General features: G+C 43.7%; 1 protein-coding gene and 1 long non-coding RNA gene across 5 annotated transcripts; one reads left to right on the forward strand and one right to left on the reverse strand.

The window, feature by feature from the left end:
* Nucleotides 1-17,445: 17,445 nt before the first annotated feature.
* Nucleotides 17,446-34,234, forward strand: LOC142493307 (uncharacterized). 2 transcript variants are annotated; one of them, XR_012801073.1, is made up of 5 exons: nt 17,446-18,172; nt 19,920-20,268; nt 20,390-20,540; nt 31,765-31,849; nt 33,254-34,234. It is a non-coding gene; the product is annotated as an uncharacterized LOC142493307 (long non-coding RNA). The 2 variants fall into 2 exon arrangements; XR_012801072.1 differs by lacking the exon at nt 17,446-18,172 and having other exon boundaries at nt 19,083-20,268.
* On the reverse strand, nt 24,634-54,647 carry DESI2 (desumoylating isopeptidase 2). 3 transcript variants are annotated; one of them, XR_012801071.1, is made up of 6 exons: nt 43,059-43,234; nt 38,924-38,996; nt 37,479-37,572; nt 35,934-36,075; nt 31,667-32,496; nt 24,634-27,345 (listed from the first exon to the last, which is right to left on the reverse strand). XR_012801071.1 is itself a non-coding variant. In XM_075597085.1 (5 exons), exons 1-5 carry the CDS (start codon nt 53,959-53,961, stop codon nt 32,266-32,268), a joined length of 579 nt encoding a protein of 192 aa, XP_075453200.1. In that variant the 5' UTR covers nt 53,962-54,647; the 3' UTR covers nt 24,634-32,265. The 3 variants fall into 3 exon arrangements, 2 of the variants coding, with proteins under 2 accessions (XP_075453200.1, XP_075453199.1); XM_075597085.1 differs by lacking the exon at nt 43,059-43,234 and adding an exon at nt 53,923-54,647 and having other exon boundaries at nt 24,634-32,496; XM_075597084.1 differs by having other exon boundaries at nt 24,634-32,496.
* Between the last annotated feature and the right edge of the window lie 17,442 nt (nt 54,648-72,089).

Consider the following 72,089-nt stretch of genomic DNA (forward strand, 5'->3'; position numbering starts at 1 on the left):
GGGCTCAGGGCCTTAGTGAATCGCGCCACCGTCTTCATTTTTTATCGGACGTGCTAATTTTTTTCAGGCCAGCGCGAAAGCTCGGAGCTTAGTGCATAGCCCCCTATGTAACCCTGTTTCCCCCACCCAATGTCACATAGGGCCTCTCTCTGGGAAACTCGCTCTGGTTACATGGCATAGTGTGGTGCAAACCTGTTGGTAACAGGGGGCCCTGGGTCTCCCGCATGGTGGTATAGGGGAATAACAGGACAGGCTTCTGGGGTCTTGCCTGAATAGTACTCACAGGTGCAGCGCCTCCATCTCGTGCAGCCCCCAGGTGTATGGGGAGTTGTCTCTGCAGAAGAATCTCTTCCCCCTCCTCCCAATAGACTTCACTCTCAGACAGGAGGTAGAATAAAACACAGGATTCTTTATTTCTCTTTCTGTATTTAGCAGCAGCAGTTGATAGCAGTGTGGAGGGTGTCTATCCTCAGGATGTCCCTGGATGCACTCCCAGCCAAAGGGCACCAAGAGTGGTCCTTGCTCTTCCCTTATCCCCTGACAGCTTAGTTTGGGTAAACCAGCCTCTATCACGGTAGAGACAGACTGGCTAAATACAGGAAGTACAATGCATTAAGTACAGATCCAGTAAGCACCACCCCTGTGACTCTAATTGGACACAAGGCCTGATGACACTACCTTCTCTGACTTACTGCACTGCAAGGAGTGGGGAAAACCCATGATTACTCCTGGCAAACCAAGCCTTACTAGGCTTTACTGCCAGGAGGAGAGCAGACTTATAGCCCAAAAAACAATCAGGGCTAAAACTATGTTAAATGTTCGGGATCATAAATAAACAGTGATAAAATGATTTGAATTCTATCACCAGCAAAAGTGGAACTTAATATCCACTGCCTTTAAATAGGAGCTCGAACTGTGTGGTCTGCTGATAGTTGCTGAGTAGATGCCTGCAAATACAAGTCCCTAGTCCATAGCAGTTGTGTGTTGACCACGTACCTTAGCCTGGTCTGCCTAATTGGTATCAGTATATAGACCCTAATGCCTCAATGGTGTACCGAGGAATCACCACTAAACAAGAAAAGGCACATCGCTCACACGTGAAGTGAGATAATGTCAACAGGTAAGGTAAGGTATGATGTACCATGTAAGCGCACACTGCTCTATGGTGTAGGGATATTGCCACCCATTAAATAGAAGCAGGCTAGCGTGGGGACTCCATGTCAGTCCTATCGTGACCCTGCAAATAATGGTAGCAGGATAGAACAAATGCTGTATGGTGCTCCAAAACAAAAAGCAGCAGTATGCAGATTATGAAAGAAAATTGCACAGAAGCGCACAAAGGATGGAGTTAATAACAGTATTTTAATAAAACACACACATAAATAGCTGAGAGGATCCAACCCCTTCTCAGCTCAGGAAGTAAAATGCCCAGAAAATAAAACCATACATATGGTCTCTTAACATAAAATGTCTAGGGAAAATACATCACATACAACAAAAAAACAATCAGTGTAGAAATAAACAAAGAAAGTACTAACAGCCCAAGGGGATTTAAATGAAAACCGCCATAGAGGACTATAAAGCCGCTGACAGGGGGAGACGAACACTTACACTGGGGCAAAGGTGGGGGTCCACAGATGACCGCACAGGATCCGGATCGCGGCACCAGGGAAGATGAAACAGCCACCACTTGAGCCTCAGGCAGGCTCCGTCTCAGCCTCTCAGCAAACACGCGCAGGATGACCTGTCGTGACCTCTACGCGTTTCGCACCACGTGCTTCGTCAGGAGGTCACGTACAGCGTCATCCGCGCGTATTTATGGAAGGAAGGGAGTTAGTAAGGACAGCCCCCTCAGACGCCAAGTCTAACGCCCTTAGATTGGCAGCTAAATACTTAAAGTGATGCTACCTCTTTCCCTGACAGTGTCACATGTTGCGATAGTCACGTGATACAGGTCTACCAGAGTCAATACAAAACGGTAACTGTAACACAGCAACTGCAGCACTGCCAGAGACCATCACTAAGTATAAAGACAAGAAACACACAGATACCAATTTATATATTAATTAAACATAATAAATGTACACATGAAAAGATATATATAATTCTAATACATATATAATAAAAATGAGAGATTAATTACATTTTAATAAAAAGAAGAAAAAAGAAGAAAATAAACATTATTTATCTTAAAAAAGGTTTAAGTTCAATGAGTTCATTAAAACCAATAGGATGTCTAGTTTGCATTTCGTAAATCCAATACTGTTCACGTTTCAATAAATGATTTTCTCTATCTCCTTGTCTGCTGTTCATTTGTATATGTTCAAGCCCTTTAAATGTAATACAAGCGGGGTCATTATTGTGTATCTCTTTAAAGTGTTTTAGTAGCGGGGTAAGCGGCATACCTTTAGCCAGAGTTTTAGGTATGTTTTTTACGTTTCTCAGATGTTCTAACATACGCATTTTTAGTGGCCGTTTTGTCTTGCCAATGTATTGTAAATTACAATTACACTGCAGGACATACACCACATGCGTGGTCTGACAATTAATAAAACTGTTGATATTATACATCCTTTTAGTAGCACAGGACGTGACAGTTGTTCCTTTACAAATATGGTTGCACGCCTTGCACTTCCCGCATTTATACGTGCCTTTAATACCCAAGCGATCTTTAATGTCACCAGATACAACATTTTTCCTTGTTATTTGGCTAGGGGCCAACATATTTTTTAGGTTTGGCGCACGTTTAAACACTACCCCTGGTTGTGAGTTTAACTGAGGGCCCAATACAGGGTCCATTTTCAATATCCCCCAATGTTTTTTAAGGATCTTTCTGACCCCATGATGCATGTCACTGAACTGAGTTATAAAAGCGGGAATTTTTGTATTTTTGCCCTTAACCTTTTTGTTTTTCTTATATTGTGTCAGTGACTTCCTTGGTATTTTCTCCAGTTTCTTTATAGAGGAATCTATCAGTTCCTCATTATAATTCTTGTCAAGAAACCTTTTTTTGAGGAATTGGGATTGTTTATCAAAATCCTCAATTTTGGAGTTGTTTCTCTTCAGTCTAAGAAACTGGTTGAAGGGGATATTTTGGACCCATCTTTTATCATGACAGCTAAAGGGATCAAGGTAAGAGTTAACATTTGTTGCCTTGAAAAATGTTTTTGTTTGAACAGTATTGGATTCAATATATATTTCCAAATCAAGGAAATTTATGCTGACTGAGCTGTTAACACCACTAAATTTTAGGTTACAGTCATTCGCATTAAGTTGATCAACAAATAGAAGATATGATTCCTCAGTACCCTCCCACACAATGATAATGTCATCGATATATCTCCTCCACAGCTTAAGCTGTGGAGGAGGACATCGAAAAACCTCAAGCGACTCCCACAGTCCCATATACAAATTGGCAAACGATGGGGCAAAAGTGGTCCCCATCGCCGTCCCCAAGATTTGTAAAAAATAAAGGGATTCAAACATAAAATAATTGTGACGCAAAATAAAATTAATGGATGATAGAATAAATTCTATTTGTGAGATCGGTAGTGTTTGTGGTGTCAGAAGAAAGTGCCTAATTGCCTCTAAACCTTTTTGATGGGGAATGCTGGTATATAGGGCTTGCACATCTAAAGTGGCTAATCTACATCTATCATTCCAAACAAAATTATCCAAAACCTGTAAAACCATAGTAGTGTCTTTTAAGTGAGACGGTAGTGATGTGACAAGTGGTTGTAGGTAAAAGTCAATATAAGTGGATAAATTAGACGTGATAGAATCAATCCCTGAAATTATACGGGCGTCCAGGTGGTGAAGTGAGGGACTTGTGAATCTTGGGGATATAATAAAAAATGGGAACTGTGGGTGTCTTAATAAACATATACTCATATTCTGCCTTTGACAGAATCCCAATAACAAATGCCTCACTCAGATGCTTTTTAATGAGGCCTGAGTATTCCTCTGTGGGGTCCTTTTTTAAGGGTACATAAGTGGTTCTGTCTCCCAAAATGCGATATGCCTCCTTAAAATAGTCCTCTTTGTTCAGGAGGACTATTCCACCCCCTTTGTCCGCTGATCTCAACACTATATCTTGGTTGGCTTTCAAGGTATTAATGCTTTTATGTTCCTCCCAAGTTAGATTGGAATGGTGTTTAGAGGATCTCTTTTTACACATTTCTTTAAAGTCTCTCTCCACCAATTTTCCAAACATTTCGATATTGGGTCCTCTGGAGGTGTATGGATAGAAAACTGAATTGGGCTTAAATCCCGAATGTAGATAGCTACTAGAGTTAACAAAATCTGGATCGCTTTCTCTTAAAAGAGATTCTAGATCTTCAATTAGTGCCTCTTCCTCAATATTGAACTCATTCGGTGTGTTTATTTGAGTACTAGCTGCTATGTTGTTAGAGCTGCTGAAATGACGCTGTAGAGTCATTTTCCTCAAATATTTCTGGAGGTCTATGTATAGATCGAATTCTTTTGCATCCCTTGTAGGTGCAAACGTGAACCCTTTCTTTAGCACCTGAAAGAGATGCTGGTCTATTGTAAGCGAGGATAAATTGAATATCCCACTTGAGATCAGTGTTAATGTTAAATACAGGAAGTACAATGCATTAAGTACAGATCCAGTAAGCACCACCCCTGTGACTCTAATTGGACACATTGCCTGATGACACTACCTTCTCTGACTTACTGCACGGAGTGGGGAAAACCCATGATTACTCCTGGCAAACCAAGCCTTACTAGGCTTTACTGCCAGGAGGAGAGCAGACTTATAGCCCAAAAAACAATCAGGGCTAAAACTATGTTAAATGTTCGGGATCATAAATAAACAGTGATAAAATGATTTGAATTCTATCACCAGCAAAAGTGGAACTTAATATCCACTGCCTTTAAATAGGAGCTCGAACTGTGTGGTCTGCTGATAGTTGCTGAGTAGATGCCTGCAAATACAAGTCCCTAGTCCATAGCAGTTGTGTGTTGACCACGTACCTTAGCCTGGTCTGCCTAGTTGGTATCAGTATATAGACCCTAATGCCTCAATGGTGTACCGAGGAATCACCACTAAACAAGAAAAGGCACATCGCTCACACGTGAAGTGAGATAATGTCAACAGGTAAGGTAAGGTATGATGTACCATGTAAGCGCACACTGCTCTATGGTGTAGGGATATCGCCACCCATTAAATAGAAGCAGGCTAGCGTGGGGACTCCATGTCAGTCCTATCGTGACCCTGCAAATAATGGTAGCAGGATAGAACAAATGCTGTATGGTGCTCCAAAACAAAAAGCAGCAGTATGCAGAGTATAATGACAAAGTCTTATAAGGAGTACCCCTCCAATAACCAATGTAAATGCTGGGAACTGGTAATCCCCAATCGATGTATAACTGGCATATAAATATCCCACGTAGCAATGTAGTAAGGATAATGTATAAATCACCTGCCGGTGTCCAGTACTAGTATAACATCAGAATGTAGGAGAAAATATGCAATAAATGTCCAGATTCCCAGTCACAAGGTATAGAGCAAAAGGAATGAACTGACATGAGACGTGTATCCTCAATTGTAGTGAGTCCACTGTGTCCAATGGTCCAGGGGTAATTGTGTGCCTCCGTCTGTGATGATGAACAGATGGTAATATAATGGTAATATGGTAATATGGTAAATAATGGTAGCAATCTGGAAAGCTGTGAGGCTGGTATGAACAGCCTAAAGTATCCCAATTGATACCGGCTAAAGTGGTAAGGTGATTGATTCTAGATTAAGCTGAACAGGCAAGCAAGTGGACTGTTGATGAGTCCGATGGCGTCCCCTCAAAGTCTGGTAACTGACAGTGTAGCCTAAGAGCTGATTGTAAAACAACCTATTAAGCCCTAAGATAACTAGCTTGAGCACACTATGTCCAGATGTTGTGTGATACATATGGTCTAAACTGCATAATCTCTTGGGGTGCTGTATACTATGGTTAGCTAGATATGGCTGTAAGCCAGATAGAACCAGACGGATAGGACCGATATTTATATACTGTAAATTTATAATTGTTGTGCCCGCTGTTGTCAGCAGGGCAGTAATACATCAGCTAGACCCTAATTGCGCCCTTAGACCGTCAGATCGGAAGTATAGGAGCAAAATAGACAGCACGGGTGCCGTTGCTGGCAATAATGTTACCAGCTGGTTCCTTGCTGGAAGCGTGGAAACCCTGTGCACGCGCTCGAGTTGTTGACGCGCGTTTCGCGTTTTTCAAGACAGGTACAGGAGAGGGTCCCATTGAACAAGTGCTTATATTTATAGCACTGCGCTAATTATATGTTAATTCATCCTATTAGCCTATGAAGTATCCCCTCTAGTTGATGCAGCGTGTAGCGTGCTATTGTGCAGGAGGCTGTGTAGACCAAGGGTACATTCATGTCCACATTATAATCTCGGTGAATAATAAATTACCTTACCAGTTGATTAATAAGGGTCAATACCAATTGATAGTTCTCTGTGTATAATATTACTTGATATAGGATCTAAATTACAGCCACTCAGAGCTGTCTTCAACTGTGATAGAGGTAAGTATAAGAAAGACAGTGTTAGCCTATGATGTCCATAGGACTCTGGGCAGGTAAATAGTTTAAAATGATCATAGGATACTAGGGGCAGACCCTCATAACCTATTCGGAGGTACATAGATCTGCCATAAAATCTGATGTAGTCAGGTAGGTATAAGTGGATTCCAGAGTTCCACTATAAGGTGTATATTAAATGAATGAATGATCTGACAGGATGCTAGGTGTATGCCCAGCGTCAGGTGTGACAGGTAAAAGTGATGTTATGAACACACACATATATATGCATATTGTATTTAATAGTCTCATTTAGGGCCTCATGCTATAAGCAGCGATAAGCCCCTTATCGCCAGCTTATCGCCAAAAAAGCCTACTGCTATTCAGTAAGCCCCGATAAGCTGGCGATAAGAGCAAAAATAGCCGCTTTTTTGGCTGAAAAAAAAACCCCGTCAAACGCGCGCCGATAAGCCACTTATCGACGATTATCGCCAAACTCACTCAATTCTAGTAGCCCTGATCAGCATATCGAGGCTGATCGCCGCTCTAGAATTGAGATTTCCTCTCCAAATTGGCCCGCCACACAAAGGTGGGGAGAAGCTGCCGGCACTTCGAAAAAAAATGCATTTTTCCTTCATCGGATTGATGCCGGGAGTCTCCAGAGCTGATACCCATTACCAGCACCGGAGACCCCCGGCATGAATCTGATGCATGAAAAATGCATTTACAGGCAACTTCATTACCTTAGCGGCTAACCGCTACGGCAATGAAGGGGTTAACCAGCAGTGCCATGCTTATTGCGGGTAGAAGGGGTGGGTGAAGGTGGTATTTGGCCATTGGTGGGTGTTTAGGCCCTGCAGGGGGCTTGCAGGTGGACTTAACCCCTTCATTACCTTAGCGGTTAATACCGCTAAGGTAATGAAGGGGTTAACCCCACCCGCTACGCACCCGTTAGGCCTAAACACCCATCCTTGGGGCTAAAACCCCCTTCACCCACCACCGCTATTCACAATAAAAAAAAATACACACAACAGCCCTACTAGCCACCTACTAGGCCACCAAAAACCATTAAAATATTTAATAAACAACAATACACAACCCACCCCCTGTGCCCCCACATAAAACCATTATTTATTTTTTTACACACAGGATTAATACCTCAGGCCAGCGGGGGATCCCGGGTGGTCCCCACAGGTGTCCGCAGGCCGCACAGGGCACCCTAGGGGAGTTCCCACGGGTGTCTGGGGGCCGTCGGATGGTCCCCCCTAGGGTCTGTGGGGCTCCAGGTTGTCCCCGCGGGTGTCTGTGGGCCCCAACAGGGTCCACGGGTAGTCCCTGCGGGTGTCCGGGGGTCCCCGGGTCATCCCCATAGGTGTCTGGGGGCCCTCAGCTGGTTCCCACGGGTGTCTGTGAGCCCTCGGGTGGTCCCTGCGGGTGTCTGGGTGCCCCACAAGGGTCCCTGGGTGGTCCCCGAAGGTGTCTGGGGGTCATCTGGTGGTCCCAGTGGGCATCTGGGGGCCTCAGGTGGTTACAGGCTTTTTGATTTAATTTTTCTTTTCTTATATTTTTCATTGCCCATTGACGGCTAATGTATTAACCTGTGCCTGTTTATGGTACAGATTAATACAGTGGGAGCCAATGCATTTTTTGGCAAATGCATTTCTTCTATTGACTGTTTTATTTTCTATGTCTTTTTATTGTTTAGATTAAATTGATTTGAATTGTCATGGCTTGTTTTTTCTTTTTACAGATTGGTTAGCGATTTTATTTAATGATGTATTTTGGTGGCTAATGGTTTTAATTAATGTGTTGCCTAGTGGTTGTATGAATTAATTGTTGTGTTGGTTACTGGTTTTAGGTATTAAATGTATTTTTGGGCTAGTGGTATGATTTATGTAATTGATTGCATTGTGGTTTTAATTATTTTATTGAATGCCTAGTGGTTTTATTTCTTTAATTGATTGGCAAGTGGTTTTATTTAGTTAATTGTTTGGTTGGCTAGTGCTTTTAATTTTTGTTTATGGGTTTAGATGCTTGTTGTATCTGTTTTATTCTTGTGTATTTTTGACATTCATGCGTTTGTATTATTGTGACCATTGACTGCTATAGTAGCTTATCATGCCCATATTATATGGGTATGATGTACCACTATACTACTCAATGGGTACAGGGTTGGTATAGTGGGTCCGGGGTGGGTGGTTAGGACTCCCGGGTGGGTAGTGGGGCAGGGTGGGTTAACCCCTTAATTACTATAGCGTTATTAACCGCTAAGGTGATTAAGGGGTTAGTGGCCATTAGATTGTATTTTTTTATGTGTTGTTGCTGGCATAGGAGGACATGGCCCTGCAGTAAGCTGACAAGGATGCCCTTCATGTTGGCAGGAGTAAGTAGAACGGTTTTTATTTACTTTATTTTTGCTGGCTGGCTAATGTTGTGTTTAATAATGGCAAATAATCTATTATCCATATCTGGATAATAGTTATTTTGCACATTACTGTACTGTATGTGTTTGGTGGAGAGGAGGTGTATTTAATGAAATGTAAGCCATGTTTTTGTTTTTTTAAATACAGCAATGGTACAGCAGGCCAGCGAGGACCCACAGGGACCACCCGAGGACCCACGGACGCATACGGGGACCACCTGAGAACCCTCGGACACCTGTGGGGACCACCCGCAGGGACCACCCGAGGGCCCCAGACATCCGTGGGAACAACCCAAGGGCCCACAGACACCCATGGGGAGAAACCGGGGACCCCCAGACACCCTAGCGGGGACCACCCATGGACCCCATTGGGGCCCACAGACACCCGCGAGGACCCCCTGGAGGCCCACTGAGCTTAGCGGGTACTACCCGAGGCCCCCAGACACACATGAGAATGCCCCGTGGTGCCCTTTTGGGCCTGTGGACACCTGTGGGGACAACCCGGGGACCCCCGCCAGCCTGTGGTATTAATCCGGTGTGTAAAAAAATAAATAATGGTTTTATGTGGGGGCACAGGAGGTGGGTTGTGTATTGGTGGTTATTACATATTTTAATTAAAATTTTATTACTAGTGAAGATGAGCAGGGGGTCTCCGGAGAAGAACCGCGTTGTTTTCAGGTCTAGGGACCCCCTGCTTCCTGAGATACAGGCCCCATTATGGGGTGACGGTATCTCCTATGCATGTAAATGTCCCATGTCACGTGACCAGGGCATTTCAATGCATAAGAGATACCGGCACCACATACCGGGGCCTGTCTCTCGGGAAGCAGTGGGTCCCCGGACCTGAAAATAATGAAGTTCTGCTCCGAAGACTCCCTGCTCAGCTACACTAGTAATATAATTTAAATTAAAATATTTTTATTTGGGCGAGATTTGCGTAGAGAGAGAGGTGTCTCTCTCTCTGTATTGTATTGTATTGTATGTCTTTATTTATATAGCGCCATTAATGTACATAGCGCTTCACAGTAGTAATACACATGGTAATCAAATAAATAACAGATAACATAAATAACAGATCATGGGAATAAGTGCTTTAGACATAAAAGTAACATTAAGGAAGAGGAGTCCCTGCCCCGAGGAGCTTACAATCTAATTGGTAGGTAGGGAGAACGTACAGAGACAGTAGGAGGGAGTTCTGGTAAGTGCGTCTGCAGGGGGCCAAGCTTTATGTATCAGGTGTTCAGAATATCCACAGTGCTATTCATATGCTTCTTTATCAAGTGTGTCTTAAGTTGGGTCTTAAAGGTGGATAGAGAGGGTGCTAGTCGAGTACTGAGGGGAAGGGCATTCCAGAGGTGTGGGGCAGTCAGTGAAAAAGGTTTAAGGTGGGAGAGGGCTTTAGATACAAAGGGGGTAGAAAGAAGACATCCTTGAGAAGAACCCAAGAGTCTGGATGGTGCATAATGAGAAATTAAGGCTGAGATGTAAGGAGGGGCAGAAGAGTGTAAAGCTTTAAAAGTGAGGAGAAGAATGGAGTGTGAGATGCGGGATTTGATCGAAAGCCAGGAGAGGGATTTCATGAGGGGAGATGCTAAGACAGATCTAGGAAAGAGTAGTGTGACTCTGGCAGCAGTGTTTAGGATAGATTGGAGGGGAGACAGGTGAAAGGCAAAAAGGCCGGACAGCAGGAGGTTACAGTAATCAAGACGGGAGAGAATGAGGGCCTGAGTCAGAGTTTTAGCAGTCAAGCAACAGAGGAAAGGGCGTATCTTTGTTATATTGCGGAGGAAAAAGCGTCAGGTTTTAGAAATGTTTTGAATGTGAGGGGCGAATGTGAGAGAGGAGTCGAGTGTGACCCCTAGGCAGCGTGCTTGGGCTAGTGGGTGAATGATCATAGTTCCAACAGTAATGTGGAAGGAGGTAGTAGGGCCAGGTTTGGGAGGAAGTATGAGGAGCTCTGTTTTAGCCATGTTGAGTTTAAGGCGGCGGAGGGCCATCCAGGATGATATAGCAGAGAGACATTCAGAAACTTTGATTTGTACAGCAGGTGTAAGGTCGGGTGTTGAAAAGTATATTTGTGTGTCGTCAGCATAGAGGTGATAATTAAACCCAAAAGATGTTATTAGGTCACCTAGAGAGAGTGTGTACAGAGAAAAGAGAAGAGGTCCCAGGACAGAGCCCTGGGGTACCCCCACAGAGAGATCAATAGAGGAGGAGGAGGAGGTGTTGGCAAAAGAGACACTGAAAGTACGATGGGAGAGGTAGGATGAGATCCAGGATCTCTCTCTCTGCAGCAGCAAGAACTTGCCGGGTGAGTCCTTTTCAGAGGGCATATCATCTCAGCGCCGGCTACTTGCCATTTGTTGAAATGTTGCTATCACTGGTATTCGGGGCTTTCTGCATACCATGATAGCAACGCTGTCAAAAATGGCAATTTAAAAACCCTGGCGATTTTTTATATCGGACTTTACTGCATGAGCCCCTAAGTCCCGAAGTTTATATATAGCTACGATAAGTTCAGATGAATGGGGTATAGACAAAGTCCTCGTTAAGACCACCTGGTGAGAGGGTCTTTAATGTGTGTAGCCCATGTACCCCCACCCAATCTCATATCGAGTACCCTAGGGTGTTTCTTGGTCTGGCTACATGTCTGAATGTGGTGCGTACCTGCTGGCAAAAGGAGGGCCTCAGACTCCCGCAATGACATGGGGGACAACAGGACAGGTTTCTGGGGTGGATGCCTTCGTTCTCCTTCTAATGGTGCAGCGCCTCCATCTGTACTAAGCCCCAGGGATACGGGGTGGAATCCCTACCACAGAATCCCCTCCCAGATATGAGAGATTCCAGTCTCCACACAAGTCTCTTTCTATTAGCAGCAGCTCTTTATTTGTCTCTTTATCCACAGCATACAGACAGGTATCACATAGGAACCAGCAGCCAGCTGTACTCCCTTAGGATGTCCCTGCCTCCGCTCTGGGCCTCAGGGGCACCCAGAGTGGGGCTAGCTCTTCCCTCACCCCCTAAGCAGGATGAGAGGTACTTGGTCCACCTATCTATCAGCCCTACTCATCAGGCTCTAACCTTCTTCTTCACTCTGCTCACTCTAATAACACACACTCACTAGACCAGACTAGACCAAATAGGAAGTGCACTGCTCTTTATGGTTTTAGCAGGCATCGCCCCTGTGTCTCTTGATTGGACACAGGGTCAGGTGACCTACCTTCACCATTTCAGGGCAAGTGCTTGAGGTAGGGAAAACCCATGATAACTCCTGGCAAATCTGCCCTTAACAGGGATTACTGCACAGGAGGATAGAAATATAGCCCATAATCTTACCAGGGCTACATGTGAAAATCCATCTCGCCTCTCTTTTCAGGAGATCATCATCCCAGTTACCTTTCTTCATGCCAAGTGACTGCTGACCGAGCCCTATAAACTTGATAGCATTAGTATCGCCATCATGCCAGGAGTTAATCTGTCTAGCCACTGGTGTGTCGGTTTTATTGAGTATACTGCCTATATGCTCCAGATTTCTTTGTTTAAAAATTCTCCTCGTCTTTCCGGCATATATTTTCCCACGGGTACACCCCCCAAATAGATGACCTCAGAGGTAAGGCAATTGATAAACTTGCGTATTGTGTACTTATTCGTGTCATCAAAATTATTAAATTCCTTTGTCACTTTGATGTGTTTGCAGGCCTAACACCTTTGGAATGTGAATGTTCCGTTTGGTTTCGGTGTTAGCCAGTGACTAGGTGATGGTTCTGTGTATTAACTGTGGACCAAGGCGTCACGGATACTCCTTGCTCTTCTACTCACCATACATGGGTAAGTATGTAAGGCCTGTGTGATATCAATGTCAGCTTTAAAAATGTGCAAGTGGCGCTGTAAGATATCACATGCTACATACCATTGGTTATTAAATGTACCAAAAATCGTATTACTTTTTCTTCTTGACTCTATGTCTTCTCTTTTAATAATTCAAGGTGTGGCATATATTTAGTAACAAAAAAACAAACAAAGCGCACAACACACATCGTGAAAAATGTAATAAACTATGTTTATATATAAGGTGTTTCAAGGTTATGCGTACATCAAGGTAGATTAATCAAGCATAGAGCCACAGAGTGGCAGTTACCGGCGTCTGCAACCAGGAACCACCAGAGCTTCACTCTCCTTTCCACCTACAGGTAGGTGAAATGCCAGATAATTGATGACTCTGCCACAGTCTCAATGTCCTTTAAATAGCGTGAATACGCTTAGTGGATCCTGGGGAGTGGTTGTCCTTTGCTCGCAAGTAGTACACAGGTTCCTCTGCAGACCTCACTGTGTTTCCCGATCAGTCAGGCAGCGTGACGGCGTGGTCCCGCGGGCCCTTCTGTGACGTCAGAGCGCCCGCTCTGCTTTGAGTAACAGCGTCTGCCAGTAATGATTCAGACCTCACTTGGCAACCACAGAGGCAGGCAACAGCGCGGCACATGCGCAGAAGAGGAAATCAACTCGGTGTTCAGCAAACCGTTTGACAACAATAAAATACACCTTGGAATATGAATAATAAAAGTATATGGGTTGGATGGTATCTCTCCTACGCGGCGTTTCGTAACTCAACAGGCCACTTCAGACTCCTGAAGAAACCGAGAAGGTGAAACGCGTAGAGTGACGTTGACGCATTGACCGGAACCTCTGGAAGCGGATGTCATCACTTCCGGTATCGGTGAGACGCATCCGTGACACGCACACCAGAACACAGGGATAGCAGAGACACCACTCATCCGGTTGCTGAGATCCACTGCGTGAGATCTAAATGCTTTTTTAAACTTTATATCATGTGAGTTCATTGGATTTTACTTACCTTTATAAAATATCCTGTACAGTCTGCACTATGTCCGGTTCTATTCTTCACTAAGGTCCATTGGAGTGTATACCTGTTTGGTGTCGATCTGATATCTTGACCGCATTGCCTGCAGTACACCACCTAAAGATACCTTTACGTGTCCTTATCCATCTCACGTTTGTGAGTATTCTGCATATAGACCTGATACTATATTTTTCACATTATTGTTATTACAATATTGCACCATCAGAATATGTTTCTGTTTTCACATGTTTGCGCTTCCTGATGATCTACACCTTTCCACTTGTCACAAGGATTGAGAGAGCAGTCCTACACCGGGTTACAGCGACATTCGTCAAATATGTTTGTATGAGTATCACTATTACTTTTATTAAGTTCATTTTACACTTCACTGTTGTTTAAATAGCTACACTTTGGTATACAGAGCGCCACGTTTGGTAAGGTTTTCTATCACATACACTGTTTGCCGATATACAAGGGGAATTATACCGGGGCTTCTCGGTGTCCCCCAGACTCCTGTTTTTTCGAGACCAGATATCCAAGATCCATCTCCCGCACAGATATGGGTCTCTTCCCAAGAGATATTGTGTAATAAAACATAATTTATTATGAGTTGTGCATTTACTATAAATGTCTATTCAGCAAGCCCAGGCATATACAAAGGTGCCGGGAAGTCTGGATAGACATCGTAGTTCAAAGGGGAGACAGGATGTTGGAGGTGTTGGGGTGCTAAGTGGCCGCGGCAGGGTGGAGTACTGAGTCTGGAGAACAGAGACCCCCTGTGGGGAGGACACTCTGGTCTGCCAGACTCAGTGGAGCCTGCCCAGTAGGTGTCAATGGGTTGACTGGGGGAAGAGGCAGAATGTTGGTGCATTTCCCATTGGTCAATTCGTATGTCCCGCCCACGGGGCATCCCGAGCCGGTTTGGTACACCCCCTCCTCTGACGTCATTCCTATTTGCTGGCTGGGAGGAATCCACACGCTCTGATTGGTCGCTCCTCATACCTCAATGCTGAACATAGAACGGCGGAAGTATGTACAGTAAGTAGAAGCCCCAGTCAGAGAACCAGACCATCTTGTGGCTTGAGTCGATGACGCGAGGACGGGCTTTTCAAAGTTGCTCTGTTCCAAATAGCAGACCAACAGGCTTCATTTTGAAACTAGGAAAGTCTGATGCGAGGTCCAAGTTCTCGTTTTGGGAATGTAGTGGTCGCGGCTAGGAACTGATGCCAAAAAGAGGACCAGGAAGCCCAGGTGTATATCATGGTCAGGTCAAGCCTTCCAAAGCAGGCGCCCTGCACCTCTTTTAGCTCAGATTTTGCCCCCAGCAAGTGTGTATATTTCCCGTATCTTTGTATTTCACTGTGTGTACGCGAGTTTACCCGAATAAACCTCACTTTATTCCTCTACTGTGTTTTGCCTAGTAAATTATTTCGGTATAAATTTGTTAAAGCTCATGGTTTGTTTTTTTGAACAAATCTATTGTATCTGCCATCACAGTCTACATGGGTAATGAATTCCACATTTTAATTGCCCTTACTGTAAAGAGCCCTTTCCTTTGTTGCTGGTGAAATCTCCTTTCCTCCAACCTTAAGGGATGACCCTGAGTCCTTTGTACTGCCCTTGGGATGAATAGTTCTTTTGAAAGCTCCTTGTACTGTCCCCGAATATATTTGTATATAGTTATCATATCCCCTCTTAGACGCCTCTTTTCTACTGTAAAAAAAATCTAATTTAGCTAGACTCTCCTCATAAGTTTGATTATCCATCCCATTTATTCTCTGGCTCCTCTCTGCACTCTCTCTAGTTCCATAATGTATTTTCTAAGGAGTGGTGCCCAAAATTGTACTCCATATTCAAGGTGTGGTCTTACTAATGCTTTATAAAGGGGTATAATTATGTTTACTTCCCTTCCAGTCATTGCATGTTTAATATAAAAGGAAACTTATCAAAATGTGGCGCTCTAAATTATCAGTTAATACACAGTGATACTGGTGCAAAATATATGCAAAAAAAAATATATATATATATAAACAGTGATACTTATACAAATTTATAGGAAGATGCAGCTGTAACCCGGTAGAGGTTGCTCGGTCAATCCTCGTGATGTGGAGTATGGGAGTCCACATATTTGGGGGAACACTGAGTTCTGCATCTCCTGTCCACCGAGTGAAAACTAACAGCATCCTAAAAGATACCTTTATGTGCCTTATACCCTCTCACGTTTGTGAGTATTAATTATTGAGCCAAGACATTATATCCTGATCATAATCTTAACAATATTGCACTATCACGATTTATATTTCTTTTCACATATTGCGCTTCCCGGACACTTCATCATATTGCATGTTTAATGCAAGATAATATCTTGTTTGCCTTTGCCTTTGCATGACTTTGGGCACTATTGCTAAGCCTGTAGTCTCCAAGCACTTCTAAATCCTTCTCCATCAAGGATTCTCCTAATTTATCACCATTTAATTTGTAAGTCGCCTGTTTATTCTTGCTTCCCAAATACATAACCTTACATTTATCTGTATTAAACCTCATCTGCCGTTTACCTGCCCAAGTTTCCAGTCTCATAAAGTACTTCTGGAGAGAAATTACATCCCTCTCTGAGCAAAACAAGTGATAGACAGAACTCAGGAATGAAAGTCAATGACTATGTGTAGGGTAGAATAAGAACAAGGAGGACCCAGGCTCCTCCTAAAACATTAACATAACACAACCAATTTTCCAGCACTCTCAAATTATTAAGCAAAACCGTAAACCATTTTAATGCAAGTATGTGACAATAATAAACTTGGAAAAATGTCACAAGTGGGTAATGTGTCAGTGAACTCTAAAAAATAATGTAGGGAAAACAGGGACAGGGGGTGCACAAAACGAAAAATAGGAGGGAAGATGGGGGGAAAAAAAGGGGGGGGGGGAAGGAAGGTGGAGGAGGGTAGTAGGGGGGCAACATTTCTGGGAGAAGACCTCTTCCTCAAGCCCGTTCCCTCAGGTCCTAATGGACCACGAGGTACTTCCTTGCACCCTGTATCCCCAACCAGCTGAGTAACCCCAGTACAAATGTAGCAAACAATAATCAATAAACTAGAGAATATGCTCAGTAGTCAAAGCCCAGAAGCCAGCAAGAGAACATGAGCTAAGTGGCAAATAGAGTGAAAATTAAACCATCTCTTTCTCTCTCTTTTTCTCCTCCTCCTGCTGAGTGGGGCTAACATCTAACATTTCTGGACTTTTTTTTAGACAGAGCCAAAGAGGTGACCAAATGACGGATACATGTGTATTATATTTTTGTATGCTTATGAAATTGAATCATACAGACGAGGTAAACGTATTCACTTTTGTCAAAAACATGTTACTGAAGAGCTTTTCAGCTATGAAATATGGAAAGGTTTGTTGTATTGTAGGCTTTATGTAATATGCTAAATAGAATTAAGAGATAAGAAATGGTTAAATATACATAAATTGCCAGCAGCGTGTAAGTATGTTGAGGGGTCGGTACTTTTACATTTAAAATCAGTCTTTAAGCAGCATTTCGGGATGCATTCTTTTTTTGTATTTTTTTAAAAATAGTTTACATGACCTAATATAAAGGTTTGCATAACACAAGGGTGTTAGTTTAATTTTTATTCACAGAATATTAATACCCATGATGGTTTGGGCCATCTAAGGCTATAAACAATCTTGAATTTTTGTATAAAGTCTGTATATAAATAGCAGAGGTGACCGAATTATAGTCTGTAAAATGTGGAAATAGAAATTAGAAATGAATAAAAAGCTATAGCTCCAGTGAAACTACTACTTGGTTTATAACCGTCAGCATTAAAGGGTAAGCAGCAGTAAACATTGATTTAGATGCCCTCTAGTTCACTAAGCTGCTATAAAATAGTTTACACATAGGAAGACACCTTACAGCCTATTGACTTCAAGGCGCTAGAAGGTGCCTTACGGGCAAAAACAGCTTAATAAATATGGTCCTTTAAATTTTTGCGAATTATATATATATTTTCGCATTGTCAAGTGCAACAGCACTGTGCTAGAAGACCGGTAAGTAGCATTTATATTATAGATTATAGACTAAAACAATAAAATTCAGGGCATTATTGAAATCCCTGCTCTCTGATTGGTTAAAATTCCGGGCATTATCCAATCAGTAATGGCCCAGAATTTTTGGCAGCTTGCCAAGTTTGGCAGCCAATCAGCTTTCAGGTTTCATTCACAAAGAGTGAAATTTGCTCTTAGACAGGGGAGGTGATTGGACAGGAGGAACCAGCAAGGCACTGACTCCTCCCCCACCCTGTCTGCAGAGAGCTCCGCACAGGAGAGTGAAGGGAAAGGTTAGTGTGTCTGCTGAGTGTGTTTTGTGGGTGTAGAGGGGGCAGCAGAGTCTTGTTGGTGTGTTTCTGCTGTGTGTGTTTTGTTCTTGTAGAGGGGGAGCTGCTGTGTCTGGCTTCAGTGTGTCTTTTGTGGGTGGAGGAGGGTGCATAGTGTTTTGTTGGTGTGTCTGCAGTATGTGGGTTTACTGGGGGCTGCAGTGGGTGGGTTTACAGGGGGCTGCAGTGGGTGGGTTTACAGGGGGCTGCAGTGGGTGAAGAGGGGGCGGCTGCTGGTGTGTGTTTTGTGGATGTAGAGGTGGCAGAGTCGGTTTTGTTGATTTTGTTTGTCTCTGCAGTGTGTTTTGTAGGTGCAGAGGGGTGGCTGCAGTGTGTGTTTTGTGGGTGGAAGAGGGGTGCAGAGTGTTTTGTGTGTGTGTGTCTCTAGTGTGTGGGTTTACATGGGGGCTGCAGTGGGTGTAGAGGGGGGCTGCTGGTGTGTGTTTTTATGGATGTAGAGGGGGCAGCAGTCTGTTTTGTTAGTGTGTGTCTGCAGTGTTTTGTGGGTGTAGAGGGGGGGGGCTGCACAGTGTGTAGAGGGGACTGCAGCGTGTGTGTTTGTGTATATAGGGGGGTTGCAGTGTGTGTGTGTGTGTGTGTGTATATTTACAATTTACTTTTAATAAACTTGCAGTAAAAGCATAAGAATGTAGACAATCATGCTGATAAAAATCAATATGACTACAAAAATGTATCTTTTTATATGAAAAATAAAAAAATAAGCCTACATTTAGCCTATAATAGTAATAATCCCCTCAGAACAGGGTATTACTGGCTAATAATGCCCTGGCTGGGTTAAAGTCCCTCAGCTTCGCCTCAGGCCTTCAACTCTTCCAGTCAGGGCATTATTGGCCAGTAATGCCCTGTTCTTCAGGGATTATTACTTAAGTAACTTTATATAGGTGCATCTTGCTTTCATTGCTCTTGATCGCAAATGTTCTAGCCTTCTCTCTGGTACTGCTTCGCTCTCTCTCCCCGCACTATGCTTCTCTTTATTGCGTTGACATTTTAAAACTATATTTTAAATGCAGTTTCTCCTCACTCTGGCTTTCAAATGTTAATAGAATGTGCTCTCTCTTTGCCCACTCAGCGTGCCATACCCACTTGTCACAGGCCCAGATCCACAAAGCTCTGTTAAGTGACTTAGGGGTAAATTCAATATACCCTGAAGCAGCCGTTTGGGTCATTTTTAGATGAAGTCTCCATTGACTTTCCCGAACGGCAGCTTTGGAGTATATAGAATATACCCTTAATGTTACGCTAACCTAACTTAATACAGTATCATGTTCAAATTCATGGTTTCTCCTGTAAAGAGCATAACGAAGTATAACAGCCGTTGATGATGACATTCAAATTAGGCCTTATCATAACATCGCATGTACACAAACGTGAGGTTAACAGGGACTTCATATTATGTTAGTTAGGTCATACCTAAACTTGCCATTCCATCAAGACCCTGAAAAAAAGGGTTTATAGGGTCTGAAGGGGTGCGACAGCAGTTATGCATGATGGAACGAACGGTGTTATTTCAAGTATTTTCTTGAGTTAATCACATATTTCAGGATCTAGTAGTGGCAAGTCATACTTGTAACACCACATTACACTACAATAAATCCGAGGTTAAGCCTATGCTAATGAGATGTAGAATAGCGTATAATTAGCATTGACGATAAGCATTAAGCTCGGTACGTAACATCCGTTCTTGTTTTAGGTGACCATGTTATGAGCTATGTGGATATCACCCATAATGATTCTAATAACCACAAAGTGTATGCCTACAAAAATCCTATGATGTGATATTAATGCGTCCCACATTTTTTGGGAGGTGACAAAGGAGGAAATACTCTTCACCAGGACTCCTAATTAAGCCTCCGAACTTTTACCCGAACAGTATTCCTTGCATACTAGATTTCTATGATGAACATCGTCGCTTAAAGTTTCCATGAATTGTCAAGGTGAGCAGGAGCTATGAGGGATATTGGTTAACTAGATTGCCATCTTTCCAACATCGTGAATAATTGAGATGGAGCATTAAGCGCAGAAAATGTGCCTTCATTCAGGTGCGTATTTATCAAAGTCTCTCAGCTGCAAATGTGGCATAAAAAACCCACTGATACGCAATAAGGATTCGTTCCCCCGCCAGATAAATGTGGTGCCGTTATTTCTACCTTTGTTTTGCAGTCAGGAAGACTTTGATAAATAATATTCTATGGAACACTGGCTCATATCTACCAAGCCATGCTATGCCAAAAGAAACCTTCCATCACCAGAAGACAGTGTAGCCCATTCAAGTAAATGTTCCAGAAGGTGTCTTATGGGATAGCACCGCTAAGTAAGTATGGGCTACTATTCATCACGTGTTTTCTTATAACATCTTATAATTTAAGAAACAAATTAAAGCTATGACCACTAAGAGATGAGGTTAGGGTAGAACATGAGTGATAATTCTGATGTAACCAGCAGTCCTAGAAGGGCCTATTTCTTTTTTAAATTGTACGCGTTTTTGTAATGGACACATTTTATGGACCAACATACAATGATTTGTTGATGCGAGGCATGAACTTTCAAGGGCAGAGCATTTATGATCACAATTGAACAAGAATGTCGTATGGTCTTGACAGCTCATTTAAAACATCTACGTCTATTAGGTCATTCCAATAAACTTCATCACAATCTGTTATGAATCCAGTGAAGGCCACTGGCAATAATAGTTTTCTCTCAAACATGTTGGCTGTGTCACACTACAAAAAACATGCAGCAGGCGTTATTTAGCAAGTCAAATCTACTGTGGTAGCTCTCTGAAAATTAATGCAAACAAGTTTGTTTAAAATATGCTGTATATAACCATGTCGACCACGTGCATCTCATCGCCCCGAGGCCAAGTCTCAGTGGCTTCTTGTTTTTGTGGGTTGGGGACCACAGTAGGGCCGAGAGGGGGTTCGGGGACGCATGGTGTGTCTCTATCTCCAGCCAGCAGTTAGAGGTGGGGGGGCTGTTCCACACCACCGCCTGCCTCAGCTGGGCTGATTGGTAGTATCGGAGTACGTCCGGCGCCCCCAGACCCCCTCTCGTCCTCGAGGCTAAAAGTACTGACCGTGGGACCCTGGCTCTCCGTTGTTGCCAAATGAACCTTAGGATATGGGCCTGGATATTCCTCAGTTCTGCTAGTGGGACGGGTACGGGGAGGGTCTGAAAGTAGTAGAACAAGCGGGGTAGGATATTCATTTTGGTGGACACTATTCTTCCGAACCAGGAGATCTGGTGGGTTTGCCAGGTCTCTAGATCTCTTAAGATCTGGCGGAAGAGAGGGGGGTAATTGATTTGGTATAGCGAGCTATATGAGCTCGCTATTTTAATCCCAAGGTATTTGATATGGGAACTATTCCATTTATATTTAAATTTCTTTTGTAGGGCTGACCATACGGGGTTCGGTAGGGAGATGTTAAGTGCCTCCGACTTGTCTGTATTGACTTTATAGTCTGACAGTTGGCCAAACTGGTCAAGGAGTTTTTCTAGGTTGGGAAGGGAGGTGAGTTGATCTGACAGGGTGAGAATTATGTCATCAGCGAACAGGGATATTTTATATTCCCTGTCTCCGACTAGGATACCTTTAACAGTGGGTTCAGTTCTGATCCGGGCGGCCAGGGGCTCTATGGACAGGGCGAAGAGTAGGGGGAAAGGGGGCAGCCTTGTCTGGTGCCGTTTTGGATTGTTATTGGGTTGGAGCGGCCTCCTGGGAGTTTTAGCAGGGCCGTTGGGTTAGTATAGAGGGCTCGGACGCCAGCAAGGAATGGTCCGGAGAAGCCAAACTGGCGCATCGTTTGGTCGAGGAAGAACCATCTGATGCGGTCAAAGGCCCTCTCCGCATCGAGGCTTAGTATCAGGGCCTGGGACTGATTGAGGCGCACGTGGTCTATAATATCAATAATTTTGCGGGTGTTGTCAGAGGCCTGTCTTCCTGACACAAATCCCACCTGGTCTATATGAATTAGCCTTGGGAGAATAGGGTTCAGCCTGTTTGCAAGAATTTTACTGAAAAGCTTGAGGAAATATGGCCTAGCTTCAACCCCCTCTCAATTGACCCCCTTATTCAGGAACCCGGATTTCCCACCCGGTTGCTCCCGACCCCAATTCAGCCAATTTCAAGGCTTAAACATCAGAGTGGTTGCGGACTTGCTGGAAAACGACGAGGTCATGCCCCTCCTGGAACTGAGAGTTAAACTTTCGTCCCCTGATTTACCTATATTTCAATACCTACAGATTCGGCACTTCTTGAGAACCCAGTCCCCTAGCCTAAGGTTCCCGCCGCGCTCCAGATTCGAGACCCTCTGCCTCAAAGGCGAGTACCAAAAGGGCCTCATCTCGGGGATATACAAAACGCTCGAGGCATCCCAGCCCCCCCCTAATCATCTGTATATGCAGAAATGGAACGAAGACCTAAATACTAACTTGGACCTTGAGGACTGGGAGGATATCTGGGAGGCAGCCACCAAAACATCAATTTGTTCATTCACAAAAGAAAATATCTACAAAATATTATTTCATTGGTACCTGACCCCGAGTAGACTGAGCCAAATCTACCCAGGCACCCCAGACGAATGCTGGAGGGGATGTGGTCAAAGGGGGGACATGTCCCATATTTGGTGGACATGCCCGGAGATCCAAAGATACTGGTCCCGGATCCAGGGCCTCCTGACCGAGACCCTGGATATAGAGATACCCCTGGACCCTCTGACCTACGTGCTGGGAAAACCAATTGACGACCTCCCTACCCCTGCTGCCAGGCTCACAGCAGCAATACTGACGGCTGCGAGATGCTGCGTAGCAGCGGCCTGGAAGAAAATCAAAGCCCCCTCTAGAAGAACAGTGATCGCTAGGGTAGACGGAATTATGAGCATGGAAAGACTGACGGCAATGTTGAAACAAAAAATGCCACAGTTTTACTCGGTCTGGGAACCCTGGCCAGGATTGAGCGATCCAACTCCCACATAAACCTTACCGCATTACCCCCCTCCCCCTGACCGCCGAACCTCAAATCCCTCCCCCCCCTTATCCTCCCTCCCCCCCTCCCCTCTTTGTCCAAAGTCGTTCCCAACTATCCACCCTTCCTTCGTCGCCCCCTCTCTTTTTCACCACTGAAAAAAGGAAAAGGGTTTATTGTGTGTCATCAACCCCCCCACGCTATGTACATGTACTGCGCCGTATCTTTGAGATGGCCCGTTGGCCAATGTCTGTAACATGTACCAATGCGCTGTATGACACCAATAAAGGAAAAACATTTATAAAAAAAAAAATATGCTGTATATGCTTGTTTTAATACTTTCTGGGCTGAGAAACTGCTCCGAGACTTCACTACTGCACAGAATTTAAGCCCTGAGAATGAATGTATAGTATGAGACGCAAGCAGTGTAACATAATACAAATGAATCATGGTACAGTATAAATAAGAGGGCATTTTAGTGACCAGTCTCAAGCTTCAGAATGGGCACATAGGCTTCTACAATATCCTCAGAAATAGGTGACCAATTCTGGCTTCATAGTATATAAAATAAGTGCCATATGGTCTGGTTAATAAGCAAAAATGGTTACAAATAGTTTATCTTGACTGACTCATCCCAACCTGTCCAGCATTTAATAACTACAGTACCATCCCATCGTTGTATTGCATCTTTCTTTGTGTTTGCTCTATTTTCCAACTGTTTTTTTTTTATTTTCTACAACTGAAGTACTTCGAGTTCCATTGTGAGAAAAGTGCTATATAAAAGTTATTATCGTAAAATTCATATTGCATATATTATTGAATAATAGATTAGACAATTGCTGTGCTGGGAAATTGAGCTTAAAGCAGCTGTTTTTAATTGTATCTGAAAGGATAAAAAGAATAATAATAATAAGTGTGCTGTACGTAAGAACATGAAGAATTATATATGCCACTGGTGAAAATGCTGCAATTTACTGCAATGTGCTCTTTCAATTCATTTTAAAAAGTATCTCTCTTTACACATAGCTCCACATAGTCTCAGTGCACCAAGTTTTCAAAGTGTCATAATACAAATATATATTTAAAAAGAAAACATCAGTCACCCACATGTAATCCCTTAAACAGGTTACTGCCATAAATCTCTGACTACAAATGGAGATTTTAGTTTGAAAATGCCCTGAAGGCCACATTGGACTACTATGGAATAATCATTTTTAGAAAAAGCTTAAAAAAAAAAAAAAAAAAGGATGAATGTACTGGTGTCTCATTTCCAAAAAAAAAATAACAAGCAGGCTGTACAGGAGTGGGTAACAAATATTAAATGCTAGTAAAAAATGAATGACCTATACAAGTGTCAGCGCATTTTAATTCTATTGTTTTAACACTGTACCTGTTCCTGCAAAATAGAAAAAAGGAAACGCAAAAAGACAACTTCAATTCTGAGTCAATTTAATTTTTTATTTAACCAACACAACTATTTATTGTTTAAAAAAATACAGTTTTATTTTCTCTTCTGGTGGAAAAGAGCCTCAAATTAAAGGCTGTATCTGCACTGTGTTATCAAAAAGTATTACAGATATCTTGAAAAGAAAAACAGCAAAAGGGGATAAAATTAAATCGGGTGAGGACACAGATTGTGGAAAACAGCTTTTTATACCATGAAAGACAAGAAAAAGTATGCACAATACAAATAAAACATGAATTGAAAAGGCTCAGAATACCGTATGAGGTTTCTTAAAAACACTTGTATTCCTCATGGTTTGTCTACCATGTGTCAGTTGAACAAAATAAATCTTTAAACTGTGAGTTAAGTCAATAGACCTTTTCAAGTTTACAAATGTCTTCCTAAAAGTTATTAAAACCTTTCAGAGCATATCTAGTGTATAACGTAAGGTGGATTTCTTGTAAACACTGTAGTTAAGATTTGGACTTATTTTGTTACAAGCCCTTCACTGCCAGCAGGATCACACAAAAGCCATGATGGGGATACAACATCAATTATAGATGTCAAAGCAATGATCAGTAAATCACCTAAATGCCAGAGAAGCCTGCTATACATTGTACAGTATAGCCATACATTGCAGGCTATTCTGTCAACAATAGGGGTTGCTTGTATCTGTGGAAGAGAATGAGAAACAAAAAAAAGGACCTACGATAATATAGTATCAAAAATACTTAAGGGCAAATACTCATGGTTGTAAAAGATAACAGATTTCTTTTACCATGATCCAGTTGCAGAGATTTCAAACCATGATTATGGCAGTGTCTACGTATTTTATCTTTTCATATCATGTAGTGGATTGCGCATGGCCTGTGATAACACGGGAGTGCGCCAACTTGGAATTACTGCCGCAGCTATTGCCTGAATATTTATAGAACAGTGCCAACATTATCAACAAAGATGACGGGCAAGGCGAATTTCACTAGTGCTATATACAGTGTTTGCATAAGCTAGTTAGCACGTTAGAATTTGCGTTAAATGTAGGTAACTTGTTTTCAAGTTTCCTTGTTACATGAGAATAGAACCTGTTAAGACCGGGTTATTTTTCCTGAAGCTAACAATGGTGATTAAATGGCTGAAAGGAAAGGAGCAAAAATTGATATATCCAATTATCTTATGCGCATTAAGTAATGCCTCCATAACTCTTGCTATAGCACCACATGATCACTCCCTTAACTGCTTGCAGCTAGAAAGACAAAATTAGAGTATTCAAATACAGAAAATTTGCAGTGACACCACAAAAAAAACCATTCTGCCAAAAATAAACAAAAACAGCACATCTGTATGGTAAGCACATTAAATCAACATCACTTACATTGTTGTCAATTCAATTAGCTAATGTTGATTGTGCCACACATGAAACAGTGGTCAATAACCTTATCTGCTAATCGAATGGTTAGGCTGCGTTTATAGTAGGCGTGCACACGGAGTGCATGGCGCCTGTTGCTCGAGCGATCCCTGCACTGAGGTCCGAGGCGAGGGGACAAACGCGTCACAAGGCTGGTTCACCCTCATCGGCTGAACCGCTCGTGTGACGAGGCCGTCACGTGAAAAGACAACCATTTGTCTTTTTCAAAAATCTGCTGCGCGGTCGCTCTGCATCACTTGCACGCTCTGTGTGGCCTCAGAGAAGGGGTCTGTTCGTGACGCGCACCCACTATAATCGCGGCCTTATCTGCCTCAGGATTCCTGCAACATACTTTCTTAGTCCAATGTATTACGGTTAACATAGAAAGCCAATATCAGTCTTACTACTTAACATAATAGGCTTGTCACACTACCAAAATACTTTCCTACTAACATGGTCAATTACTTAAGACCAGTTTGAGTTTGGTAACAGCGGAGTGGTGATGTGCAGTACAACTATACACAACCAAACCAGCTTGACATTTTAATGTCTTATTATTGAACAACTTCACCACATTCCCAAAAGCATTTCCTCATAGGGAGCTCAAGAACTTCCAACACAATTTAGGAATTGCGTTAAAAAACAAACACACAAAACAAACAAATAGGACTTCTTTCAAATGTAAGTTAGCTGCTGAAGATTTCTAACCCGGTTAAAGTTACTCAAGAGGAAATGTGATCATTCTTAGGCATCAAGCTTGTGTTTCCAAAACCTTCCAAACAAGGTTACAGCACCATCATCCCTAAAAACAATTTCGTGGCATCGATTTCAGAGACAGGATTAGTCATCAACATAACAGGTTGTGGAATTGAAATAAAAAGTTGATGTATTTGACAAGGACATTAAATAAATAAAGTAAAAACGACATGAAAAATCATTTAAATCAACATTTCTAAATCACCAAAAAACTACTTTACATTCCATCTTTCTTCACTCAACCACCTGAATTTTCATATTATTATTATTACACATGCTTGCATGTTAGTGGAGCACAACACAATGAAATCAAATATTAAACAGAGATGTCCTTTTCTCCTTGAATTTGCGATGTCATTTATAATACTAGGAGGCAGGCATTCACTTAAACCTAAGCTGGGTTCTGCTTCAAGGGCAGCATCCACATATTAATTTCCCCCACGTCTTCATGTGATGGAAGAAAAGGATATGTTTAAACAATTTCCAAATTAGGAAAAAAATAAATCTCAATGCACTTCAACCTTCCAATGTCATTCATTGCGACTTCAGTCCTGGAAAGAGAACCCCATTTTATTTATAATATTGTGTATAGTGACTTATTTATATATGCAACTTAAAACAATTTTGAGCCTATGTTTAAAAAAAATGTATGTAACCCGTCTTTTAGTTTGTATGATGCGTTTTTTTTAAAATCACACGGTCAGTAGGACAATACAGGGTACAGATGTATGAAAAAAAAGCTTTAAAATAAGATGCATAACAAGTAACATTCTGACTAAATGGTCTTAAAAAGAAAAATAAGTGCGAGCACAAAGGATTCTGAGTATAAATATGGATAGGAGCTGCCAGGGCAGAACTCAATACATCAACCACACAGACATACATTTTAGATTACAACGTAGTGTATTTGTGCTCTTCTAAACACAAAGCATTACCTAAAAAGCCTAGATTCTGGAGAGTTACTGTAAGTTCAACAATAAATGGCTTCAAGAATTCAAAACCAAACTGCTGGAAATATTTTATATTGTATATTGTATTTTTGGCTACAATGAAGATGCAGGGATTGAACCCACAGGATGGTACCGCAGAAGAACAAAATGCTGAATGAATAAAATGTCATCTATTTGGTATTTTTGTTTTACACTCCACTTAATTATGAAGAATTCCCTTCGCGCCAATCCCATTTTACCCTCTTGCTAGATCAGAGGAGCCCCAACACAAATATATTTTTTCATTGGTAATAACAAAAAACATCAATATAAAATGTGAAGGGCCCCATTCATTGTATTATGAGCAACTGGTACAAGCCGGTTAAATGTTTGATTCTTAATCCCTGCACTGCAAGAATGGGTTGCAAGTATCAACCTGCAATACTGAAGGGGCTGAAAAAATGAGGGGGGAAAAAAAAAAAAAAAAAAAAAAAGACAGGCATCAATACCTTTTATTGGACTACAAAAAAGTTTATAGTAGACACGCTTTCGATGCTTACTGGGCTCCTTTTTCCATTAGACGTTGTATGTGCATAAACCTGAAGAAGTGTCCTGTGAGGTTTGAAAACGTCTATTGTAAAGAATTGTTCGTCCAAGGTATCAGTCCTGATTTTTTTTTTTTTACACATGAAATAAGGGACCAACATAGCTACCAAAGCCTATTTTAATCACCGTGCTGAAAAAAATAAAAAATGACAGCGTGTATCTACCCACTGTCAATAAGTTCATCCGTTGAAATTTATGGACAATACTAAAAGAAAAACCATCACACAAAAAAACATTAATCTTCGCAAGCAAGCAAACATTTAAATTATTAAAGCAGCACTGCAAGTTTTACTTTGTGTGGAGTTGAACATGGAAAGTGGACTACAGTACAAGTATAGCCAGTGAAATCTTTTGTAGGAGGGATAGTGGAATCCCTTCCAAAAATTGAGGCACAGGCATTTTATACATATTTTTCTAGCTATAGATACTTCCACCTTCAGCAGAGGGAACTGAAGACAGGCGTAAATCAGTTTCCTGGCCAGCCAGTTTTAGCGCAAGAAATGAGAGCCTGTTACTCTATGGTCTTTATTCAAAATACAGCGAGGGTTAGGGTTACCCTAATTGCCTGACAATTTTAGTCTCATTCATTGGAATGGCGTGGATCTCTTCTTCAGCATGGGAGGCGGCTACACAGCATATTGAATGGGAACCCGAGTGACTTTCCATTGCAGAAGGCTGAGGACTTACGAAAAACATCCAACTAGTTTAGATGTATCATGGTTATAGATGGGGTACAACACCTTCCGTATTAAAGATGACAAACATGCAGTGCTACCAGAAGGGTCAGAAAAGGAACTTACAGCATGTAGACCTACATTCACTGTCAGTTTTTGTACATGGCTTTTTGTTGTTTAACACTGAAATAAATACACTAAATAAATTTGATTCCACTACCCTACGCATTTCATGTAAAGAAAAAAAAATTGTGCATAAAAATGAATGCCAAAAATCTAGTGTAATCGTTTTAACTGTCCCTTTTACACAAATCTGTTTCTATATATTATATTTTCATTCTGAGAAGATTTTGTTACCAACTATTAAACAACCTTCAATGCAATTTCCAAAATTCAAAGCACATTATTATGGTGGTAACAAGAATACTTTAACATTTCTAATTTCAGCAACATTACATGGCCAACTACAAGTCATAGACTTGGAGCCTATTTTAAAGTTGACAACAGTCACATAGGCCCCTATTTACCAAGTAGTGCTATTCCAGCCTAATGAAGCACATTTACCATAAAGTGTCCTCCACCACCAGAAGGTCTCTTATGCACTTGCACTACTTGGTAAACGTAGTCCAGTCTTTTGAATGATACTGCAGAAGTATAAATACCCCAAACTCTCAAGGAAGGTATCTTACCTAAGCCTAGGAAAAAATATTACTACCAAAACTAACAAATTAGGCCAACTAGTAGGTGAAATAGTTTATGCAATCCATGTGTTTAGTGTTTTACCTTGTCTGAAAATAAGAACACTAATAGAGGTGATTAAAAAGTAACATATATAGAAAGCAATGGGACTTTAGGTCTCAGTTAATAGATAATACAGGTATAGTGCACAGGATATGAATATAAAACAATGCCATGTTGTGATTGCTGTGCTCTTGTATAGGATGTGCACATGGGTTTCCGTATTTGAAGAGATCCAATCTTAATAAGCAGGGAAAATAAAGACAGGCAGCAGGAGTCAATAGGATTAACTACTTTATGCTAAAGAGCCACTACACTTGCTTTACCAAAGGGATTGAACAAAAATGTGGATATGCTCGCCACTGGACATCTGAAGTAGGGACTTAAAACTGGGGTCTCAAATGGGATAAAATTAAACCCACGTGTTTAATACTAAGTTGATGGATGTATTTAAAAAACAAAACCAACACACAGGTAAGAGTATGAAATACTCTTCGTCTGGAGGGGCAGGTTTGATGTTACTGCATCTCAGTAATAAGGTAGACATGTATTCCAACCTTCAGCATATTAAATAATCAACTAGAAAGGGTCAGAAGGGGGAGATGGTTAAGGGCAGTGAACAAAACGTGAACGTTCAGGTAAGATTTACCACAATTGCTAGGAAAACATTGAAAACGATTTAAAAATACTTACTCTTGTATATTTTTTTTTGTAGGAGTCAATCCCCTAGTTGTAACCTATTAAACCGTGTCATAATGCTCAAGTTTGTCCTTTGGAAAGGTGAAAGACTAAAGTATTTACAGCCTGTAAAATAGAGCACCGTTTTAATCTAGGCATTTATAAACTTGCATTGCATGAACACATGCACAGCCAGTGCTTATTTAGATGCATTTTTTCAATTGGGTGTTAGATTATACTAGAAAAACTTTAATTTTCTTTCTTATTTATAAAATGTTTTTTCCAGGAAGTAATACATTGAGAGTTACATCGTTTTCAAGTATGTCCTGGGCATAGAGTTATGATGACAAATAATACATGGTTACAATACATAGTTACATAAGTGTATGTATTATTTTTTTTATTATGTTTTATAATGAAGGTGGCCTTTTTAAATCATTGCATGGTTCGAAGTGAGACACAAAAATGATCCAATCATATACAGGTAGAACCACACTGCATGGGAATAAGCTCCTTTTTGTTGTTTTAAACAAGTAATTGAGACATGATTGTCAAAAATCATGCAGGTCTCAAAATCCCTGATCTGGTAAATATGAACACTACAGGCTGGTAGGACTTCATTGAGCATCTCCCTTTGCAACAAGAGGCTCGATACAAAACAAGTCATCATTGTAATAATCCATGAAAAAAAACTAAATCCAACCACACAACAAATACCAGGGGGAAAAAAGTCACAACACTTTCATTTCTCATCACCCATTGTAACATTTGCCAGACATGATTTTAATAGCAGTGAGGTTAAGACTTCCACAAGATCTCACCCCGACAGCAACTGCGAAAAACCTTGTAAGATGGAACTGCAGTTGTTAAACAAACATGTGTTAACCCCTTCACTGTCAGAAGGGTCTTCAATACTTCCCCAGACACCTGCAAGTGAAGGAGTTAAACGTGCGGTGTACATACATTGGACGCAAGTGCGGATCAATTAACCCTTTGCGTGCCCGAAGACGTTGCTCTGAGGAGTGATCGCTTTTTGGAGTATTGTTTTCATATTTTGTGGTGTAGACAACAATATGTTTTAAGTTATTACTTATTAGTGTTAAGGGTGGTGTTTCCTTTGTTTAGGACGCAAAGTGTATTCGTTATGTTGTGTAGGGATTGTACTCGCACGTATCTAATCAGTGCCGAGTAGGTAGTTAGACTGATGAAGTAACAGCAAACTGCTAAAGTGCAATGCATTATTTCACCTTCACTTCCTGATTGGCTTGCGTGTCTTATACTTCTGTCAACCCAGTGGTCTTGCTTCAATCGTAAAGCAATGATTCCGGCTTTTTCCCCCCCACAGACAACCAAACCAACGTCTAAGCCCTTGTATGAAACTCATCTGACCACTTCGGGGAACCGCTGAGGTCGCTCCTTCTGGATCTGAGGTAAAGTATTTACATGCTTCTGCTACAGTTGAGGTAAAAGACCATTTCACCGCCTGTTGTGGGAAGCGATCGAGTATTCTTTCTCCCTTTATCAGTGGCTGGATGCAAAGTAGGACGTGTAAACAGCAAAAATCCAAAATACTGGGGGGAAAAATACGGAAATGTATGCAAGAGATTTATGAAATATGGGTGAAAAAAAAAATAGGATAACAAAGTGGCTTTGTATCAAATTACCCATCACGCTGAGTCTGATTTAATACAAACGGGATCCTGAGCTGAAGAGACGGCTCAAATTTCCTAACATGGAACAAATGTCCATTGTTGGATGATGAGTCTATGTCAGTTGCTGGAGATCATTCTAAATACTTTTAATTGCAAACTATATCTTCTCTCAGAAGGTCCCCATAAATCATCTCCTATAGTTTGGTGTGGCGGCCAGGTCTGGGCATTGCTGTTGTGGAGGTGGATGCCGCGACTGAGGCGTCCTCTGCTTCCTCCAGTTCTTCCTGCAGCTCCTGGCTGACGCTGGATTGGAGGGCAGCAGGCGTGAGCCATTCCCTGGGTAGGCAGCTTTGTAGAAACGGTACGCAGGAACTGAAGTAGGCCAGTCTGTTCACCCAACGAGGGACTTCCTTACCGCAGAGGATCTGCAAAATAAGTCAGAATAGGAAGAAGAGTGGGTAAAGATAACTATAGAACGTGTTTTATTAGTTTAATTAAAATACATTGGCTTTCTTTAGAGTCATAAAGAGCTGTTAACCAACCTTTCCTGATTTGGAAAAAAAATTAAATTAAAAAAAAAAAAAGCATTGATCAAAGACAAACAGCCATCATCTAATGCCCTGGTGGGCAACAGAAGGCCCATAGGGACTTCCCACTGCGGCACTCCAACCGCCTCTCCCCATGGTCCGTCTGCAGGAGAATATGGGGGAACTTGCAGGCACAGCGGAAAAAGTATGGACCCCCACTGACAGGGGGGGGGGGAGAGAGCAAAGAAAGAGGAGGGGGGGGGGGGAGAGAGCAGCAAAGCGAGAGAGGGGGGGGAGAGAGCAGCAAAGCGAGAGAGGAGGGGAATGGGGTTGGAGAGAGCAGCATATAACATCCATATGTTGTCTACCACTGATCTAATGGCTTATTAGTTTTGAAGTGAGGAGATTGATAACCAATTCCCCATCCTTCCAACCCCCATCTTTTATTCTTTAAGGATGGTTCTATATTACACATTGTGCTTTTTTTCAAAAGTTCTTTTTTTATGTTGTTGAAACAGTGGATTTAGCATCTAGGCCACACCTTGACATATGTTGAGAGAAACCTGATTGTTTTGCTTATTATTAGTAAATGCATATGTAATACCTTTGAATCAGAGGTAATCTCACACTTTCCTTCAATGTCCAACATTCATAGGAAGAGGCACCAAAGTGGATGATACACAAAATTGAGCTTCTAACACTCCAATGACTTCATCTTGAAACCATGCGGTCATTTCAGCAGAAAAACGTAGTACGAATGCTCCAACAGGAAACATATATGCCTTTGGGATTAACTAATTTATTTGGAAGGAATTCAAATATTTGTTCTGATTTTACATCACTGAGAATACAAAAGCGACCCATTCACGTCTGGACTCTCCAGCAAAGATGTTCATTGAAAGACCGGTCTTAAGGGAGAGAGAACATTATGCACCACAGAAAGCAATATGATTTCTCTCTTTGCTAAATCAGTGCATTTTTTGCACCAGAACTGCACTACTTTTGCCTTGATGTATAGACAGAACCCAACAAGTAGCTGGGAAAGTTCACTGTATTTTCCTCTTGGGCTCCTGTAGCAAAGTGCGCTACACCAGCGTTTCCCAGATGGTGGGTCGCGATCCGGCACCGGGCCACGAAAGCAAAATGCCGGGTCGCCTAAAAATTTCTAATGCCGCGTGTCACGACCTAGAAGTGTGAAGCAGGCTTTTCCACATTGGTTTTCCTAAAAAAATATATTGACACCGATTGAAAGTCGAATCGGATCTAAGAATAAAGTTATCATCTTTTTCTTGAAACCTGAAGTTTCTAGTTAAGAAGAAACAGCATCACACTTCTCATTAAGAATTTATTGGTTTTCGTTTGATTTCTTTACATTTTTGTAAGAATAAATGCTTGTTTATTATAATATATAAAAACTCTATGGACATTCATATCTGTTTAATTTTACCTATAGGCGATAAAATTTTTAGTGGGTCACAAAGGAGAAGTATAAAAATAGCCGGGCCACGGAAAAAAAAAAACGTTTGGGAAACGCTGCACTACACCATTAGCAGCCAAGTGTGAACCCTAATATATCTCCTTTTCAGATTTCCACTTCTGCCTCACCAAGAATACACAGAGGATCCGTCAAAATAATACAGCTCAACCCCGTTATAGTGCGATCCGCTATACCGCGGATCCACTTATAACACTGTTTGAGCATGGACCCCGATTTTAAATAATAAAAAAAAAAAATCCCAAATTTTTTTTGCACACTGCACACACAGCATACACTCACTGCATACTGCATACACACAGCACACTGAACACACTCACAGCACACCCTACCTTTGGTGTCAGCCCACCTTTGGGGGCATCGTTGGGCTGCTGGGGGGGGGGGAGATGGTGCAAGGCTGTGGGATCGGCGCGAGGCTGGGGGGGGGGGGTCGGTGCAGGAATCGGCGCGAGGCTAAGAGGGGGGGCGGTGCGGGGATCGGCGCGAGGCTGGGGGGGGAAATAGGTGGGGGGCGATCGGTGCGAGGCTGGAGGATAGTTGCGGGGATCCGTGGTTGGCTGGTGCGGAGCTGCTGAGGGGAGTGCGGGGAATGCTGGGAGAACTACAGTGGCTGCTAGGGGCCATGTAGGGCTGCCCGCACATCACTCCACCTCCTCCCGATAGGGCGCGCGACGGCCATTTAAAAAAAAATTAGCGCGACTCCAGTTATAGCGCGGTCGGATCAGGTGGCCCCCGAGGACTGGGCTATAACAGAGTTGAGCTGTATAATACTTCCTTAGCTTCTCTAATTGGTAGTTGGGCAGCAAAAGGGAAGCATGCCTTCTCTGTGTAAACAACAAAGTTACCTTTTGGGTCCTAGTCGGTGCCAAAGTGTATATTCTTATAGTGCCTCTGCTATTTCAAAATGTTAGTGCATCGCAGCTTTAAGAACATACATAAACTGTATACTTCTGCTCAGCCCCTCACTAATATGGTATCGCCTCAAGATTGTCCACCAACACAGCACATGCCAAACACTTTGCAATGTCACCAGCTTACTACAATAGACTAGTAATGTCAGTGCTGACATGTACCTACTGTACAGTATAGTTGCTTCCTTTCTCTTTTACTGAGCGAAAGCCAAGAGATAATTCTGTTACTTTCAGCAGTGGCTCTGCTGTCCCTCCCCTGTCTTGGCTACATTGAGTGTTTATATACCTCAGAATATACATGACAGGCAAGTTTACTTGCAACTCACCATGGGCTTCTCTCCTGCACTCCTACACTGAAACTGTCACAGCCGGGGGGAGGAGAGAAAGGGGGTCTGGTTCCGCAGTTCACAGACTTTTCTCCTGCACTGCTGGGACAGCCTGCACACTGACACTCTCTGGGGGAGAGAGGGAGGCCACAGGCTTCCCTCCTGCACTGCTACACAACACTCTCGGGGGAGGAGAGAGAGGGGGCTAGCTCCGCACTTCACAGGCTTCTCTGACAGCCTGCTACACTGATAATATCTCAGGGGGGAGGAGAGAGAGGGGGGCTGGCTCTGGAGTTCACAGGGTTATCTCCTGCACTGCCAGGGGATGCACGCACCCCTCCCCCCTCCTCTTTTGAAACGGAGAGAGCTACAGATGCCGGGTAAGCGATTGCGGCGTCCATTTTTTTTCTCGCGATTCCAGTTATAGCGCGGTTGGATTGGGTGGCCCCTGGGGACCGCGCTATAACGGAGTTGAGCTGTATACAGCAAATGTCAATGGCTGCTTAAAACCATGTAATGACTAATGTAAGGAAAGTTGAATAGCTCAATAACAAACTTTACCAAGACATATGCAGTCCTAAAACATCAGTTGAGACAATTTACCTCTGATAAAGTTGATGAGAAGTGGTTGCAGTTTTTGTGCATGAGATGATAGGCATTTCCTTTGTATTCCTTTCCAAGCTCTTCAACAATTTTTTCAATGTCGTTCTCCGTAAAATCTGTACTCCCCAATGCAATCGATTCTCTGAGAGGCAATGGGAGAAGATGGTTAGCTAAAGAGAAGACATTTTATCATCTGCTTCAATGCTGGAAAGACAGGCAATGAATAGATTCAAGACCTAACAGGTTGGTGGAGGGGGGGGGGGGTTTAAAATGAGGTGTAAGGATTATGTCAGTCAAGCTACAAATGTATACTTCACACAAGGACAAGGTATAACTTGGTAAATACAGGTATTGGTAAAACAAGGAAACAGATACAATTTAGATATGAAATTGACCGTATTTTGGCTTCTTATTAAAAATTAATTACAACACCACCCGAATAGTCAACTGGCATATTTTATATTGTGATTTCTTTATTGGACGAACCTGTGAAGTGTTTGCATGTCTCAGATAATATGAAGACACGAGATCTTGAAATCGCAATAAAAATCACCTAACAAGGATTATAATTTTGATCCAGTAAACATTGCAAACTACAACAAATCTACAGTGTATAGGACCAAAATAGCTAAACGAACGGAGAGAAACCAGAAAATAGAACCAGAGCCTGATAATCAACATGCTACATTAAATTAAAAAAAAAAAATCAATATATAATAGGACTAGAATCCCCTGGCTAAAGATTTTTCTAGCTCGTGATCATGCATCCAAAAATATTACCGGGCTGGCCATGAATTACAGTTGCCCACTCAATACCTTCTGACCCTTTCAACAACAACATAAAAACCCATAATGAGGGGGAAGGACTGTTGTGCATATTATCAATATGGAATAGACGACATGATGGGCAAACAACGCAGAAAATAAACCAATCCTTTGGTCTTGGCTACCAAGATTCTATATTCCATCAAAACAAAAAAAATAAGTGTATAAAAGACACTCAATTACATATGGGTTACATTTTGAGGGTGGTTTAAACCTCTTCCCTCCCCCGGTACATCTCTAAACATACAATAAGCCTTTTAAGCAGACCAAACTGTTGCTTTTTTGTAGCTCGTCTTTAAATTTAGTTTATGTGCTCTAGTTAATGTTTCTCTGTGCAAATGTCTATCTGCACCTGGTGACACCCTATTGTTCAATTTTGTGAGGTATGCAGCACTTCTCCTCCCACGTGAATGTATTCATTATACCAAGGCTTTTATATTTAGCTGAACAAAGCAAGGTAATGATGGGCCGTGTGAATACTCAGCCTAATGGGGTGCACATAGAATTAATCACAGAACGGTCTTGCGCAGGAAGGGAAGAATCAGAAAGGTAACACTTGGCATTATGAATATAATAAAATGCTACAAAAATTAAGTGAAACATTTAAACTCTGCAAACAAGGTGTACATCTATAATTATTAATGTAACAACCTACAGAATGGGAACGTGGCGTTGACACTAAAACCATGAAAACATTTTATTTCCTGTTCACATACTTACTTAAACTTAAAAGTGTCACCTAATTCAGTGGAATCCCCGGGAGATATTTCAAAGACACCCGAGAAGGGATAGGGATGCCCACCGTACGCAAACTCTTAAAGACAGAAACATAACAATAAATAAGACTTCAACTCTGGCCCTGAAAACATTGTCAGGTGTAGCAAAAGCCGTTAACAACATGTATCTCAATGAAAATGACCGTGGTTTGCTTTTGTATGATTTAAGTTAATCTCAATTTAAAATATAAACCATTAAAAACACCCGTAATCTTGCAAAGTCTGCAACAGGTCTTGCAATTTACTGCTCACTCATCTGATAGCCCAAGAGTCAATTTGAGTTCTTTTTGCCTATTTTTATCTCTGTGCTACCTTGTCTCTTCACTAAATCTTCTGGTCTCTACAAAGACCTTTGGGTAGCTCCATTTTCCTTGGTTCCGTTTATTCAGGGAATGGCCAGATATGGCTAGCAACTTGGGCAATATATATATTTTTTTTTTACTTTTATCGTCTTCATAGTATTACAAGGATTTGGGTGTGTATTTTTTAAAGCAGCAATCCAGGTAGACATACACATACATTTTATACGGAATTGAAGCAGGGGGTCTCCGGAACGGACCTGCATTAATTTAAGCTCTGGGGACCCCCTGCTTCCAGAGATACTTACATCTGTAGGGGATGCAGGTATCTTTGGCAAGAGATTCAATCTTGTAATAAATAAAAAAAAATGAAACCTGGATTGCTGCTTTAAATCTTTGCCTGATCTCTGTATGCTCTTGGAAATATTCTATAAACAATGTTTTTCTTAAAGGCATACGTATAACAAACTTTAAACTTACTTGCATCACCTACTTAACATGCCTAGCATACATGTATCCTACAGGCACTGCCTGTCTAGTTCTTATCTTGTTTGTAGCCTTGCAACTCTACACAGCTCATATTTTGATTTTCCCTTCCTCATTCTGCACAAAGTGCAAGACCTAATTCATGGACCCCCAGAATCTAGGACTTGGAAACATATAACGCAGTTTCTGTGTTACCTGTGATAAAGGGATTAATATCCAAAGGCTGAGGAAGTGCCAATGACCAGCTGTCCAAGATTGACCAAGAATTAGCACTATTCAGAGTCTGGGACAACAGTCGAATAGCAGAGTCAAGAACAACCCTTAGCCAAAATGGACAAAGACACTGACCCACTGGCCAGCAAGACAGCTAAAGAAGAGAAAGGTGGGCAGAGATTTTGGATGTGTATATGTGGTATGCACACATGTATACTTTATAAGCAGCAGGAGAGAACATTAGATAAGAGATCTCTAAATAACTATCAACACCAAGTTGTTGCTGTAACCCCAGATATAATTAATATGAGGTCGTTTTTCCACAAAACTATAAAAACAAAAAACCTCAAACAAATGGGACACACGAACAATAATTCACCTACATACATACCTCTGCCATAAACCTGAATACCTGAATGGAAGACGCCAATTCCAATTGATGAGGTGTATTCATTGATCCAATACTGAAAAAAAAAAAAAACACAAAAATCAAAGGATATACACATTAAAAAAAAACTAATATAGAAAAGATAACATGACAGTGTTTTCCCTTTTATTATAGCTCATGTTTGTAAGCAGCTTTAACATCTGCAGATTGGAAGAGACACAGAGTGCTCTGCACATGTCACACAATGGCATGGATAGGGAGTGTGTCTGAATACTTATTATAGGAAGTCATGAGAATTGAATAGTAAAAATTGATCAAAACGTAAAAAAGTTTCTTTAAGAAACTTAGTTTGGATTTCTTTTTAGAAGGACTGAACCTTTAAGTAGTTTTTCTTTAAAAAATATGTAAGCTTTCAACTTTGCAATAGGAAAGCCGCTATATGAAATAAAATCCAAGTATTTTAAATCCAGTTTAGTGACCTGCGACAGTGACGTAATAAAATCTGATCAGTATCAAAAAACGATTGTGCGAAGCAGTATAAACCATGCTAATTCTCTTTAACCATTTCCCTTTACTCAGACAGACCACTGTGAAAAATGTAATTACTGTATATTATGCACCATCGTTGGGTATAAGTCTGTAACTAGACCTTAACAAAATCAGTAGGTATTGCAGGTTACGCCATAATCACTACTGTGCATGTCACTATAAGGTCGCGATTATAGTGCCAACATGCACACGACCGCATGACGTCCGCGAAACATGCACTGCAGGCATGGTGTCACGTGAGCGGTTCGCCCTCACAGGCTGAAACGCTCATGTGACGCGGCAGTCACATGAAGAAAACAATTTGGATTGTATTTTCAAAATTCACACGCGTGGTCGCTCTGCAGGCTCACGCACTAGGGGTTGCCTCATTGAGGAATACATTTGTTTTCGCGGCGCGCGATGTTGTGTGCGCACGGTAATCGCGGCCTTAAGCAACCAGGCTACACGTGTACAGTTTTGTTTATTTAGTGACTTTGTGCTTTGCTTAAGTGTTCATATCTGTTTTACAAACATTTTAGATTATGAAAAAAAAAAAAAACCTTATGAAAGGTTAATTTATCTTTAATTCCGCCCAACATGTGTTCCCTGCACCATTCTATTTATGCAGATTGTCACAGGGTATGGAAAGGTATAGGAATACTTAATTAAAAAATAAAATTAAAAGCAACTTCACTGAAGGGAATGCTAGCAGAAGTAGAGGGTCCCCCCCCCCCCTGGTTTCGAGTCTCATCTTGTGTCACCATATAAAATTACCAGCTTTTGTGTGCCAGACATTAAGAGCTATGGATAAGTACTCTATTTTTATTGATATTTTCACTTATAAATCACTCCTCCATCCATTGTTTATTTCTCATATATTTGTATGTATGGCACTAGGAATAAATTCAAATTGCTCTAAATTTTATGGATCGCATAGTCTTGTCTACTTTGAGTGCGGGATACCACTATTTCTCCCAGTGTTCATTTTGAGGGACTTGGGGGTCCCTTAAGTTTCCATGCACCACTGCATATTCACTTTATCCATTTCAATTTGGTGTTGCTGATTTCTAAAACCTTTATTCCATTTTTGAAGATAATTGTCTACATCAATTAGCATAGTCGCCTTAATACATTTAGGCTATGTTAGTGGTGTAGCAGATACAAGTAGCATGGTTTTAGCACAGCGATAATGAACCCTTAGTGACAGATGATAGATTCCAGGAATAAAACCTTCCCAGCTTACCTTTAAGTCTGTAATCAATGCTCTCTCACCACCGTACTAAGTTACATCTATAAGTTATGAAGTGCACTCACTAACTTCAACAACAAAAAAAATAACATTGATTATCTGCCAAAATGAGGCTTCTACACAGATTTGATATCTTTGAGATTAAAAACATTTTCCAGCTGGATGCTAGGAAGGACGAGAGTATACATCAAAAATATCTACAGTACATTTTCAGAAGTGGTCTGAAAGGAACTCCACAGAAATATTGAGTAATAGAAGAAAGCTTCTTGTGCATACAGTATGAAAATACTACTGGGAAAAAGATAGGGAAAACAGAAGTAAAAAGCCTCACTGTGTATAGACCTGACTAATGACTTCTCTTCTATTCTGCCTCAAATTCATAAAACAGGGGCGTTTAGGTAAAAAAAAAAATGCCCCTCCTTATTGTCTCTCGCAGATTATAAGTAATTCAGTGGAGACTTAAACAAATACATTTAAAAAGTCAAAATAGTGTGTGCAATGACACCACCAGAAAAAACATTGAGGTACGTATTTATCAAGCAATGTTACTCCACAAAATACCCTCCAGCAAGACCAAGCAAATGAGCTGTAAAAAGGTCTTAGGCCGCGCTTATAGTGCCGGCGATGCGACGTCGCAGCAAAACAAATGTATTGCTGCCGGTGTGTGCGCTTATAAAAGAAGCGACACGACGTCTTGGTCGCGATTGCTAGAAGTCAAGTCAATTTAATTTTTCCAGCGACCGCAGCATAGCGTCACTGTCGCCGGCACTATAAGCGCAGCCTAAGGCTGGTTATATAGTGCGGGCGCGTGCTATGCCGCGCGCTGCAGTTTTAGTTGGCTGAGGTGAGTCAGCCATTCTATAATGGTGCCACGCACGCGCATAGCAGGGAGCTTGGAGCGGACCGACGAGGGAGAAGATGAAGAAATTAATGATTGTGTGTATATATGTATGTGTTAAATCCACTCGCCCGGGGCGTGCAAATGTATAGGTTTGTCGAACAGTGTGTGTGTGTGTGGTGTGTCAGTTAAATAAAAAATATTTTTATTACAACTTTTTTTAACACACACACACACACACACACACACACACACACACACACACACACACACACACACACTTCAAAGTAATGAACTAAAAAACAAGATTTGGGTACTAAACAAGTCACTCGGTTAATTAATTGAAATGTATTGATTGGGAGCAGGACATGAATGTAGTTGGCATTCTCTTGTTAGCCTGCAGTAACTTTACTTTATGAACTGTACTGAAACAAGTGTCTCTTTTTTTTTAGCATTCAATGTTTCTATGAACAAGGACCGTGTCAAATTATTAGCTTTCCTAATTCCAGTGGTGGACAAAAATAAGTTAGGAGCCAGACAGAAGTTGTAGATGCAACATGTACTGTTGAGCAGGGGAAGGGATAGATCAGGGGTCGGCAATCTGTGGCTCCCGAGCTGCATGCGGTTCTTCACCGCACTTACTGGCGGCTCTCCTCCGTCCACACAGGGCCGCTGCTCTCCTGTGGCCAACTGGCACTGGAATTGGATCTCGTGGTGCCGCTTCAGGCATGTGTCGACGTCACAGAAGTGCCCGGTGTGGAACAGAGAGGTAGGTCAGCAGCTGGGGAGACGCTTTTTGTTGGACAATTGCTCACCCCTGTTCTTAGGACTGAGGGACAAGCTTAAGGGTTGCTAAACCGTTAAGTTACAAAGCAGATCTCAGATGAAAAACTAGTCCTAAAGTGTGCTACCCTAAACTAACCAAACTCTTTGGGCTGTGTTATTACATAAGACACCTTCCAACATAGCTTAGCAAGTATGGCCTATCCAAGTGAATGGACTTTAGAGGCAATCCACGCTGTCATTTTTTTCTTCATTTCCCCCCCTACTTCCTGAGGTACTTGCCTCCCTAGCAAGTGCTGGAAGCCACTTCAGGGTTTACATTATGGCAGAGTTTCAAAGCTCCTGGGCCCTGCGGGCCAATAGAAAGCCGTGACATCACCCGGTGCGGCTTCCTATTGGCCCATGTGACACGGGAGCTGGAACTGCAGAGATACCGGCACCCCCTTCGGAGGCAAGCATCTCTGGAAGCAGGGGGTCCACGGAGCTGAAATGGGAGTTCAGCTTCGGAAACCCCCGCTTCAATCCTGTATTAAAAAAAATAAAAATAAAACAAAACACACCTGTCTGGATGGCTCCTTTAAAGGGGTCTTTACAACACAAAGTATTATAGAGTAACACTGCTTAGTAAAGATGGCCCTTTTCCGTCACTCACTTAAAAAGGGACACAAGGTGGAGTCTTATAAAAGTACCCCGCCACAAATCAGATAACTGCTCCTGGTGGTAAAAAACTAAATACAAACCGTTAACACCACAGCACCACAGCTCAACTCCGCCAATGAAGAGGATTCTTGGTTCTCTGCAATCGGCTGCTGGAATATTTGAGTCTCTAGATAACAACCAGTAGGCATACGCATGATCCACAATGTTATTGCTTGTGACAGGAGAACAGAAAACCTGCCGGCCCCCACATGATCTATGACTTCTATTTATAGGAGCTGAGCTAGAGCTCTCATTTCATATCAACAGTCTCTAATCTTTCCCAGGGAGCAGGCGCCTTGTTATTTCAAGCTTTTTTTTTTTTTTTTAAACATTTTCTGAAACACGCTTGGTTAAATTCTTGGTTTTCAGGCATCAAATTGGAAGTCTGTTTAAACTGTATGAAAATTTTAACACGTTTCAGAAATTATAGGTTGAGAAAGCAAAAATATCCTATTAACTGTAAATCATATTTCATTAGCTCGAGACTGTAGTGTCCTCAAGCGGGAAAACGCCATTAACACCAGGAGCTTAATCCCGTTCCCCTCTGCAATGCGTTGCTGGCCCCTCTGGGAATGCAGTTTCTCAGGTAGGAACAATGGGATGGAAGAGATTATTAATCATTGTGCATGCTTCACTGGCTATGTGACAAATAAGCAGCATTATGCATCAATAGCATCAGTTCTGTTTAATACACTAGGATTCCCATCATTCAGTTTAACCCTTTGCAGGCTATTCATTAATCTCAGATAGGTGCCCTGCCTTCCACGCAAAAACAGACGCCTTTTACACAGTTTTGAAATCTTGCCTTTTTCATTGAGCCCTTATCGTCCAAGCTGCAAAAAAGTAAGGGCCAATTTAAGCAAGGGTACACTGACTTCTATACCTCCAAATAAAACAGTACACTCCATGTGGTGAGATAGCCGTGAACACACGAGATCTCAATTTAAATACGTAATTATATTCAAAATCAAGTATATAAATCATATTTCCAAGGTATCTCATATGTATACAAGTAAATGGGCCCTCGTCGCCTGCCAAAGCCCTATTTCACCTCCCTGAAGGAGGTGAGGTGTCTGGCCAGTATTGCAGCAAAAACAGGGAAAAAGCACACACACAAATGAGATTACAAACCATAAATAATTCTTAATATGATAAAAACGCTATTTCTATTGCATCAAATCACCATGCTGTTTTTAAGGAAACAGCCACTTCAAGTGTTTTAGAGATCTTTTAGAGATCAATGTTTAAACCAAAATAACCATAATGTTCTTCGTATGAAACACAGCAACATTATACGTGCTGTTTTTCTATCAGAACCTGGAGATAAAATGCTATTAATCCAGGGATAGATTTATCACATTACAGAAATTTCAGTCGAAATACTAAAAATAAAGTGAATATGAACTTGCATAAACCCTTCATTCAAAGTCCCACTTAAACTATATTTCATTGTGCGCCTCAGCCTTGAATCTAAGCATATTATTTGTAAAGAAGTGCTTCAGTAATACAGCAACCTTCCAGAATTCAGCATGGCATAAAAATGAAGAAAATATGATTTTACCAATGTATATACATTGTGTCAGTGGTATTTACCCATTACACTCTTCCCTTCTCTCCCCCCCTTTACACAAGGATAATTCTCTCCAAGATGCTCAGCACCTCAGGAACTTCCCCTATGTTAGTATCACGCCCCGTGTCACAGTCAAGAGATTTATACGCCACATGAGAAAGACAGGTCAGGGAATTCTAGGATTTCATACAGGAAATCCCTGCCCCAGTATCTAATGGCTGATGTCCCCTATTTAAAAGCAGAAGTGTGCCCTGGTCAGGTTTTTTTTTGCATTTTATTTTTGTACTTTTATGAGATCTCTTGTTGCATTTTCCAACGATTCTCCGCTGAGATTTAAATGTTTGAAATACAAAGTGTCCAGGGTAGTTAAAATGGAGCTCTCCCCAGAGCCAATTGTTATGTAAAGGTTATCATGGTAACCTGAAACACTAAAGATATTTTTTTTTAAATCATGATTAAATAATTATGATTAATAGAAAAAAAAAAACTTAAGCAGGATATGCTCATGTGGCAAAATGAGTTAGACAGATGGGCTTCTAAGGCCTCGGACATGGTCAAAAAGACCGTCCTGAGGCGCGCTGAGGGGAAACAGTATCCCTCTCAGCGCGGCTTTAGGCGGCGCTTCCGCACGCTTCCGCAGGCGTGCAGAGGTGTGTGGAAATGCAGGAGACAGGCAAGTTTAAATTTTGTCGCTGAGGGAAGCGCAGGGCCGGTCACGTGACTGCCAGAAGCCAATGGCAGTCCGTGACGTCGGCGCAGTGACGTGGCGCCCTAGCCCCGCCTCCCGGCACACAAGCGCGCGCTGACGCTCATGCAGGGGCACGAAAAATCTCCTGCTTGAGCAGGAGAGCATGAGCGTCAGCGCTGCCTAGCGCTCTTCATATCACCATGTCCCAGGCCTTAGAGGGGATTGGATTGCTGCTTTAAGTTTCCAAAGGAGGCATCCAATTCCAATATTTGGGAGATGGCGCTAGAGACAACCCCTGACCTATTACATTATGCAGCACCACAGTGTGACTTTTAGGTCAGTTGCCATTAGGTCAGGCAGTACTCCAGATACACATAGTATTATAATGAACAGTTTCACATTTAATACAACACTTTAGGCTGCGGCCACGCTTCCGCTGAGCGCACTCATGCATGAGCGGTGACATCACCAACTTTCCAAGCATGAGCATAGGGTGTCCTGCATAATTTTGCAAGCACAAGCAGGGGTGTGTGGATCGGGGCTATTTGTGTGTGTGTAATGTGTGTTTGGCTGTGTGTGCGTGTGCATTTAATGCTGCTGAGCGTGCTTCAAAATCAATTTTCTTTGTCTCCCCATGCGCCCGAGCTTTCGAGAGCATAGGTGCCCGTGCACGAGCGTGCGCAGCATGGCTGTGCAGATTCAGTTTCAATTAAGTAAACGCGTCAAACACCAAGTGCGCTCAGCAGCAGCGTGGATACAGCCTTATGAATGTAAAGCCGCAGTCCAAGCTGCCATTCCCCCCCCCCCCCTCTTTAATATGTGCATCAAAACAATCCATACAATAAATAATTAGCTAAGTTGCCAATCGATCGGCAAAGATTCGGCTCGGTGCAGCAGAAGAGGACAAAAAAAAGATGCAAAGTTCTGTGGGGAAGACCATGCGACTAGGCAGTCACTAGATACAATTGGTGCACGACTAGAGAGCAGCGCTCAAAAAGGGGTGTGCCAGAGCCTGTTTCAGAAAAGGATGCGACTTTGTATATAGTTGCAATAGAAACAAGAAATGCTTGTTACATTATAATACATTAAAAATGTAATTCAGAGTTTAAGAAAATGCTACACGTCTTCTCATAGTACAGAACAGTTTTTTTTTGTTATTAAATAAAACACATGTAGGATATTGCTTGGACTTCAGCTTTAATAAAGTATCCATTTCCATGCTTAAATGTAAAATGAACCTCACAGCGGTCATAAAATGTTCATATTCACTATGAAAGGGAAATTGTAACTTTTTTTTTTTATCATTCCCATTTTACAATTCAAAAATTGTGAAAAAACAAAGTTCCATTTTTGGGTCAGTGAATGTATCGTATTGAACCTTTTAAAAAAGGTAATAGTAATGCAGATAATGAATACAGAGCTCAAACTTCTGAGACAGGTTTTTCCCCATCCCTATTTTCAAGCAAAGCTTAAGTGATCTTGGCAAGCAAACCAAGAAATTAAAAAAAGGGTGCAAATACATGCAAGTGCAGTAAGGAACACATGTTTACAAATACATTTTATAAAAGTATATTTAAAAAAACAAAAAGTATGCAAATTTTGTTTGCATAATTTAGGGGTGCGCAAACTTCTTGAGCTGTGCCCCCCTGTCCGGGAGCCGCAGCGTTCACGCCCCCTCTCCAATGACGCAGCGTCAAATGACGCGAGTTGCCATGACGACGCATGACATTTGATGCCACGTTGCCGAAGACCCGGCAGAGAGCAGGTAAGGGAAGTTAGAGGCCTCACCCGGCATTTAATTTAAATGTCGTGGGGAAAAGCGCACGGGGCCTCTGTAACTGCCCGCGCCCCCCCTAGAAATTCTCCCGCCCCCCACTTTGCATACTGCTGGCATAGTCTTTTTCAGTAGGTTACTGCTTGAGTTTAGAGAATCAGACCCTACGGCAGGAAACCAGCAGTGAGTTAAAAAAAAACAAAAAGCATCATCCCTTTAACTAGAAGAGAATGATGTATTTTGCTCACACCTTGGTCATATGTTTAAAACCATTCTTCCCAGCCTGCCACATCTGTGAATGACTGGCACCAGTTACTAAGAAATAGCAATAGCTTCCAATGAATAAGCTTCAGCTCAGAACCAACTCTAATGCCATCCTAGCCCGTTACTAGTTTAAATATTGGGGCATATAGTTTGACCCCCATTTAACATTTGGGTTCCACATTGATACCCTGACATCCAAATCCTATGCCAAACTAGGCGTTCTTTATAGGAACAAATCCTCCCCAAGTCTGCTGGTCAGAAAGCGTATCGCACAGCAGATGCTAATGCCAATTATCGACTATGGGGACATAGTACAGGTACACCCCGTTATAGCGCGGTTTTCACGTGGCTCCCGTTTAAAAAAAAATTTTTAAATTTTTTTCTGCACGCGCACACACTCCCTGCACGCGCACACACTCCCTGCACGCGCACACACTCCCTGCACGCACACACACTCCCTGCACGCACACACACTCCCTGCACGCACACACACACACACACTCTCCAAACAGATCTCTCTCAGACAGGTAGGTCTGAACCCCGGCATCAGATGCTTCAGGACTGAAAAAGTCATCACCTATTCAGAAGACCTTGCACAACCCAAACATGTCCCCAGCTGTGAGCACAGGAAAGAGGACTTCCCATCATCACCTCCCCAAGGAAAACCGGAGGCTGAGGAGGATATTCTTTACACCTGATCGCTGGCAGCCACATGACCTGAGATCTGACACCTGCACCCCCCCGTCCTCCCCAACCATCAACAGTGTCACCCCCACAGACCCCAGCACCGTAACCCCTTGAGTGCCACAATGAACACCTTAACCGCTTGAATGTCAGTGCAGAGCAATGAGTGCTGTCTCTCTCCCCCTCCCCTGACACGCATGGGGTTTAATGTAGCCCTACCTACAATAAAAAAAAAACTCATACCCACACTGAAGTCATATCCCCCGTTACAGCCATATTAACCCCTCAGAGGATGAGACTTCCAGTGAGGGAAGCACACCCCCTCCTCCCCCTTTAGTCCTTATCTCTCCTGACACGGGGAGGTGGTGATCAGGACCGGTCCCTTGCTCTGGTGTCCTTCCTCCCTGCGGCTGCATGTCAGGACCGGTGTGCGGGTCTCCCCCTCCCTGCATGTCAGGACCGGTGTGCGGGTCTCCCCCTCCCTGCATGTCAGGACCGGTGTGCGGGTCTCCCCCTCCCTGCATGTCAGGACCGGTGTGCGGGTCTCCCCCTCCCTGCATGTCAGGACCGGTGTGCGGGTCTCCCCCTCCCTGCATGTCAGGACCGGTGTGCGGGTCTCCCCCTCCATGCATGTCAGGACCGGTGTGCGGGTCTCCCCCTCCCTCCCCGGTACCTGGAGGATAAGACGCTGGAGCAGCGCACCCACTCGCTGAGGTCGCACATTGCCTGGTAGCCGGGGTCCCTCTCCTTCTCCACGTGGTAGGCGTAGAGGGCCAGTAGGATCCCCAGCGCACACACCGCGTACCAGGCCCCGCTCTCCCACCGCGGCACAGACACTCAGCACGGGCGCCGCCATCTTAACCCCCGCTATGCCGCGGAGGGCCGGTAGGTGTGGGGGCCTGGGGGGGAGGAAATGGATGCCGGTGGTGGGAGGACTCGCCGTTGCTAGGGGACGTGTAGGGCTTCCGGCCACCCCTTCCTTCCTCACTCCCTCCCTCCCTATCAGGCGCGTGGCGGCCATTTTTTTAAAATATTAGCGCGACCCCGGGTCTAGCGCGGTCGGATCGGGTGGCCCCCGAGGACCGCGCTATAACGGGGTTTACCTGTATACGGCACCCCAAACCCACCGTAGCAAACTTGATACCCTCTACAATTTAATATGCTGTTTTATTCTCCAATACAACTATAACACATCACTGCGAAATGCTCAAGGAACTACATTGGTCATCACTTGAGTCTAGGTGCAAAGTTAATCTCTCCTTTCTTGCCTTCAAATACTTTCTGGGCAAGCTACCCACCTATCTGAACAAGTTCCTCACCCCTACCACACGCAGCACTTATCTGAGATCTGACTCCAAAAGACTTCATAGTCCCAAGGTTCGGCAAAGTATCCGGCCGCTCCTCTTACCATGCACCCCAAAACTGGAACAACCTACCGGAGACTCACAGCCACTAGTCTAAGTTCTTTCAATACTAAAGCTGTCTCACATTTTAATGCTGGTCTGTAACTGTTACATACGCCTATAAAATACTGTATATATTATCTTTAACTATGCATGCAATGTCTTGTATATAACATATAACCTTGTTCACTTAATGTAACTATGTATTTGTCATCATAACTATGACCAGCACATACTTGAAAACTAGAGGTAACTCAACATTACTTCCTGGTAAAACATTTAATACATAAGTAAAATAGGATTGCAGTTGAAAATACACTACAAGACATTTATTCTTGCGGTTGTAAGCTATCAAGGGCAGGGGCACTTGGCATGTGCCGATATACAGTAAGATGGATGCATTCAGGGTCTATAAGCAGTTTTCTAGAATTGTTTTGTAATTAACACTTCTAATACTCCTCTCTTACCCATCTACTGTATCTGCACACCCCTGAATCACAAGCGTTTTTTCATGATGTATAGGTTACCTTTTACACATTCCTGTGAGCGCCAAAGTGATATTACACAATAATTCAGAAATAATAAATCCAAAAGAAAACGTACTAATAAATGACAACTTGAAGCGCTTATGATATGGTTAAAAAAAAAAAAAAAGGGGGGGGGGGGGGGGGGGGGGTTTAGCTGTGTACATTTCGGGAACGGCTCTATAGCCATACACACGAGAGGTGTAAATCCAGTGCTCAAAACAAACATACACCATGATGAAGCGCTATATGCACGAAACGCATTGTGTTTTTGGGGGGTCTATATATGATCAATTAAAGCTCTAACTTTTTTATTGAATACCCTCTCTGGATCCTTATTTTTCGCTTTGCTAGCGCTCCGTTTCTCCTTTTCTTCTCACAAATACACTATTTAGTTTCACAAACGTACAGTATTCAGATAGCCAATAAAAGCACCTGGACTTCAAACATGTAGAAAATATAGCCACACCCCCCCAAAAAAACTGGTACTTCAAAAAAGTCTAATTTCCTCTCAAGAACAGCAGTGACATCAACAAATTATGTTGCAAACTTCATGGTGCAACTGTTTTAAACAGTGTATTTAATGAGTGAGAATGTGTAGAAAGCTTTTGGGGTAGACCATTTGCTCAAAATAGTTATAGTGGTCGTTCGTGAGATACTGTACTCCAGGCCCTTAAAAGGTCATATTTTGATGCCTCTGTAAAAAAAAATTGTGCTTAATGACTTAAATGCAGTTTTTAATTTAACTGTGTAGCTGTCAGCGGGTCAGCAACGCATTGCTTAGAGACTAAAATTGCAGTGAACGGTTAATCAAAATGCTCGTTTCCTGTATTCTAACAGTTTTAAAAAGGCCATTTAGCACTCTGGCTTATGACCATGATATAGTACATGAGGTCATCATGGTATATGAAATCTGTGACCTTACGATTAAGGCTAACGCCCCAGTCACTGCGCGCACGTGCGAGCGCCTGCCGGCACGTGCACCAGTTTCAGCCACGACCTGTGGTCTGCGGTTGCAATTCCAGTGAAGATCAGGAGGCCCGATACGGAGGGGGGCATGACCATGATGTCACGCGGCTGGTTCAACCTCATTGATCGAACCGTCACTGCGGCACCAAAAATCTTGTCTTTTGGCAAAGGCGGTGACGCATCGAGACACACACGCCCCATAGAGGGCTGTACTTGAGTGAGGCGCGTGGCCGCGGCCACCGGAGACGAAGCCTTAAGCAGCAGCCCATCTCCCCATCCCAAATAATAAAACAAACTTGGATCCGTTTAGATGTGCTGCTTGCTTGTCAGGAGTTATAAACCATGGGGGTGGGGTCTCAGGCCCAGATCCACTTAAGGGTACAAAGCTTTAACTCCCATTCAGGTAAATAGAAGTTAAGCTGTGCTAAAGGTTAGCACCTCTAATTAATAGGGGCCTGAGGCGGTTAAAAAGATGGAGGCATTCTGCGGCACCCAACCAGAGAAGGCAACGCATCATATGCCTTATTGGCTCAATGACAATAACATGGGCGACGGTCAAAAATGTTTTCCTCTTTGGACCACAAAATGAGGCCTCATGTTTCTGCCTAAATGTGTGTGCCTGGCTCAAATAAGACTTCCAACTTAAAAAAACATTCCGAGCAGGGGGCAGAGGAGTTATTTTGCATACCACTGGACTGGATACTGGCCCAAATAAATGTTTAGGGGTCACCGTTTTTAAACAGATGCTTATGTCAGTTTGAAGAATGCAGTCATTATCCCATCTTCATTCTCAGAGTGGTGGTCCGGACGTGGTAACACTTACTCTGGGTGCAAAATATCCATTATAAGCTCAATTTTACATCATTTCCTTGAGAAGGGCAAGTGATCGAGGCGGATTTCACTTTTATTAACAGGTCAACAACGTACATGTAGCATATTGCAGGAACCTTCAAAGAGAAGGGGTGATAATTACATTTAGTATTTTCTATTTATTTTTTAACCAAGGAAATAAGGGGAGGCCATGCCCAAAAGACCCAGGCTGAATTAACCTGCAAGAGTATGAGGTTTACCACATACAAGAAGATCAAACATTACAATGAAAGATCAATAAAACCTGCAAAATGTGAGTTCTTCACACAACAGTGGATGCCTTTTTCCTATGTTGTCTGATAGGGGTTTAGCTGCAGCAAAACAATTACCTTTCTTGTCCGAGAAACCAGATTTACTGACTATTGTGTCGTCTCCTTAATATTCAAAAGACCTAAAAATAAGTGTTTAAACACACGCCGCATCTGTATTATAGTGGTCCTCAACTTCACAAATGTGTAAAGGGTCAACATTACAAACCAATAACCAAGAAACTGAGATAGAGAACAATAAAACTTGAAAAAAAAAAAAAGAGACCAGAATGGTCTAATTATCTGCACCAGACAAAATGAATGCAAAATAAAGGGTGTTTATTGACCCATAACACACAGGTCTCATGTGTTATGGGGTCAATAAAAACCTATTTTGCCTGGTACAGATAATTAGACCATTTCGGGATTTACTTCAACTTGGATATTGTTAAAATGAAGGTCAAATAAGGACAGCACCTTTGCTGAAGAAAAAGTTATTTATATATATATATATATATATATATATATATATATATATATATATATATATATATATATATATATATATATATATATATATATATATATATATATAAAAGAAAAAGAGAGAACAAGAGAACGAGAGAACGAGAGAGAATTCCAACTAGTTTCACAATTATTTTTTTTTACCCTGTGAAGATAAGCAGAAGATAAGTCTGGGCTGTGGATGGGCTATCATGAGTCATACTAATATGATGCCTATTCAAAATATAAAACAAAAAGGCAGTCACTGTGTCTCCATGGTGCAGGTGTAGTTCAGGTTCCTCCTGTTGCATCACCAAACAACCAGGCATGATTAAACATGACTCAATCCTATGTGATTTCCTGAAGGTAGAGCCAATTTACAGGCAAGCCAGGTAAATGAGGCACTGGTTCATAGACTGATAACTAAGGCACTTGCTCATCCTTATTTAGCCGGCAGAAGGATGAACAAAAAAAAATGTGTTCAATCTAACCCTAATATGCCAGCCTACTGTAGTCCTTAAACTAACCCCAAGCTGTACTTTCCCAATCCACATAATCTGGGAGAAACTCATTGCCGGTAAATAAAGTGAGAGGGAGGTTATAGGACCAGCTGCCAGGTAAATAGACGTCCTATCCTGAAACAAAACCTACATATCACAAAGACACCACCCATGCATACATTGGACAGTGAGCAACTTGTTGCACCAAAGGGACATGCAGATGGCTAAATCAATTTGTCTTAGGATAGAAAAACAACATTTGTGTGTGAGGGAGATAAACTTAACTGGAAAGATAGGTGAAATAAATAGTAGAGCTATGGAATATGGCAGGGGGAGTAGATGAATGGAAAAAGAGAATGAATGGAAAGGTAAGAAAGGAAATGATGAACCAGAGAGAAAGAGGGCAGGCAGAAAACAAGGCAAATTAGAGACTGGATTGGGAGTGAAACAGAGGGACAATGTGGAATAGAAGATTGGAATGTGTGTGGATATATATCCACACATTCCAATCTTTTATTCCACATTGTCCCTCTGTTTCACTCCCAATCCAGTCTCTAATTGGGGGGGGGGGGGGAGAGAAAGAGAGAGAGAGAGAGAGAGAGAGAGAGATCAGAGGTAGCCAACTCTGGGTCCTCAAGAGCTACCATCAGGTCTTCAGAATATCCCTGCTTCTTGAGCAGTTTTGCATGCATCTAGTGAAGAGATGGGTTAAGAGTAGAAGATAAATAGAGCGATTAGAGTAGGACAGGACCACACAATATCAGTGGTGGAAGATATGGATTAAAGGAAGAAAGGAGAACATTAAGTGAAGGAGAGGCAGTGGAATAAGGAAGAGTTAGCGAGAAGAGTGCATGCGAGGTGAAGGAGAGATGTGTCAGGGTCTCTGCTATAACTCCCCCTCACTCACCATATCATACACGTTGAGGATCACCGGCTGGTTGGCCATCTCTCCTCATGTAACCCGGCGACCCCCCTCCTCCAACTGATAATAATATCCAGGGCAAACCACGTGGGAGGGGTTATCTCACACCCCTTCGAGGGGGGGGGTGTCCGGGGGGATCTCTCACACCCCTTCCAGGGGGGAGGGGGGTATACCTCACACCCTTCCTCTTTTCCTGCTGCCTCCTCGGGTTTATGCAGAATTGTGTGTGTCCCCCCCCCCGGTTTGATAACCTCTCCCCTCCCTCTCTACAGAGAGTGGTTATAGAAATTATGCTGGGTGTGACGTAGGCAGGGTGGGGATAACGCCGGCTGTGCGGTCATGGCAAGAGGAGGATTGATGCGATCAGTGCTGCGAGGGGGCTCAGAATGACCATAGCGAATGGTGACGGGTTTATATAGTGTTACGGAGTGTCCGGGGTCTTATCAGATGGGTGTCGGGTGTCCCTGGCTCCCCGTGCGGGTGTGATGGAGAGGAGGCGGTCGGGGATACCCAGGGGTGTGAGCCGCATCCTCTCTGTGAGGCTCACGCCTTGTTATAACAACGTGGCGGAGGCAGCCAGCGCGTGAGCTGAGAGAGGGGGAAAGTAATCCCCCGCCCGGTAAATGTAGTCCCGGCGCGCTCCCTCTGCTGTTTTCCCTTCCGCCGGCTGCTCTGCCAGCAAGCGCCGGACCCTTGGGAGATGCTACGAACGTACGGAAGCCGCGGAGATGCAAAATTCCATGTGCGCGTAGCAGTTACCACCAGCACACCGGGAGAGAGGGGGTTGGTGACGTCACTGGACCAAGGCAGGAACTTTAACCCTTTCGCTGGATATATCTGCTTCAGTGAGCAGCACATTTTCTACCGATTTGTAACGTGTGGTTTTATTTACTGCTCATTCACCATTATAAATATAAAACATACCAAAGAGAGTAACAATTGATCATGTAAAAAAAAAAAAAAAGTATAGTACCAAACTAAGATGTTTAAAATAACAACAAATTCCCTTTAAAAAAAAAAAGCATGTTATGAAGGAATACGTGTTAAAAATGAATAGCAAGACATATTTTACACTAAGTACAACTGTAAGCAATAAAATAACTGAAACATGGATCTTGGTTAAAAGTTACCGAAAGTGCCCTTAGGAATAACATTTAAAAATAATCCAGATATACAGCAGTGGTTCTCAACCACCGTGTTGTGAAAGCGTTAAAAATGTGTAAAAACTAAGTAGCATTACGTTTTTTGCTTGACAGCAATAGAGCTCGAGAGGATGGTTCAGAGCCCAGTGTCTCTATTGCTGTTAGTGATTGGAGCAAGCTTAGGAATCGGATATAGTACAGGCGCGCGACGGAGCGTATGACATCACGTGCGTCTGTACTTCAAGCGATCTGTGGCCTGTAGGATCGCACCGTGGGGGTGTTTCCATGACGTCACGTGAGCGGTTCACCTTTCATTGGCTGAACCGCTCACGTGACCCGGCGGTCGCGCAGCAAAATCAAACTTGTTTGATTCCTGCCGCGCGCCCCATTGGGCTCATGTGTGCACATCTGTCCTATTGCCGCGATCATTGCCTTAGGCTGGGGCCATGGTGATACAGACTGTGCGGACGCCTTAAGGCAGTGATCGCGTCCATGCGGCGGGAGGGGCGCACGTTGTGCAAGAAATCAATCGAAACTGATTTCTTGGCGCGACAGGCCGGTCACATGAGCGGTTCGCCCAATGAGGGCGAACCAGCTCCGTGACGTACCTAGGCACACCCCCAGGCACGCCACCTACAGCCCATCCACCATGGCCAGGGAAAGCACCCGCTTCAAGCAGGTCACTTCCCAGCTTCCTCACGCCTCAACGCAGGCAAAGGCCCCATAGCCCCAGCCTTAGAGCATTTTGATCGCGCCATTTGCGCGATCGCCTTTACTATGGACGCAGCCTTATTGGTTGATGGGAAGATACATATGACACACATGATCTCTGCTACATACCGGTGTCCACAGTCCTCAGCAAGTTAAATACTGTATTATCTATAAAAGTGCATTCACTCTCAGCAAGCTTAAAATCAACTTTTCAGATAAAATGTATAATTTGCCTTATAATTCCTATGAAACGTGTGTATATATATATATATATATATATATATACACCAGCAGTGGCCCTTTCTGACCTGCGGTTAAAGACCCCACTAATGGAAATTACCATGCATGTAAAATTTAGAAAATCCAGCAGTGGCTGCATTTTTTTCAGTGTCACTTTTCTAGCCACCCTGTACAGACCTAGGCTAGCTCTCGGCTTCCTGGCTTATTTATTTATTTATAAAATATTTTACCAGGAAGTAATACATTGAGAGTTACCTCTCGTTTTCAAGTATGTCCTGGGCACAGAGTAAAACAAATAATACATGGTTACAAGTACAGTTACATAAATGAACAAGGTATACATTATATACTTGTCTGCGGGTATGCTTAGGAATGACACCATTTCTGTTGGGCCCTCGAATTTTTCTTTTGCCATCGGGGCCCCCAGCTCCTGTATGAGTCCTTATGTATTTTTGAGTAGCCCCTCACACGGGAGATTTGAGGGGACCCACTAGCAGGAAATCATCTACATAGTAAGACAAGAACTAGCACGTTCGGGCACTAACTGCACCAATGCAAAAAAGTGCTGAATAGCTCCTCTCATGCTACCCCTGGACTGTATGAATATGCTCTTACGTTTTGGGACCGGTGAAGACAGGCCCCACCAGAGGGTCTGAGCAGGGAGTTAAGACTATACATTTGTATTATATCATCACTGTATTCATTTTTATTTTATTATTAACACTTGCACTATAGATTTTTTTCTTGAGTGCTGGATTAGTTATTCACTTTAAAAATAGTGAACACTTTATGTTGTTTGCGCCTATTGAATCATTTTCACTTGTGTACCTCAAAGTAGGCTCATGATATTTATTTATTTATAAAATGGTTTAGTAATACTTTGATAGTTACCTCTCGATTTCAAGTATGTCCTGGGCACAGAGTTATGATGACAGATACATGGTTATATAGGTGAACAGTGTTGTACATTATGTAACCCCCATTTTTGGCTTACTGTTTGGGAGATAAGGGGTTAATTGTAGTTTTTATTGAAGTAAGACATAAACTTCTAAGGCCTCGTTCAGGGTGCCTGCTTCGCGACGTCGCGCGCACGTTTGAAACAAAGTATTTAAAGTTAATATCGGTTGTCAGGGGAGCAGCTACCCTGTCGCCGAAGTACGGAGTTGACACTTGGTACAGTTTCAATAAACAACTCAAGTTGTTTTTTCAAGCTGCAGCAGCGTCACTGGTACTTCGGCAGCCAATCAAATCATTCTTGAAAATGATATGAACAGTGCAACACCCATCCCTAACCTCGGGTCTGTAGCCCCGCCTCCTCAACGCTAGCAAAGGTCTGCTGGGGATAATGTGCACACATCGCCCAGCAGACTGACGCGCGCGGACGCGTGCCCTCCACCTCCTGTCTCTGCCACCCTGAACGAGGCCTAAGTAAATGTTGCAGTTAAGCAACTGCCATTCTCGCTCCGCGCACCTTCCAGAAAGGACCCACGTTGTCATCCAGAGTGGGTGTCGGTGAGAGGGCCTAGTGCACTTCCCAGCTAACCATGGTGATCTATTATGTCACCATGGCCTATAAATATTGGGGGGGGGGTGGGGTGGCTTAGGGCCTGAGACCCTAGGAGGATCCCTCATACCAACAGGGAGGAAGGTGTGATGTCTCAATGGTTTACATTTTATTTGTGTAACCCATGTAAGGGAACAGTTTGGAGTCCCCTTTTATTGTTTTCCCTAGATCAGATGTGTGCCCCTTAATGGTAGGCCAACCGATAGGGAATAGTATAGGAGGGCAAAAAGCCTTGTGGACCTGCGTGGACCCACCGTATGGGACCTATGCAAGCATGCAGTATGAAAACCTGTCCTTTCTGTTCATGGAAATAAAGAACTGCCAAGTTATTGTTTGTATAAAAGTCTCTTGCGCCCTTTTTCATCACCACCATCATCTACTTCCAAGCTTACAAACCCAGCCAGTCTGACAGCTGGCCATATGGTTTGACCCCCATTTAACATTTGGGTTGCACATTCATACCCTGACATCCAAAACCTATGCCAAACTAGGCGTACTTTATAGGAACAAATCCTCCCTAAACCCGCTGGTCAAAAAGCGCATCGCACAGCAGATGCTAGTACCAATTATAGACTATGGGGACATAATATATGGCACGGCACCCCAAACTTACCTTAGCAAACTAGACACCCTCTACAATTCAATATGTCGCTTTGTCCTTCAATGTAACTACAACACATCACTGCAAAATGAGCAAATAACTAGATCTATGGCGGTGTGGCGGTAACTCCTGTTTTTGTTGAATACATTGGCAAAGTCTTGGTAAAAAACTGGATAGTATATATGGTGCATCCAAGCATTTACTTAGTCCCTTAAAAAAGATCCCAAATCAATATGTATGTTGAGACCATGTGGTGCCAATGTTCTCAAAGCATAGATCCAATGTGTCTCCTGTTTGGAGATTTGGATTACTTTATTTCCTCCTCTCCAGTTAGGCTTGATTTGATCAATTCCAATACATTTTAGTCCCTTGAGATCTTGGACATGATGGTCCTTAAAATGCTTGGATACTGGGCTCTGGATTTCCAGACTGAAATAACAAGAGAGGAACATGGTTTGGTGAACAAATGGTGCTCAAGAGTGCTTCAGTCCAGATATACTAAATGAAAGGGAACACAGACTGGGTATTAGCTATTCAGACTATCACAGTACTAAACCTGTAAAGGGGCTCTAGATACCCTGAAGGTGGGGGTAGGTTGCCCAAAGGACACCTCCCCCCTCCTCATTGGGTTGGCCCCAGGTAAATGTACTCATGATACTTATGTCCCCCACTGGCTCCCTTGCAAAGCGTGCGGCTAGGTAAGGAATCCAAAATGCAGAGAGTGTGCAGCGCACAGCAATAAGTGAGGGAGCAGGTCTGGCAAAACGAAATCCTTTATTGAGAAGTCATTAAAAACGAGAGGGCTGCAACCCTTCTACGCGTTTCGTGCTAGTGCACTTTATCACTAGCACTAGCATGAAACGCGTAGAAGGGTTGCAGCCCTCTCGTTTTTAATGACTTCTCAATAAAGGATTTCGTTTTGCCAGACCTGCTCCCTCACTTATTGCTGTGCGCTGCACACTCTCTGCATTTTGAAATAACAAGAGAGGACTGAGATGATATATGGGAGAATGCGGGTAAAACCTCTATATGTAGAGTAACAAAAGAGAATATTTATAAAATTCTGTTACGCTGGTATTACACTCCCAAAAGGTTAAAGCAAAAGTTTCCGAAGGCGTCTGATAGATGTTGGAGGTGATGCGGACAGATAGGGGACCAAGCACACATCTGGTGGTTTTGTCCAGTAATTCAGACATACTGGAGGAAAATTCTGAAATTAATAGAAGATGTGACAAGAATCAAGATTCCACTAGACCCAATTTTAATTATTCTGGCTAAGCCCATGGAAGATGTGAATCACTATGCAGTTAAACTGATTCTGCATATTCTAACGTCGGCTAGATACACTGTATCAGCAGAGTGGAAAAAGACACCCCCGCCCTCTAGAAGAGAGGTTAATAGAAGGGTTAATGATGTACAATTAATGGAGAGACTCGCCTCATTCCTGTATCATACCACAAGGAAGTTTGGTAGGGTTTGGGATTCTTGGGATTTTGGATAAGGGTAGAATCTCAATAGGAAAGAGGATCTGGGAGTGATGAGTGTAAGATATGTTGTTTAAAATGTTGTATGCTATGTAATGTGACTGTTGATGACTGTAAGAATTCTCATACAAAATGGTTGTTCCCCCCCTCCACTTTTTGTACCCCTTCCGTTCCCATTTATATTTGAAAATCTTAATAAAAATATCATTAAAAAAAAATGCTTGGAAACACTGTTGAACGGTTTGTTGTAAGCCTTCTCAACAATTCCTTTTTTATACTTTCTTTCTTGAAATTTGTCCATCATATTTTGTGCTTGCTCTTTGAATACTGTTTCTTGTGTACAGTTATGTTTCAATCTTCGTAACTGTCCTACCGGCATGTTCTCTAACCATTTATCTAGACGGCCGCTGTCTCCCTGTAGGAAGTTGTTACAATCAATATTTTTTATATATGTTTTGATTTCTGAACAAAGAAGAAGAAGCAGGCACACGGTCTTACTCAAAAGGAGGTTTAATATGCCATAAAGTCCAATGTTTCGGCAGTCAAATACTGCCTTTCTCAAGGTGAGCCTTCACCTTAAGAAAGGCAGTATTTGACTGCCGAAACGTTGGACTTTATGGCATATTAAACCTCCTTTTGAGTAAGACCGTGTGCCTGCTTCTTCTTCTTTGTACTGGAACATTTGGGACTACAGGAGCTCCCCAGGACCAGCGCACCGGCAGCTAAGTACCCCACCTCTATTACCATTGATATTGAGTGCGTGTCTCATCCTCTGTCTTGGTTTCTAAACATCCATTCTCCAAATATATTGATAAATCTAGAAATTTGAGTTCCCTGGTGCTGTATTTGCACGTAAATTTAAGATTATAGGGATTTTGGTCTAAACCCGCAAGGAATATTTTCAAAAGATCTGTACTACCCTGCCAGATGAACAATATATCATCTATGTATCTATGCCATTGTACCAGGTTTGCGCTGAACTCGTGCCCGACCAGATGTATTGGTCCTCCGACATACCCATAAATATATTGGCATAGTTTGGTGCAAACCTGGTACCCATGGCTGTTCCCCTGATTTGCAGGAAAAATTTCTTACCATACCAAAAGTAGTTATAACTAAGGATGTCTTAATACTTCCAGGAGAAATTCAATTTGTAATGGCTCTAATTCCCCATTTTTAACTAGATTCGCTTCTATTGTGGTGCAACCCTGTGTGTGATCTATCACCGTATAAAGAGATGACACATCACAAGTTACAAGAATATAATCATCTCTCCATGCTACTTCTTTTAATATATTTAACACCTGAATCTTTTCGTTTAGGTATGATTTGAGTTTTTTGACTGTTTCCTTTAAGAACTGGTCGATGTAGCCTGAGATTAGCCATCAATTACTTTATTCCTGACACGATCGGACGATTTGGCAGTTTGGGCAGATAGTAGAATATTGGAATCCTAGATGTTTCTACATTAAGATATTCCAATTCTGACTTGTTGAGGATCCCTTCTTTGTACCCTTTATTAAGTAGTTCTATAAGATCTTTTTTAAACTTAATTGTGGCATTCCCATCTTACATAATGTATGTGTCTATATCATTTAGTAGCCTAAATGCTTCTGCATCATTGTCTATTCTATCAAGCACCATCCTCCCCTCCCTCCACCCCTTTTGTCCGCCAGTTTTATACTATGTCCTCTCTTTTAGATAGTTCTTGCACTGCGTCTAGTTCTTTTGTTGTAAGATTCTTGATTCCCCTGGATATTTTAGACGTCTCCAATTTTTCAATGTCTTCTTGTACCAGCTTGCTAAAGGTGTCAATATGACCCCCCTTCAAATAACTGGGATAGAAGACAGAATTTTTCTTCAATGGTGTATATTAATATCTATTGCACGTAGGGCTAATGACATAATTTTTTTCCATATGTGACATTTTGTTTTATGACGTATTTCTTCAATGTGAGATTCCTTGCGAACTTGCTGATATCAATATATGTGTTGAATGTGTTCACTTTGTTAGTAGGTGCAAAAGCCAACCCCCTTTCCAGTATTCGTGTTTGATCTTGAGTTAAATCTACCTTACTCAGGTTAAAGATCCCATTTGATTTGGTCTCTAATGCATTGTTTTTTTTATGGTTAGGTCTCCTTCTCTCTTTACTCTCTTGGTGGGCTTTCTCTCTTTCTCCTTAAAGGAGTTGTTAATCATTCCTCCCATGTTTGGGTTTTGTTCTTTCCTATCTATCCCAATTTGTCCCTCTCTTGTCTTTTCTCTAAAAAAGAGGTTGATGGTTTATCATCATAGAATACTTCTTCTCTTTCTTGATCTCTATAATAATGTGGGTGATTCTTTTTATTTTTCCTACTATAGCATTTCCAACTGTTTTTGAAGTGAAACTTCCTTAGTGGCACCTCATTCGTGATGGGGCAAAAATGGATTGTGGAGACAGAAATGAAACGGATGTGACGTCAGTGCTGGCAGTTGAGGCCGGGCTGTGTTCTGGCTCAGCCCGACCCCAACACTGACATCACACCCGCTCCACAAATCAGATGCGGCGGCGGCGATAGCCGCCGGCGCCGCTCCTAACGGGCGCTGCTCCCCCCACATGGCTGATGACATATGCGGCGGCGGCGGCGATAGCCGCCGGCGCCGCTCCTAACGGCCGCCATTCCCCCCGCACATCCGCTGCCAAGCCGCGCATGCTCAGTAATCATGGGGACTGGAGGAAAGCCACGCATGCGCAGAAGCGGTTGGCAGCGGCACCGTTCCCCGCCCGCTGCCACGGCTGTTGACATGTGTTGCCGTTCCCCGTCTGCTGCCCGGGACAGCAGAGACCGCCCGACCGGGACAGCCCCCTCCCTTTCCTAACCCGAATGGGACCTCCCTCCCAGCCCACACATGGGCCCGCCTAACTTCCACTACCGCTGCCATGCCGCGCATGCGCAGAAGCGGCTGGCAGTGGCGCCATTCAGCCCTCCAGTGACGCGGGCGTTTGCGGGCCCCCCAGGAAGCGGTGGTACAAAAACCCGGGCGCAACCCGCGCGGACCCCCCCACCGGACCCCCCACACACTGACTGACCCCCCCCACACACTGACTGACCCCCCCCGGACACCCCCACACACTGACAGACCCCCACACACACTGACTGACCCCCCCAGACCCCCACACACACTGACTGACCCCCCCAGACCCCCACACACACTGACTGACCCCCCCCAGATCCCCACACATACTGAATGACCACCCCAGACCCCCACACACACTGACTGACCCCCCAGAGACCCACACACACTGACTGACCCCCCCAGACCCCCACACACACTGACTGACCCCCCCAGACCCCCACACACACTGACTGACCCCCCCAGACCCCCACACACACTGACTGACCCCCCCAGACCCCCACACACACTGACTGACCCCCCCAGACCCCCACACACACTGACTGACCCCCCAGACCCCCACACACACTGACTGACCCCCCCCAGACCCCCACACATACTGACTGACCACCCCAGACCCCCACACACACTGACTGACCCCCCAGAGACCCACACACACTGACTGACCCCCCCAGACCCCCACACACACTGACTGACCCCCCCAGACCCCCACACACACTGACTGACCCCCCCAGACCCCCACACACACTGACTGACCCCCCCAGACCCCCACACACACTGACTGACCCCCCCAGACCCCCACACACACTGACTGACCCCCCCAGACCCCCAAACACACTGACTGACCACCCCAGACCCCCACACACACTGACTGACCCCCCAGAGACCCACACACACTGACTGAACCCCCCAGACCCCCACACACACTGACTGACCCCCCCAGACCCCCGCACACACTGACTGACCCCCCCAGACCCCACACACACTGCCTGACCCCCCCAGACCCCCACACACACTGCCTGACCCCTCCAGACCCCCACACACACTGCCTGACCCCCCCAGACCCCCACACACACTGACCCCCCCAGAGCCCCACACACACTGACTGACCCCCCCAGACCCCCACACACACTGACCCCCCCAGAGCCCCACACACACTGACTGACCCCCCCAGACCCCCACACACTGACCCCCCCAGACCCCTACACACACTCACAGTCACACGCACACTCAGTCACACACACTCAGTCACACTCACACGCACACTCACAGTCACACGTACACTCAGTCACACTCACAGTCACACGCACACTCAGTCACACTCAGTCACACTCACAGTCAGACGCACACGCACAGTCACACGCACACGCATAGTCACACGCTCAGTCACACGCACACGCTCAGTCACACGCACACTCAGTCCCACGCACACTCTCAGTCACACGCACACTCTCAGTCACATGCACACTCTCAGTCACACGCACACTCTCAGTCACACGCACACTCAGTCACACGCACACTCTCAGTCACACGCACACTCTCAGTCACACGCACACTCTCAGTCACACGCACACTCTCAGTCACACGCACACTCTCAGTCACACGCACACTCTCAGTCACACGCACACTGTCACACGCGGAATTCACACTTAGTGCAAATAGCTAATACAGGGGATGTGTGCCGAGCACGCGCATTCTAAGTCAAATTTATTTGCGTTTTGTCATTGAGATTGTATTTTGATTTTTAATTAAAACATCACCAACACCAACACAAATACAATTTCTGTGACAAAAGTCAAAGAAGTTTCACTTACTATGCGCGTGCACAGCACACACAGCTTTTTTTCTATTTAGAAAGTCGCCAGGGTCATATCTGCCCCTCTCTTGAGAGTATTTATTATAATGCTCTCTTGATTGGTATTCCGTTTTTTTTGTAATATATTATTTATTTGCATTAACATTTTGATGCCCCAAATACCTAATTTATGGCCTTGTGGTGTTTTTTAAGGGGAAGGCTGGTCACGATGTATCTGTATAGAGAAATGACATTACACATACAGGGAAAAAAGGGTATTCTAGTATTATGGTGATAATAGTTAAATACAGCACTCAAAATCAAATACGTATATTAATATTATTATGTGTTCTTCAAAAATTGAAACTGGTATTAACATAACTGATAAGAAAAATGTACAGTAAAAGGTAACGGTCATCCCATTTGTAATTTCACTCTCTGGTTTCACCTACCATACCACTGTAGGATAGCGTTGCTCCACTTGCTTTCTCCTAATGAGCAGTGCACATATCTAGTACTGTACTTTCTTTCACATGTTCGTAGGCAAGAGGGAAAACAGGCACCTGGCCTGCCAAATGCATGGAAGTAATATTCTCCACCAGAGGGAGCTAAAGAGACACTCGGACCAGACTGCCAAAGGCACTGAAGGCATCTCTAGCAGTGCAGAAATGTGTTCTTTTTAAATAAACCAGTTGTTAAGTATTAGTGTAAACCTCCTTTAGGATTACTAGGGCCTTAAGGGGTTAACTGTGTGGGCTCACACAGAGGAACACCCCTTCCCTACCACATAGTGCTGTGGTAATTCAGCAAAAGTTAAGCCCTGTCCTATTCTGCCTGGATACAGTGCCATCATGTTAGGCTATAAATCAAGCATGTCAAACTCAAAGGCTAATACGGGCCAAATAAACAAGGTTTAAGTTTATGTGGGCCGCAAAAAAACAAAAACTTCAATTTTCAATGAAACGTAGGTTTATTTTGAAAAGTACAGTATAAAAAAAGAACAAGAATAACGATAAAATTAATGTTTTCTTCCTGACACTTGGCATCTCTTCTCTGCTACTTATCTACAGTGTGTGTGTGTGTGTGTGTGTGTGTGTGTGTGTGTGTGTGTGTGTGTGTGTGTGTGTGTGTGTGTGTGTGTGTGTGTGTGTGTGTGTGTGTGTGTGTGTGTGTGTGTGTGTGTGTGTGTGTGTGAATGTTGGTGTGTGTGTGTGTGTGTGTAAATGTTGGATCTGGGAAAAAAAGCCAGATGTGAATGACTAGTTTCCTGCACCCTTTAACCAGTGTCTGGACGCCCCCGCTTCACAATAGCTAAAGCAGCAATCCCGCCTGGGATCTTACCTGATCCGCAGTCCCTCAATGTCCAGGTACCTCATTCCCGCAATGCTATATTTTGGAGGGGAGGTGTTCCCTACCTGTCTTCTGGGTTAGGGGGGATTCTTATGTCTTCCGTGTGAAGCTTGAGTCAGATCTGGAAGAAAGCAGTATAGGTTATTTCGGTGTAGGTATAGGGCAGTTAAGATATACAGGGTAAATAAAATATCCAGAGTGTGAGACAGAGAGTGTGGGTGAGAGAGTGTGAGACAGAGAGTGTGGGTGAGAGAGTGAGACAGAGAGTGTGGGTGAGAGAGTGTGAGACAGAGTGTGGGTGAGAGAGTGTGAGACAGAGAGTGTGGGTGAGAGAGTGTGAGACAGAGTGTGGGTGAGAGAGTGTGAGAAAGAGAGTGTGAGACAGAGAGTGTGGGTGAGAGTGTGGGTGAGAGTGTGGGTGAGAGACAGGGGGTGAGACAGGGTGACAGAGACAGGGGGTGACATAGACAGAGGGTGAGAGACAGGGGGTGACAGAGAGTGAGGGTGAGAGACAGGGGGTGACAGAGAGTGAGGGTGACAGACAGGGGGTGACAGAGAGTAAGGGTGAGAGACAGGGTGTGACAGAGAGTGAGGGTGAGAGACAGGGGGTGACAGAGAGTGAGGGTGACAGACAGGGGGTGACAGAGAGTAAGGGTGAGAGACAGGGGGTGACAGAGAGTGAGGGTGTGAGACGGGGTGACAGAGAGTGAGGGTGAGAGACGGGGTGACAGAGAGTGAGGGTGAGAGACAGGGTGACAGAGAGTGAGGGTGAGAGACAGAGAGGGTGACAGAGAGAGAGACAGAGAGGGTGAGAGAGACAGCGGGGGTGAGAGAGAGGCAGGGTGAGAGAGGGAGAGGGTGAGAGAGAGAGAGGGTGAGAGACGGGGTGACAGAGAGAGGGTAAGAGACAGGGGGTGACTGGGTGAGTGGGTGAGGGGGTGACTGGAGGAGGGGGTGACTGGGAGGTGATGACTGGGGGAGGGGGTGACAGGGGGAGGCAGGGTGGGTGACAGGGGGAGGAAGGGTGGGTGAGGCTGGGTGGGTGACAGGGTGAGTCCGGGTGGGTGACAGGGTGAGTCCGGGTGGGTGACAGGGTGAGGCAGGGTGGGTGACAGGGTGAGGCAGGGTGGATGACAGGGGGTGCCGCTGGAGCCATGGGGAGTGCAGGAGACGGCATGGTGAGGCAGTAGTGGTGGCATGGTGAGGCAGATGGGGTGCGGAGGGGAAGGGGGAGGCAGGTGGGGTACGGGGGGGAGGGTGAGGCAGGTGGGGTGCGGGGCGGGGTAGGGGGGCTGCTGGCCACTGGAGCCAGGGAGAGTGCAGAAGGCTGCATGGTGAGGCATTCGTAGATAGGTAGGCAGTGTATTGGTGCATCACCATGAGTAGCTCATTAATATTATAATAGTTCCATTTTCCATGATAGATCCACATTCAAGGACTTAGAGTATGATACATAACATCCCAGGGTGAGAAACTAGAGGCCTGGTGGTCACCACGCGGGTACCCCAAAATAGGTCTCCTATTTCAAAAAGGCCCCACGGGCTGAAACGCGTAAGAGGATCCGCCAGACTCTTTTACCCTGATGTTTGAATAAATCGTGTGCTTCATCACCATTGCCTGCTGCGGTTTCATTTTGGGCTGCGCGCCGTTCCTGCCTCCCACGGGGGGAGTGTCTTCATGTTCCAATCCTGACCCTGCTATGTACGACTATGGATTTCGCACTCCGGATCAGTCTGCGTGGACTAAGGTCAGTGATTATATAACCCCACCTCAGCCCTGCGGTTCGGTCTCGGTTTGTGGCGAGTACAACAGTAACAGTATGCTCGGCCCCACAAAACCGGACCATGCCGTGACGGGGGTTGGTAAATGTTTCACTGAATCTATGTCCCAGGCTGCGGACCAGTCCCTGTTTGAAAAACTATACCTGTTTGAGAGACTGCCTCGCCTGAGAGTGCGTTCATGTATGAAGGTTTACCCCCTCAGGAAAGACTGATTCGTAAAGAAATCCTTTCTAAATATCAGCAATTTAGAGAGGAAAGAAAGTCTCAACAGGCCCTGCACTCCCAACTGCACCTTGCTATTTCCACCTCAGATCAAAAGACTGTGGATCTTAGGGTTCTGGCTCAGGTTCTAGATACCTCCCGTGTGTTGTTCCAAGATTTTGACCTAATCATAAGTGAGCGTGATCCTCTTCTCGCTGCCTTCGCACTTTCTAATCACAATTTCTTTTCTGACAGCCCTGTTACTAAACCCGTGGGAGTACCACCCCCTCCTAAGAATTGCCAAACAGTCTCCCTGTTGCTATCCGCTAAGGAAGAAGCTGCCACGGTTCCTAGTCCCATGTTAACCCCTCTGTGTTCAGACCCCAAGGTTATTCCTGTCAACCCCTGCTAGTCAGGCCTATGAGTCCCCCATTGTAAATCCCTGTATTTCCGAAGCCAAAGTTATTTCTCTAGTGTCTGAGAAGGAACCCCTTCTGCCCTCACTTTCTAAGTCAGAATTCCTAAGCTCTGTCCCCGAGGTTATTTCTGTCTTAACCCCTACTAGTCAGCTCTGCGAGGTTCCCATTGTAAATTCCTGTATTACACAAGTCAATGTTACCATCCTAGAGTCTGAAAATGAATCTTTTATAGCTCCAGTTTCCAAGTCTAATTTCCTTCCCTCTGACTCTCGTGCACTGCATGCTTTAACCCTTGATAGTTCTCAACCCCTGGGTTTAAAGACAGATCTTGCACATTTAGCCACCCCTGAGGTTCATTGCTTCCATCCTCCTGTCCCACCTAAAGTTCCTGCTACTGATTACCCTGAGATTTCTTCTGGACCTTTAGCCCAGTCTAAAGGGAATACCCATGAATCCGCTTTAGCCATGAACCGCACGCAGATTCCCTCCTCTCTAAGATTTTTACGGTACCTAGTAATATCCTTCCAGTTCCCCAGAGAGTTGAAATTTCTGCCTTAGACTCTAAATCTCCCTCCTTGGAGCCATCCACGGTGGTTGGTTTTTCCTGTTTTTGCTTCTCTAGCTACCACTTCAGAGGTCAGCGTACCTGCCTCTGTTCCCTTAGTGAAGTCAGAGCCTTCCCTTCCTGTAGGGGAGGATCAGGTTTCCAACTCTGAATTCCCTTTCACTCCTTCTCCTGTAAACCCTCTATCCTCCCTCACTGCATTTAAGAATCTTCCAGCACACCCGGTGTTAGGCCTGGGACATAGTAAGCGCTTAGGTGCTACTGCTCGCTCTCGCTTGCTGCCGCTCGCTCTACCAGGAGCTTTTTGCTGTCCTGACAGAGGAGACAGCAAGCGCTTGGGAGGCGGGTATCACTGTGTGTGTGTGTCACTTGGTAGCTGTCAGTGTGTGTGTCACTTTGAAGTAGTCTGTGTGTTTGTGTGTCACTGGGGAACCTGTTTGTGTGTGTGTATATGTGTGTGTGTGTGTGTATATATTATATAATATTTTAAAAATTAAAAAAAAAGACATGTTGTGAGAATAAATTATTTATTAACATTGTGCAACTTTGATAAATATATTCACGCACACACGCGCGCGCACATGCACACACACACACACACACACACACACACACACACACACACACATGCATACACACACACACACACACACACACATGCATACACACACACACACATGCATACACATACACACACACAACGCACACACACATATACATACACACACATATACACACACACACACATGCATACACATGCACACACACACACACACACACACACACACACACACACACACACACACACACACACACACACACACACACACACACACACACACGCGCGCACACACACAAAGGCACACACACACACATGCATACACACATACATATGCACACACACACGCACATGTACACACACACATGCACACACACACACATGTACACACACACACACACACGCATACACACACACACAATGCACACACACACATGCACACACAGGAGACATGGATCGGGGCAGAAGGGAGACATGGATCGGGGCAGAAGGGGGACAGGGATCAGGGCAGAAGGGGGACAGGGATCGGGGCGGAAGGGGGACAGGGATCGGGGCAGAAGGGGGACAGACCGTCAGGGGGCGGGCCGGGGACGGGCACGTCACTGGCCGGGGGCGGGCCAGTGACGTCACGGAGCTGGTTCGCCCTCATTGGGCGAACCGCTCACGTGACCGGCCTGTCTCGCCGGCAAGCGGGGGAATTTTAAATTCCCCTAAGACCTGCGCTTCCGCAAGCGCGCGGAAGCGCAGGTGAGCCCCTACTAAAGCCGCTCTAATTGCGGCTGTAGGGGCTCAGTGCTGAGCGGGAGCGCGCGTCAGCACGCTTCCGCCAGCAAACGCCAAACATGGCCAAGGCCTAAACCTGTGCTATTGCTAACACTCCTGTTGTGAAAGCAGGTCAGTATCAATTGGAGAAAAAGAACCCAGTCTTATAGCACTCATTCACAACAAAGTGTATAGTGATAAATTTAAAATACTTTATTAATAACTATGAATAAAAAATAGGGTGTTAAAACGTAATTAAATACTGTATAGAACAGCACGTGACTGTATCCTTAAGTGACCCACCCTGGTATACAGTAGGTGGGTGGATATGGTATGATCCCTGATTGGTACTAGAGATCAGATGCTATGAATTATAGCCTCCTAAAATATAGGAACGGAGCCAAAGAGAGCCCACCGGATTGACTGTCTCTAATAGAGTGTATCTAGACGTATAGTGCACTCTAAAAAGATACACTCATAGTAATATGGCATGTACTGCGCTTAGTTAGACCTATAAATGTCTCCCCCCCCCAATTAGAGATTGCACTGGTTTCTGTGTAAATTCACCAGCACTATAAGAGCTAGATCTCTATTGGGGATAAAAATTGCCTGTTCTCTTAGGTGCAGACTATTAGGCAAGAACTGAGATCGATAGTGTGGTGTTAATGAGCTTAAAGCAGCTATAGAAAATCACCAAAACACCTCTAATACTGAAAGTGGGGTGATGGTGATATCTGCTGTACTCTAAATGTTTGTGCAGTACCCCTTACAGTCTAGGCACAATATATGCTAAGCTGCCACACAAAACTGCTTTGCACTCAGAAGTAATCACCCTTATCATAACAGGGTCAGATAGAGCGCAGTAGGTGGAGGCTAATGTATGAGCAACCTCCACAGTGTAGCATGGGTAACTGTAATAGTAGCGCTGACTGTATGGGTTAATGTAGGCACATAGACAGCTGAGAAGCTACTCAGCAAAATAACAATACAGGTACTTGCCTGCACCAACGGCTAGTACTGAGGTGGGGTACACAGGGGGTTAATAATGAAGTGAGGTCAGAGCCCCAGAATCACCCCATCCCCCCTCACTAGGAGTTAGAGCAATCGTGTCCACAGAGTGTAAAGTGGGGAGCCGGTCTAGCTGATGATCGCAGTGTCCCCTACATCAGCACTGATCCTGATTATATCAGTGCCGATGTGTTCGAGGACCTGCCTGTCTATCAGGTGAGTGGTGCAGAGACTTCTAGGAGCATGGAGGGTCCCGCAATAGTAATGTATAGCGCGATCCCTAGATGAAAGAACATGCACATCGGGGGAAGCCTAAATGCATTGACGCGGATCAATATCCAGAGGCTGTACTGTTTGAATAAACAAACTTCCCGCGTGTGCAGGGAGAAATTGCCAAAAGCAGGTCACCCTGTTTCTGGCCCCTCAGTAATTTGTGATACACCTATTACCAATGATTTTCCTCCTGTCTCAGACTGTTGCTTTTCCTGTCCTTGACTGCAAGTCTGTCTTCTTGGAACCTGTGACAGCAATTAGCTCCCCTTTTACTGCCCCTCAGGCTATCACTTCAGAGATCAGCTTATCTGCCCCTGATCCCTTACTATGCTCTGAGACTCCCCTTACTGCTTCTAAGGGTTCTCCAGCACTTCTTGTGTTAACCCTTGCCTCCACTCTAACTCCTGATGTAAAGCCTGGCTGCCTGCCCTCCGACTCCCCGGTAGTCTGTGAGATACCTATCACCTTTGCTAAAATTCCTGTTTTGCAAATGTCTCCCCTGTTAAGTCTGTGATACCTGAAATTTCATTAATTGATCCCAAGACCCTTGCCACAGAGTCTCCCATAGAGTCTGATGCCCCCACTAGGGATTCTCAGATACCCAATTCAGAAACAAGCGCAATCTCTTCTAATTCCTTAGAAATAAATGGTCTGGTCCTTGCTGTTTCACAAATTCCCACTCCGGAGACAAGAGCAATGTTCTCTGGTCTTATTACAGAGTTTAGTTCAGTTCCTGCCATTTCACAATCACCCACTTCAGAGACAAGCAAGATGTCCCTTGTTTCCATTGGAAAGTTTAGC

This window comes from Ascaphus truei, chromosome 4, assembly GCF_040206685.1.
Source record: "Ascaphus truei isolate aAscTru1 chromosome 4, aAscTru1.hap1, whole genome shotgun sequence".
Classification (NCBI taxonomy): Eukaryota; Metazoa; Chordata; class Amphibia; order Anura; family Ascaphidae; genus Ascaphus; species Ascaphus truei.

Excerpts from the sequence above, each read along its gene's own strand:
- DESI2 (XM_075597084.1), bottom strand. The coding sequence starts at position 43,172 with ATGCGTATGCCTACTGGTTGTTATCTAGAGACTCAAATATTCCAGCAG. Across the intron at positions 37,573-38,923 it reads TATTCAGGTTTATGGCAGAG|AGTTTGCGTACGGTGGGCAT; the intron begins GTATGTATGTAG and ends TCTGTCTTTAAG. Across the intron at positions 32,497-35,933 it reads TCTCATCAACTTTATCAGAG|ATCCTCTGCGGTAAGGAAGT; the intron begins GTAAATTGTCTC and ends CTTATTTTGCAG.